General features: G+C 40.8%; 1 protein-coding gene across 1 annotated transcript; it reads left to right on the forward strand.

The window, feature by feature from the left end:
- Positions 1-44391: 44391 nt before the first annotated feature.
- On the forward strand, positions 44392-46522 carry ID4 (inhibitor of DNA binding 4, HLH protein). Its single transcript, XM_027603692.2, has 3 exons — positions 44392-45284; positions 45688-45746; positions 46315-46522. The coding sequence occupies exons 1-2, from the start codon at positions 44844-44846 to the stop codon at positions 45730-45732; spliced, it is 486 nt and encodes a 161-aa protein (XP_027459493.1). The 5' UTR covers positions 44392-44843; the 3' UTR covers positions 45733-45746; positions 46315-46522.
- The last annotated feature ends 25567 nt before the right edge of the window (positions 46523-72089 follow it).

A 72089-nucleotide genomic window follows, 5' to 3' on the forward strand; every position in this document is an offset into this window, starting at 1 on the left:
CAAAAAAAGCCTCAACAAAAGCCTGCTCTCTCTAGGCAGAGGACAAGGGGGCATTGTAGCCAGACAGCATCTTTCTCCCTCTCCCTCAACCCTACATCCTCTGCCAGATCTGTGTTAGAGTCCTTCAAACACAGAAGTTCTAAGTAAGATCCCGAGTCTCAACATAATACCCCAAACATCTAAGTTTCAATAGAAAATCACTCTTCATAAAAAGAATCAGAAAAATTGGGTGCCTGGGTGGCTCAGTCGGTGAAGCGTCTGCCTTCGGCTCAGGTCATGGTCCCAGGGTCCTGGGATCGAGCCCCGCATCGGACTCCCTGCTTCGCGGGGAGCCTGCTTCTCCCTCTCCCACTCCCCCTGCTTGTGTTCCCTCTCCCGCTGTGTCTCTCTCTGTCAAATAAATAAATAAAATCTTTAAAAAAAAAAAGAATCAGGAAAATCTCAGCTTGAATGAGAAAAGAAAATTGATGGATACCAACGCTGTGATGACAAAGCCGTTGAAGTTATTGACAACGGATTTTGAAGCAGCCATCAAAAAATGTTTTAGTGAGCAATTATGAACATGCTTGAAACAAATAAAATAGGAAGTCTCAGCAAAGAAAACAAAGATATAAAAAAGGACCAAAAGAATATTGTAGAAATGGAAAATACAGTAACAAAAAGCTAAACAAAACAAAACAAAAACCCCAATGGATGACTTCGACAGCAGAATGAAGGGACAAAAGAATCAATGGTTTTGAACATAATAACACAAATTACCCAATCTGGAAGATAGAGAGAAAATAGACTTTTTAAGAATGAGTTGAGCCTCAGAGACTGGTAGTACAGTAACAAGACATCTAACATTCACACCCTTGGATACCAGAAAGGAGAATAGAAACAGGATGTAGCTGAAAATGTATTTAAAAAAAATAATGGCTGAAAAATCCCCCAATTTGGCAAAAGGCAATAACTAACAGATTCATAAAGGTAAGTGGACGACAAGAGGGAAGAAATCCACACCAAGGCCCATTATGGACAAACTCCTGAAAACTAAGAAAAAATAAATAAATCTTTAAAATGTCAAGGAAAAAAACATCTTATTTACAGAGGAAAAATAACCAAAATGACAGCAGATTTCTCATGCAGAACCATGGAGGCCAGAAGGAAGTGGTACAATATTTTTCAAGTCTTGAAAGAAAAGAACTGTCAAGCCCAGAATTTTATATTCACCAAAAATACCCTTCAGGAATGAAGGGTAAATCCGGGCATTCTCCGATGAAGGTAAACTAAGATCATTTGTCACAGCAGACCTGCCCTAAAATAATGGCTAAAGAATTTTCTAAACAGAAAGGAAATGATAAAAGAAGGAATCTTGGAATGTCAGGAAGGAAGAAAAACAACAGAAATAATAAAAATATGGATAAATGCATAAAATATGGATAAATGCACTTGAGTTTTATAAATAATATTTGACTGTTGAGGCAAAAATTATAACACTATCTTATGCGGTTCTAAATGTATACAGGAAATACTTAAGAAATTATATTGCAAGTGGAGGAAGGTAAAACGATAGAAAAGAAAAGAAATTTCAGCATATCACTTGCATTGGTTAACTGTTAATACCAGTAGACTGTGTTATATATATATATAATGCAATTCTAGAGCAACCACTAAAAGTGCTGTTCGAAGAAATAAACTCAAAAACACTATAGATAAATAAAATTGGCATTTTTTAAAGCTCAAGTATCCTGCAGGAAAGCAAAAAAAAAGAAAGCAGATAAATGAGAGAACAAACGTAAAATAAAAATAAGATTCCAGACTTGTTATAATATGTCAATAATTACATTTAATGTAAATGGTCTAAATACACCAAGTAAGGAAACAAGATCAACAGAAAAGATAAAAAATAAAAGAGATGACCCAATAATATGCTGTTTACAAGAAGCTCACTTTAAATATACTGATACAGGATGAAAGTAAGGATGGAACAAGATATACCATGCAAGCATTAATAAAAAATGAGTAAAAAACTGGCTATATTAACATTAGAAAAAATAGAATTCAAAGCAAGAAAAATTGTAAGGGACAGAGAAGGATAGGACATCACATAATAAAAAAAGGGTTGATTTATCAAGAAGACATGGTGATTCTAAATGGCATGCGCCAAATAACAGAGTTGCAAAATATGTCAACAAAAATTGATATAGGCAAATTCACAATTATATTTGAGACTTCAACACTCCTCTCTCAACCACTGATTGAACAATTAGACGGAAGATCAGCAAAGGTATAAACGAACTCAACAACACCATCTTCCAACAGAAGCTAATTGACACTCTGCCCAAGAAGAGCAACATTCTTTCAAGTAACCACAGAACATACAAGAGGCTAGATCAGATTCTGGGCTGTAAAACAAACCTCAAGGAATTTAAAAGAATTAAATCATACAGAGTGTATTCTTTGATAAGAATGAAGTCAAACTAGACATCATTAGCAGAAAGATAACAGGAAAATAAACCAACACTTGGAAACTAAACAACAGCCTTCTAAATAACCCAAGGGTCAAAGAGGAAGTCTCAATGAAAATCGAAAAACACACTGAACTGAGTGAAAGTGAAAACATAACACACTAAAAATTTATGGGAAGCAGCAAAAACAGTGCTGAGAGGAAAACTTTTAGTACTGAAAACATATTAGAAGGCAGGAAAATTCTCAAAAATCCAAGATCATATCTCAAGAACCTAGAAAAGAAAAGAGTAAAATAAGCCCAAAGCAAGGAGAGGGAAGAAATAATAATGATTAGAGTAGAAATCCACGAAACTGAAAACAGAAAAATAGAGAAAATTAGTGAAACAAAAAGATAGTTCTTTGAAAAAAATAAAAAATAAAATTGACAAATCTCTGGCAAGACTAACAAAGATAAAAGAGACCGGACACAAATTAATAATATTAGGAATGAAACACTAATATCACTGATATCACTACAGATCCTGTAGACATCAAAAGAATAATAAAAGAATACTACACACATAAATTTGACAACTCAGGTAAAATGAACCATTTCCTCAAAAAGCACCACTAATCCCAACTCCCACAATATAACATAGATATTATGAATAGCCCTATACCTATTAAGGAAATTGGATGTGTAATTTTCAAGTTCTAGGAGAACAAAAAAATCTCCAGGCCAAGATGGTTTCATAACAAAATTCTACCAAACATTTAAAAAAAAAAGAATTAATACCAATTACTATGCACTTTCTTCCCTACAGTAGAAAAGGCAGAACACTTCCCAGTTAATTTTAGGAAGCCAATATTATCCTGATACCCAAACCAGACAAATACAATCCCCCCCAAAAAAGAAAAAGAGAAAAAGAAAACTGCAGTCTAATATCGCTTATGAATATAAATGCAGCAATCCTTGACAAAATATTAGCAAATGGATTTTAGCACTATGTCAGCTCAGAATTATATACCGGGACCTAGTGGTATTTATTCCTGGGATACAAGGATGGTTCAAGATTTGCAAATCAATCAGTATAATCTACCAGGTTTACAGGCTGAAGAAAAAAAGTCACATAATCCTACCAACTGATGCAGAAAAAGTTCTTGACAAAATTCAATATCAATTCAGGATAAAAACTCTCAGAAAACTAGGAATAAGGGGAACTTCCTCAAATTGATTTTAAAAAATTAAAAAATAAACCTATAACTAACACTGTACTTAATGATGAACAACTGAATGCCTTCCAGCTAACATCATTTCACCATCGCTACTCAGCATAGTACTGGAAGTTCTAGCAAGCACAATGAAGCAAGAAAAGGAAATAAAACAAAGAACAAAAACCCCCTATTTGCAGATGACATGATTCTCTACGTAAAAAAATCCCAAAGAATCCAAAACAAACCACCAAACCAACAAAAAACCTCCCAGAACAAATAAGTAAGTACAGCACGGTCACAGAATACAAGATCAAACATACAAAAATCAAGTAAATCTCTACATACCAGCAGCGAGCACATGTTCAGAAATTAAAAATACAATTAAAATACAGAAATTAAAAAATACAATTAAAATTCAGAAATTAAAAATACAATAATGTTTGCAATTGTCCAAGGTGAAACACTTCTGTATAAATCTAATAAACATGTTCAGAATTTGTATGCTGAAAACTACAAAATGCTAATGAAAGAAATCAAACAGATCTAAATAAGTGGTGACACATACTGCATTCTTAAGCCAGGAGACCTCACATAGTAAAGATATCAATTCTTTCCAAATTGATATTTAGTTTAAACACGATACCTGTCAAAATCCAGGCAAGGTTTATTGCAGATATACGTAAGATTATTCCAAAATTTGTATAGAAAGGGAATGGAACCAGAATATATAGATACACACACACACACACACACACACACACACACACACACACAAAGGAATCTCAGAGGAATCAGTCTACCCAATTTTAAGGCTTATTACACAGCCACAGTTGTCAGTATAGTGTGGTATCAATAGAGAGATGGATATACTGATCTATAGAACAAAACAGAGAAACCAGAAATAGACTACCTATAAATACTACCAACTGATTTTTGCAAAGGTGCAAAAGCAGTTCAGTGGGGGAAAGGATAGTCTCTTTCAACAAACTGGATATTCATAAGCAAAAAATGAACCTTAATCTAAACTTCACACTTTATATGAAAATTAAAATGGATCATGGACTCACAGGTACAATGTAAAACCATAAAACTTTTAGAAGAAAACGTAGGAGAAAATCTTCAGGACCTAGGACTTGGTGGAAAATTCTTAGGCTGGACACCAAAAGCATGATCTAGAAAAGGAAAAATCCAAAGATCAGATCTCATCAAAATTAAAAACTTTGCTCTCCAAAAGAACTTTTTAAAAGGATGAAAAGACTAAGACAAACTACTTGTAAACCAAACTTCTGATAAAGGACTCACATCTAGAATTTCTGAACTCTCAAAACAACAGTAACAAAACAATCTAATAAGAACATGGGCAAAAGACATGAGGAGACATTTCATTGAGGAGGATATGTGAACAGCAAATAAGGACATGGAAAGGTGTTCAACATCACTAATAACTGGGGAAATGCAAATTAATAATACCACAGTGAGACATCACTACACACCTATCAGAATACTCTAAAAAGTACTGACAAGGATGGGAGAAACTGGCTTTCTCGCGCATTGCTGTTGGGAAAGTAAAATAGTACAGCATTCCTGGAAAATAGTTTGGCAGTTACTTAAAAAACTAAACATATACTTACCATATGAGCCAGCAATCCCACTCCTGGGCATTTATCCCAGAGAAATGAAAACTTATGTCCACATAAAACCTTTACATACATGAATGTTCATAGCAGCTTTATTTGTAATAGTCCCCAAAAAGGAAATAACCACAGTGTCCTACAATAGGCAGATAATTAAACAAACTGTGGTACATCCATACAATGGAAGACATCTCAGGAATAAAAAGGAATAAACTGTTAATACATGCAGCAACTTGGGCGCCTGGGTGGCTCAGTTGGTTAAGCGACTGCCTTCGGCTCAGGTCATGATCCTGGAGTCCCGGGATCGAGTCCCGCATCGGGCTCCCTGCTCAGCAGGGAGTCTGCTTCTCCCTCTGACCCTCTTCCCTCTCGTGCTCTCTAGCTCTCATTCTCTCTCTCTCAAATAATAAATAGATAAAAAAATTCTTTAAAAAAAAATACATGCAGCAACTTGTCTGGATTTCAAGGGCATTGAGTAGGAAAAAAAAACTCAGGTCATAAGCTTGTAAGAATGAATTTATATAACATTCTCAAAAATGACAAAATAATAGAGATGGAGAATAGATTAGTGGTTGCCAGGGGTTAGGGATGGTGTGGGGAGGGAGGTGACTATAAAGGGATGACATAAGGAAGCACCTTGTGGTGTTGGAATAGTTCTGTCTTGATTGTCATAGCAGTTACAGAAATCTACAGGTGATGAGCTGACACAGAATTGCAGGAACACTTTATAACAAAGTCAATTTCCTGATTTTTATTATTGTACTATAGATAGATAAAATGTAACTGACAGTGGAAAAAAGGGAAGTGTAAACAGGACCTCTCTGCACTATCCTGCCAACTTCCTGTGAATCTACAATTCAAAACTTAAAAAAAAAAAAAAAGCAGATGCTGGGGCACCTTCGTGGCTCAGTCAGTTAAGCATCTGCCTTCGGGTCTCTGGGTCCTGGGATCAAGCCCTGCATCGGGCTCCCTGCTCAGCGGGGAGTCTGCTTCTCCCTCTCCCTCTGCAGCTCCCTCTGCTTGTGCTTGCTCTCTCTGTCAAATAAATAAATAAAATCTTTAAAAAAAAAGGTAGATGCTGAGGCCACACCCCAGATCAAGTAAATAAGAATTTCTAGGGAAGGAACCTAGCCGACAGTATTTTTTCAAAGTTCATGGGTTAATTCTAAAGTGTGGCTAGGATTAGGAACCACTGGCAGCTACTGCCATTACTGAAACTACAGGTGAGCGGCATACCTGTAAGTCTAGTGGGGGAAATGAAGGGGACAACTAAATATGCAATCTATTTTAAGTCTCTTGAGGGTTTTTTTCCCCCCTAATGATGAAACCTGGCATTTAAGTTGAATCCAAATAATGTGGATGGGATAATCAGTTATCCATTATGTTATAGACCATTTTATACAAAATGCCAAACCTGATAACTGTTCTTTGGATTCTAAAGCGTTTGGTATCAATGTTACAATTTTAAAATGCTAAGGAGCAATTACAATCACATTTAAATATGCAGCAATTTTAGAAAATTAATGTTTCACAGAGTCCTCAGTTTTGATGGGTAACAAAATGAGTTCGAGGGTTTTTTAAAAAAAAAATTTTAACAAACTGCTGAGACCACCAACTGTAACCCTGGGGAACATATGACAAGTTAACTATTTCCTATCTTGACCATGAATTCTAATACATTAATTTTTTTTATTAATGATCGTCAACCAGTGCCTGGTGGCTCTTTGTAATAAACTATTTGGGAAGTGTGTTGAAGACCTAGAATCCAAGGGTTATTATGAGCCAATAAATGACAACCTGACCAACTAAATGCCTTGTGCCCTTACACCATAATCAAAAGATACTTACTGTGCATCTATTCAGCCAGGCCAGATTTAAAGTTTTTAGGAAAGAGTCCTCTGCCTTCAAAGAGTTTAAAATCTGTTTGAGGACTAGACAAAATATATAAACTTAAATAACAAAGCAAAGAAGGATATGCTGAAATCTGGGGCCAAAGTGCTTGTTTTCACTGGAGGTATTTTTAGAAGAGGTGGGAAGGGAGTTTGCATCTTCTGGGCTCAATCATCCTGCAAGCAGCTTCAACAATGCAGATTTATCCTATCTATGGGAGGCTTGCCCTTAGTTCCAAAAATGCAGCTGTTTTGAAGCAACAGGTTTGGCCAAAAAAGTGAAATGAGGCATAAAGAATCGCCTCCCACCCAACTCTGGGCAAGTTATGTCTTCTTTCCCCCTTACCTTCAAGGTTTAAAGATTTTTGGATGGGGAAAGGGAGTGACTGTGGGAGTGGGTTGCTTGCGGAACTCTTTGCCTTACTCCCAAACCACCAGTCTCTTCCATCTCTTCTTTTTCCTCCCCCTCCTTGTTCTTTCTCCCTCGCTCCCTCTAAATAGGGTCCTCACATACTCTCCATTCTAATTTACAGCACTACAGTTTTCCAGATTTTGGAAAGATTTATCCATTTGGAAGAGTTCATTCCCAACTTTAAGTTTCTAACTATCGTGAAGTCCGATTTAAAAGCATAATAAGAACCACCGCGTTTTAATAGAGGATAGTGTGAATTCTTTTAAAGAAAATTGTTTTGTGACTGTGGGAGGTAATCAACACCTACTCAGACATTCTTCTCTAAGACAGCTGAGGTTTATCATTTTCGTTATTATGGCAATGAATTTTTCCTCCTTTGCTTTATGCCTTTTGGCATGAGCCTCGACTCTGCAGGTGTTAGCGCTGCAAGGGCTGAACCCAACCGCCAGTAGTCTGCCGAGCCTAGCATGGGATGCTGCCCAGCAAAACACAGAGCCCAGGGAGACCGCGACAGAGAAAGGGCGCCTGCAAGCGCGCTTCAGGGGAGGCTGAGACCAGAGCTCTAGAAAACTACAGCGAGTGCATTTCCCGGCAGGGGGAACCCGCAAGAGTCTGAAAAGAGAGCGAGAGACAGAGAGAGAAGGAAAGAAAGAAAGAAAGAAACCCACCCCCGCGCTCTTAAGCCCAGCGCGAGCAGCAAGCGCTCGGGCTGGCTGAGCCGCTCCAGCTGGAAGTCATTGTGCCGGCTGGCGTCTGCGTTGTCAGGACGACCGCCCGGCCGGCGCCAGCGGAGGGGGGAGGCGGGCTCGGTGAATGGGTGACGTCACGCGGCCGGCGCCAGGCAGTCTGGGCGGCCGAGCCAATGAATCAGCTGTCGGGGGGAGGCGGCGAGGCGCGCGGGAGGAGGTGCAGGAATGAGCCGCGAGTCGCGCGGCCTGGGCGGGCGAGAGGCGCCTGCGCCTGCGCCTCGCCCCGCCCCTCCCTGGGCGGCCCGAGCAGCCCGGGCTCGCCTTCCCCGCGCTCCCTGTGCCTCGCGCCGGGGTTTTGGCTCGGGGCTCGGGCCTTGCTCTCCGCCCACGGGCGCGCGCCCTGCCGGGACGCCAGCGAGCTGGGCCTGGCTGGGTTAGGGAGCATCGGCTTTCCACTCGTTGCGACTGTGCCACTCACTCCAGGAAAGGGAAAACCAAATAAAACTTGCCCTTGTCGATAAAGTGAGCTTTGAAAGTGTTGATGAGTTAATTCACTGTAGCCTTAAGTCTGTGCTCTGCCTAGTGCTGGTATCGCTAGAAACGAATCAGAGGTTTGGAAAAGCCCAAAATTGCACGGGGAAGAAATAAATGTAACGACTTCACGATTCAGGCTTGCAGCCGATTGCCTTTACTTCCATTATTCCGTGCTGTACTCTACAGTGCTTTTGAGGGTCTAGAAGACATGTGCCTGCCTCCAAAGGGTCCCAGTATTTCAGTGCTTCTTCGTTTTGTTTTCCCTCTGTCTTAATGTCTGTTAGACAGTGACCTCCAGAAGGCCAAGTACTGCGTCATGGTCATTTATGTATCTCCAATATTTAGCGCTCTCAGATGCAGGACTCTAAATGTGATGGATCTACCATGCGAAAGCAAATGATCGCTGAGTAAAGGCTCGGGTAAAATGAATACCCTTGAATTCCTAACCATCTATTTGAGGTGCTTACTTACTGGTTTTTGGCGGTGTCCAACATTGATGATGAGTTGTTACTGAAACTGGTAAACTGGAGAGTGTGCCTGAGTATTATAGATGTTACCTCTGCCCACCCTGCTGTAGTCATTTCTCTTTCTGGGTCTCCCGTTTCTTCGTCTGTAAAAGAAGGTGACCCTGTGAAATGTTCTCTTAAGACCTCTAAAGTTCCATAAGCCCATCATTGTATTTATCAACCTTTAAAACTAAATTTTGAGTTCACTGTTCCTCTAATTGCATTTGGTAAACACGATGATTACTCTTTCATTCAACAGAACAGTTCAGGGTGAACTGCTATGTGAATAGAAAGTATTAGAATTTTTAGTTAAATATTTTTAAAGTTGGAGGATAGGATCCCAGAACTGAAAACATTTCTTATGCAAGTAAGAAATAAACTTGAAAACAAAAGGGGGGGCACCTGGGTGGCTCAGTCAGTTAGGGCTCCAACTCTTGGCTTCAGCTCAGGTCATGACCTCAGAGTCCTGAGATCACTCTCTGAGCTCAGAGGGAAATCTGCTTGTATTTTTCTCTTCCTCTCTCTCTCTCTGCCCCTCCCCACTGCACTCTCTCTCTCTCTCAAATAAATAAATCTTAAGGTAGAAAGAAAGAAAGAAAAGAAAGAAAAAGAAAGAAAGAAAGAAAGAGAAAGAAAGAAAGAAAGAAAGAAAAAGAGAAAGAGAAAGAAAGAAGCTAATAAACTGTTATAACAGTTTAGGCCAGTGCATCTCAAAGTTAGATGTGCATTGAATCACCTAGCATCTGGTTGAAATGCAGACTCTGGTGAGGCCTGGGATTCTGGATGTATGTAGCAAGCATCCAAGTGATGCTGACCCATGGACCATACTTTGAGTAAAGAGGGCCTATACCACGAATTACTAAGGAAATCCTAAAGTAAGAATATGATGGAGATAAAATGCTAACATTTCCCAATGGTGAACTTGAGCCAGGTGACTGAGGATGCGGTAGGGTGAGGGGAATGAAAACACTTCCAGAGAGCAAACAACATTTAAAAAAAAAAAAAAATCATTGGAAGGAAAAGAGCATGAATTAAGTAAGGCAGTGGGGAGGATTTTGTTTGACTTCCGTTAGGAAATACTTTAGGGAACTACAAAAGATGAGATTGGTTATTTACTGGTGGGGTGGGTAGTACAACAATGAACTAGGGAACTTAGAGTTTCAGAGCTGAAAAGAACCTCAGACATCATCAGTCCCAACAATTTGGTGTAGATGAAGAAACTGAGCAACAAAATGATTTCATTAGGTGATGGTACAGTTTAGGGTGGAAACTAAGTTGAGGAATTTAGATTGCATACATTCTGTAGACAGCCAAGTCCTTGATAGAAGGAAAACCATTTGTGTTGTGGTGCAAGGTGGAAACAATGAAGGAAAAATGAAACCAAGAGAGACAGACCAATAGGAAATAATTTAATAATCCAAGCGTGGGTTTTGGGGTAAGGTCTGGTCTAGGGAGATTAGGAAATAAAGGGAAAGGTTTAATCTGAAAAATTTTGTTTGTGCATAAATTAAATGGCTGGAAGCAGCTGATTAAGTCATCTTGTCCTATAAGAGAATTCCCTCCATCCCTCTCCATTCTAACACAATGATTTTCAACCCTGACTCCACATCAGCATCACCCGTAGGAGCTTTAAAAAAAAAAATAGGAATGCCTGGGCTCCACCCCACGTGAATTTAATCAGAATCTCTGGGAGCGGAGCCCTGGCATCAGTATTTTTAAAAGCTCCCCAGATGATTATAATGTGCAGCCAGTGTTGAGAATCACTAATCAGATATATAGTCACCAGCTCATTTCATAGACTTTATTTCTGTCCCTGAATATTTCCCAAGTGTTAACTATTACACTGGCACTCGATCATTTTTAATACTTGGTGTGTTTTGTGGTGGGTTTTGATGTTTTATAGCACATTCTCTAAGCTCAATGTCTTCTACCCCTCATTAACTGTCATGACTTAGTTGTGAGCATATCCTGATAACCTCTCATTGGCAAGAAAAGGAAAAGTGATTTGGCATATTATTGGATGGACATGATAGACCCGGTTTATGAACCTAGATGGTACCATAGTGTGGCAGTGCATTGCCCTGTAGCCATTTTATTTGATTTTACCATTGCTTTAATAATCTACATTAACAGGCTCTTTAGGATTAGAGCTGATGAAAGAGGTAAGTACTTAAAATCGCTACTTGGACTCTTGGAACTTTTGAGTCTTCTCTCAAAAATGATTTTAGTTTTTGCCAAAAAAAAAAAAATATTGTGAAAGTGAGACGTTCTTGTGGCTTTTTCCTTGATGACTAACTTAACTTTTAAAGCATCAGTGATTCATTTAGTCTTCTAAAATTAATTGAGTACCTACTATGCGTCAGGTACCTTTTCAGGCCTGAGGATGCCAAGAAGGAAAAGCATCTTCCACGCTCTCAAAAAGGAACAGATAAGCACAGTTAATTTCAGATATTCTCTTTATTCAGTTTGGACACTTAACAGGTCCTTGGCTTTTATACAGGATCTTATAGTTCCATTTTATGAGTACTTTACAAAACTCTTTCAAAAACCAAATTATAGAGAATATTCTCTCTCATTCTTTTCCTACGTTTGCCTAATTTCTTAATTATACCCCACAAAAGTCACTATTATTAATTTTTGAGATATCCTTCCAGAGTATTTTTATGGGAATATAAGCAGATGCAAATATATTCATATTTTCTTTTCCACACTTCTGTATCTTTTTAAATTTTTTTTAAAAGATTTTATTTATTTATTTGACAGAGAGAGACACAGCGAGAGAGGGAACACAAGCAGGGGGAGTGGGAGAGGGAGAAGCAGGCTTCCCGCCGAGCAGGGAGCCCGATGCGGGGCTCGATCCCAGGACCCCGGGATCATGACCCGAGCTAAAGGCAGACACTTAACGACTGAACCACCCAGGCGCCCCTGTATCTTTTTAAATTTAAAAGTACTGGTGGGGGAGTTCTTTTTATATCAACCATATTCTTTTTCATTTTGTTCTTCCTCCATAATATTCTGTTGTCTGGAAGTACCATAATTTATCCTACTGCTATTGACAGTGACCTAGGTTATTCTTTTATTACAAAGCTACATAAATAACCCTGTGTCTGTGTCATTTTACACGTGTGAGTTTGTTTTTGTTTTGTTTTGTTTTTTTAGCGAGAGAGAGCAAGTGGGAGGGGCAGAGGGAGAGGAAGAGAGAATCCCAAGGAGGTTCCAGGCCCCGCGTAGAGCCCAAATTGGAGCTCGATTTCATGACCTGGAACCATGACCCGAACTGCCATCAAGAGTCAAATGTTAAACTGACTGAGCCACCCAGGCGCCCCTGTGCGAGTTTATTTGCAGGGTAAATTCCTAACAAGTGAAATCACTAGGTCTTTAAAGAGTACATGTTAACATTCCCAAATGTTTCCTTAAGATAAATTCATAGGCATGAGATTGCTAGGTTGAAAGGTATAAATATATTTAAGGTTTTTGATACTTACTGACAAATCATCTTGTACCACTTTATTTTCTCACTCTGAAACCTTGTCTGCACTAGAAACTATTTTCCATCTTTTTTTAAAATAAATCTTTGTTCACTTGATAGGTAAAGAATGGTGTGCATTTGTATAAATATATATATATAAATAATATGATATACCATTTAACTATATATATACATTAATATGCATTTCTATAGCTATTAGTTTGACCTTGATTTCATAAGTTTATTAGCCATTGCATGATCAGGGACTTGTTTGTTCATTTTGTTTGTCCAATTTTGAAGAATTTTTATTTTGTTGATTTGCAATAAATAGCTTATATTTCTTAATATAAATAATAGCTTATATTTATTACCCCCTTACCTTGTTTAGGTGCTGTGCTAAGCATTTTTAATTGCTTTTGTATATTGTAAATATTTTATCTGAGTTTGAGATGTGTCTTTAATCCTTATTTAAACAGCATTTCCACTTAAAAACCTATAGAGGCTTTAAAAATTATGTGATAAAATCAATCGATCTTTTATGGTTTTTGTTTGTTTGCTTTAACACATAAAAAAGCCTATGCCACTCTAAAATCAGAATAGTATTCACCTTTATCTTTTTCTAGTTCCTAAGGATTTTAAGTAATGTTTAAAACCCAAATCAACCATAAATATGAGTACATAACTATGAGTACTCAACAAATGTTTTATGCCTACAATGTAACTATCTTTTCTGTTTTAAGAAAATTTTTGTATCCTTCTTTAAAAAAATTTTTTTTTAAAGTACAGATAACTAGAAAAGGAAGCAAAGGGGGACTAAGATTATCCACTGTCCCATAAACCTGAGACAATCCTTACTAACATTTAGAGCAAATCCAGTTGGTTTTCTATACATAAATATATACATGCATACACATATATTAGTTTTCTTTTTTTTTTTTACAAAAAAATGGCATTATACCATGCATGTACTTTGTGCCTGCTTCCCCCACCCCACCCCACCCCCATTAGCCACACAAGTGAATATCTTTCTATGTCAGTGACTCTACCTTCTCATTATTAGTAATCCACTGTATGGTGGAGAACTCCCTAATGAGATAATTTCAGCTCCAAGAGAAGGGAGCCTGGGCAGAAGCATTCCAGGGAAAACCTCACCTGTCTATTGGATGTTCACCTAGCCAGAATTTCCCACAGCAGTTTCAACCTACTATTTCTCAAAGACTTTCAGTTTCTTTGAGAAACTAACTGCCAGCAAAACAGAAAAAAGAAAAGGAAAGAAAAAAGAAAAGGCTAACATAGTGGTCAATCATTAACCCGCCCCCACAAGAGAGACAACTGAGAAAGAAAACACAAATCACTTCCCTTGCAAGGCATGGTTCAAAATATTCTTCTAGACTTGTGTGCCTCCTTTTGCTTTCCTACACCAGTTCTCTTCCCCCTACCAGTCAACACACACATCTCCTTTCAGATAATTTTAAACGTATGCCCCTTATGTATTCCTTAACAAAAATAATGACATGAGTTGCTCTCCCAGAGATCTGACCTGAGGTTTGTTCTAGCTGCAATACTAGTATAGACCATCCCATCAATTATGAATGTATTCATGTGTGTGGAGTCAATAGTAGGCCAGTGATAATGTTACCTTATTCTGGAGACTTACCCTTATAAATAAATAATGAGATGTTTCTGCAAAGTGCCTTTAGCAAAGGCAGAGGAAAACATTACTTCTCAGTCTGAACATTTTAAAGATTAAAAACTGATATTAAAAAAACAGATACCAAAGTTTTCTCAATTAGATATAAACAATTTATGTGGGAAAAAAAGGAAACAAAATGAACTGGAAATTCTATAAGGCTAAATTGGGTGGCCAAAGTTCTCTAGCTGCAAGAATAAAATCAAAGTGAACAGATAAGTCTAAAATAGATTCTTGGATATGCAGGGAAATTTATCTCTCTACCTCCAAGTATCTTATGCTGTACATTAAAAATAAATAAATTACACTTAAAAATTTGAGGTAAAGATTTAATTTGTGATACTATGCTACATTCTTACCTATTAAATATAATATTGGAAATTACTTTCAATGAGAATGATATAACCCAGCAACATATATGATAGATTTTTATTACTAAACCATCATCTTTTTTTTCTTTCAACTAACTCCTACTAAGTTTACGTAGTAAGCTAGATATTCAAGTCTAGAAACTAATTCAAATAGCTTCATGAAGTAGAACGAGTGCTAGCTTCCCAAGTGCAGCTGTTCTCTACTGTATATTCTAGTCCAACTGCTAGCAACGTAGAAAATGCTTTGTGGTTGCCACTAGAGGGCAAATAGCCTCCTGGACTTCTCTTTGACCAAGAAGCATCTCTGCAGGCAGCCAAAGTTTCAATGTCTCATAAACCTAGTTTTAAATCTGGCATTGCCAACTTCTAGTCAACCCACAGTCTCCGCAAGTGAAGAACTTTTTAAGTCAAGACTTTAAAATGGGCTCTTTTACCGTTTTACCAAATGGACAGATCTCTCGCCTGAGTGCACTGACTGCTGACCTTCCTATCCTAACCCTTTCCAACCAGGTCTTAAACCCTCGCTGCTCTGCCACCAAGGTGAGCTAATGTCACAGCAGTCAACAGCATTCCTGGACCTTAGAGGGGCATAAGACACCCTTTCCAATCTGTCCGATTTCTGCTTACCTTTCCAATCTCATCTCCTACTGCTCCCTGACATTCCCTCTACTACACTGCACCGCTTTATAATTATTGGCAGTTCCTTAAATGTACCACGCTATTCCATGCCCCCACGTCTTTGTTCAGGCTATTCTATCTGGGATGCTGGCACTGCCCACCACATGTTTTCGAAGACTTGGTTCAGCTATCACCTGTGAGAAGCCTTATAGTCTCTGCTGATCCCTTTCTTCCCCCCTTCTTCTTCCTCGTAAGCAATAGATTTAGTGTCTCCCTCCTCCAGCATCTTGCACACACTCTATGTTAACATTGCTAACGCTACTATTGGGATTATGTCTGGCAGAGTAGGAACATTCATTCTCAACTGTTTTGTCTTTTCTTTGCTGCATTAGAAATTGTTAGGAGTTCTGGAAGGATGAAATACGAACACCCCCTCTCCTGCCCAGGAGGCAGATTCCAGCAACTGTGGTTTTTGAATACCCTCTTTCTGCCCTTCAATAAGGAGGGACAAGATTTCCGCTGATAAAAATCTGGACGTCATTGCTACTTAAAAGAAATGACTAGGATTTTGGTCATAAGGAAATACTTGGAATCTGGAGAGACTGAGGTAGATTGGAAAAGGTTTTGAGAGGCCAAACATTACCGCCGAGAGTCAGGAAAGTGGTCTGAAAGCACAGCCGCCGCAGGGAGGTGCCCAGGGAGTTGGCTGGGGGAAGAGCCCCAGAAGGGGCCCGGTGCACATGTGCAGGAGCCGTAATGAACTAACTCTGCGCAGCCCCCACCAGGGAACCATGTAGTTGAATGAGAGTCTTGCCTCTACTAGACAAATAATCAGGGGGTGTGATCCTCAGTCTAGGATTAAGTCTTTTTTTTTCCCCCCACGCATAAACAAACTACTCCTCAAAACTATCGAAGATCATTGAACACAAGAAGTGTCCTAGAACCTGTCACCTGACATGGCCACTAAAGGTAATGTGGTAATCTGGGTGGGGTCCTGGGACAGAAATGGTATTAGATGAAAACTAAGTAAGTGTGAATAAAGTGTAGACTTTTGTTAAGAATAATGATCAGGATTGGTTCCTTAATTACAATTCTCTATATATCTTACTAAAGTAAGATGTTAACAACAGGGGAAACAGTGTGTGAGGTGTATGGAATCTCTGTATCGTATTATCCAATGTCTCTGTAAATCTAAAAGTGTTCTAAAAACGGAAATTTATGAAGAGGAAACAAGGAGGAGAAAGAGGAGGAAAAAGAGAAGGGGGAGGAGAAGAATAAAACGGAAAAACAGAAAAAACAAAAAACCCTAAACTGTCAAAATGTCTCCTTCAAAATTCCCAGGACACTGGAAGAACCCAAAATACCTGCAGCCATGAATTCCATACGTGCAGGACCAATTCATGCTGATATCCCCAGTGCCTGGTTTTATTTATTTATTTATTTATTTATTTATTTATTTATTTATTTATTTATTTATTTTGAAAAATTTGTATTTATTTGAGAGAGAGAGAACACGAGCAAGCGGAGGGGCAGAGGGACAAACAGACTCCCCGCTCAGCGGGGAGCCACACGTGGGCTCCGTCCCAGGACCCTAGGATCATGACCTGAGCTGAGATCAAGAGTCAGATGCTTAACCAACTAAGCTACCCAGGCACCCCCCCCACCCCCACCCCAGTGCCTGGTTTTAATATATAGTCAATGCACAGCTGTCAAGTTAAAATTTCTTTCCAATAAGGAAGTAGCAAAGGGTAGTAAAGAGAATGTTTTTCCTCTGCTGATACATAAAACTATAAAATATATTTTGTTTGCTTAAGTTGATAAAAAAATTTTGTAGGGCTACCCAGTTCAACAGAGTTTGCCCTGACGTTTAGAAAGAATGTTATAAGACAAACTATTATCTTAGTGCAGAAAAAAAAAATCAAACTCCATTCTTTAAGAATGTTACCATTCTTCTGATGTTCACCTGGAGGAAAACCATCCTTATAATAATGAGATGTTAAAATTGAGGCAGAACCTACATAGAGATCAGGTATAAAATATCTAAATAGTTTTAAGTAAAGAATGAAGGTTCAATTTCTTTTTCATATAAAAGGAAGCAAACATATTAAAATTCTCCTAAGTACTAATATTTGAAGTACATAGAGTGAAAATGGAAAGTGCTCATATATTTTTGATATAGAAATTCTTCTCTTGTATGTTTTTTTTAGTTTAGTGAAAATCTCTTGGCAAATGATACTTATCACAAATAGCATTTCTTCTATGAGGGATATTTCAAAATAATTTGGAATATAGACATTGTATTTTTTAAATTTTGCATATCTCATGATATTTGTCTTTCAATATCATCTACCATATTGCAATATGGTAGACATTTACACTTAAAAGAAGGTGTGGAAGAAAGGAAAGATGGCCAAAAAATAAAGGTTTCAGATAACGAATTCAAAAGCGTTTCTTCTGCCAGAGTTCTGTGCATTGACTGAAACAGTTGGGGTCTTGCTGATGACTCAGGACTCAGCTAAGCTGTCTTGCTTATCATAATGGAGGCTATCAACCACACAAATATAAAGCTGTAACCCTCTCTCCTTGGCAAGGAAGTGTAAAAAAAAAAAAAAAAAACAAAACTTAATAATAGATTTTTAGTTTGAACAGACAACCCATACTGATATTTTTGCTATTCTGTGAGAAAAGCAAAAAGGTCATTTTTTGGTACTCTCAGAATAACTGTAAATCAATGATGTTTCAAAATATACTTGCTTCCAGGTATAGATTAAAATATATTCCAGGTAATATATTAAACTATATTAACCCCAGAAGATGCTAAGTAATTACCTGAGATAGATGTGCTAATTAATCACATGAGATGAATTCTCCATTTCTCTCTTAAAATCACTAAGAGGAATGAGTAAAAGGAGGGAGTGAAGAAATGCATGTGATTAGAGGCAACCGAATGGAAAGAGCTCTAGGTCGTATAGAGACAAAAAAGGATGGAGAGGAAAGAAGAGTGGGTGGAGTCCTTACCTGTACCAACAACTCTATGAGTGAAATATCATGCCTACTCTATGGGCCTACTGTGCTTGGGAATTTTTTTTATGCATTTTCTAATGTTCTTACCAACTTCAACAAATTAATGATTACTCATATTTTAGAAATGAGGACTGTGACATTCAGAGAGTTTAGTAACTGGTCCAAGGTCACCCCTCCCCAATCTGGTAAGAAGTAGACCCCAGTGTCAAACCTAGACCTATTTGATCCCATAGATTATGGAACCTACTATACCATCCCTCTGCATTTCCCTGTCAAAATATTTCAGGTATGATTTTAGATTGGAGATTTTGGTAAAATTCATTCGTATTTGTTAGGACTATTGAGAGTCTAAACTCATTATTGAAGCTAATTGAACTGTATCAATTCCCTCATCTTTTTTTATCTAAAATCTTTGCTATCCTTTCTGGTCCATAAAGAAAGATTTCATTACTTTTGCCAAATGCTTCCTGCTATATACCATAAGCCAGGGCAATCTGGTACCATTATGGGTGTAGTGACTACACCCAGAATGTTCAGAGCATTACTCAAAATCTGATTTCCTGTATATATTTTTATGGCTCAGATAGTTTTAATTCTGTAAATTTCTTGTGGTTCATTATTATTGTTTCCAGTCTTCTGTAGATATTTTTCATCTTGTCTTTTAACTTCTTAAAATATGAGTGGTTGGGGGTGCCTGGGCGGCTCAGTCGTTAAGCGTCTGCCTTCGGCTCAGGTCATGATCCCAGGGTCCTGGGATCGAGCCCCGCATCGGGCTCCCTGCTCCACGGGAAGCCTGCTTCTCCCTCTCCCACTCCCCCTGCTTCTGTTCCCTGTCTCACTGTGTCTCTCACTGTCAAATAAATAAATAAAATTTATTTATTTATTTTAAAGATTTTATTTATTTATTTATTTGAGGGAGAGAATGAGAGAGAGAGAGAGAGAGAGAGCATGAGAGGGGGAGGGTCAGAGGGAGAAGCAGACTCCCTGCCGAGCTGGAAGCCCGATGCGGGACTCGATCCCAGGATTCCAGGATCATGACCTGAGCCGAAGGCAGTCGCTTAACCAACTGAGCCACCCAGGCGCCCAAATAAATAAAATTTAAAAAAAATATGAGTGGTGGTTGTTTTAATGTCTGTGTATGAAAACCCCATTATGTGGATAACCTGTGGGTCTGTTTCTCTAGTCTATTTTTCTTCTGAATTTTGGTGACATCTTGTCTCCTTGTTTGCCTGGTTACAAGGCACTGTATGTGTAATTTGTAGAGAGACTCTTAATGCTGCTATATTCCTCCAGAGAGAATGTGCATATGCTTTTACCAGGCAGCTAGGTTAGGGGCACTAGGAAAGCCTACACACCTTAGTCCAGATGGCAAATGGAGGTCATCTGATGTTGGGCTTCAGTTCCTCTGAGAATTGATCTATTTCCAGCTCACTGTTGTTTATAGGGATAGCCTTTCCGGGTCCAAATTGACCTCCTGACGTATTTACCAAGATCCCTCCTTCTTGGCAAACAATGACCTCCAATTTTTGGTCTCCCACTTCCATGAATCTGTCTAAACCTTTCTCAGATTGCATCCTCTCAGCCACAGATTTCAAAATCACCTTTAGGGAAAAGTAGACCCAAATATCAGGTTCACCTCTATGGACTTTCATCCTCTGTCAGATCTCGACCTTACAATTCTTCATGCCTTGCTGGTTCTGCAATGATTTTAGATTTTTTATTTTTGAATTACTTAGTCCAGCTTTTCTAGCTGCTCTTATGGGAAAGCAGGTCCAAAACAACCTGGTCTGTCATTCCTGGAAGTGGTTTTAAATACAGTATTGATTGTGGGTGTTTTTTTTTTTTATTATTTATCATCAATATAAAAATACAGTTTCCATTAAAAATTGAGATATTTGACTTCTCATAAAAACAAAGTTATAGCAAACTGACCCCAATTTCCTGCATGTTAGCAATCTGTTGTTTGGGGTAAGGGCTGTCACCTTGAGATGGATCAGGCATGATTCTATTTCACAAGGCTTTCCAACATCCTAGTTTATCACACCCGTCACCTTTGTTCATTTCTGCTACTTGCCTGTCCCCTAATGACACTTGCTTTTGTGACCCCTGGTTCCAGCGACTATTTATAAATTCGCAACAGGGATCCAAAAAGGCTAAATCAAGTTCTTTTCCCAGAAAATTAGCACCCAGTAGCAACAGATTTGCTTACCCCCATTGATAACCCTCAGAATTAAGGAAATTTCTGTCCACACACTATGGTTGAGGTAAATCACACAACATCATTTTTATAATGTATTCTGCAACAAGTTTGCATCCATAAACATCTCTCTTACTTGCTAACTTACAAATTTTGATTATCTCAGTCATCACCGAGCAATTCTAATCCATATCAATTGCTTAAAGACTTACAATTTCTTCTTTAATTGAGTCCCATTTCCTTGTTCCCTCAGTTGAACTAATTAAGTGTTTGTGCATTGAATTTTGCAAATATTAATTTGGGTGATGTGAATGTTCGGTTTTGGGGGAAAGGTCAACTTTCTCATGCATTCTATCCATGGCTAGCAAATATTCATTCTGTCTCATATCCATCAAATATATTTGAGCAGACACCCTGTGCCAGACACCGTGCTAAATGCTGAAGGTGCCAAGATGAATATGACACAGGCCCTGAACCAGAGAAGCTCACTGTAATGGGAAGACAGACACAGAAAACAATTTTTGCAACACTCCTGAGTGACTGTGATAATGGAGTTATAAACAAATAGCTATGGGAGTGATTAGGTATGTCTGAAGAGTAGGAAAGAGCAAAACAAAACAAACAAACAAAAAAACAAGGCTTTTCAGAAGAAGTAGCTTTTCAACCTGCCATTAAAAGGATGATTTAGGTGTTAGTCAGGTAGAGAAGAGGAAGGAGGTCTTTATGGATTCTTTTGTAAACCATCCTCCCCCAAAGCTCCCTCTGGTTTCCCTGCTTCAGATTCTTTCCTCTAGCACTCTGTTCTCTAGACCTACCTTTCCAAAGCAAAATCAGAGCATTGGTTTCCCATCCTCTTCATGATTAATTCAGACCCCTCAGCTGACAACCAAGGCCTTGTCATTTTGAGCCCTCTCCCATACATCCAGTCCCAGATCCCACCATGTCTTCCAGGCGGGCCATGAACACTCAAAAGACCATGCTACCTCATGCTTCCATGACATCTGCGTGAGTTTCCTTTGTCTCATCATGGCTTCCATGCTTCCTTTGCACAGTATTCTAGGAGTACCTCTACTAGCACCTGCCCACTGTGCTGTGAGGCCTGATTATCTTACCTGGGTTCATTTAAAAGACTCAGAGGTCTATGTAGCTCAGCCCAGGGCTTAGCACAGAGAGGTTCCCAGTATCTGTTGGGGTGAATGAATGAATCAAAGCAACATTGTGATGTTTCCTGTAGCTACAGGTCAAGGGAGAATGGATAAATTGGAAGGAGATGAAATACACCAGGTACTATCTATGTATGAGGTAAATATATCCCAGACTATTACATACCACATTTTCCTTTAGATGATACTACTACATCTCTGAAATACTGTCCTTCACTTAAATCCATAGTGCTTCATGGTAAACAGATTTTTCAATATTTTGACTTAAAAGAACCCTTGTTATATTCTGATAATAAAGGAAAATACGAGATGACTGACAGCAACATCACAAACATAAATGGCTCGAAATAAAACATAATGATGGTTACACATCCTTAAAGTCAAGGTTTCTCCAAGGCTTACATCTGTGCTATTTCTATTTATTCTTCCTCATTCCAAATCTCAGTTACTATCCCTTAGGTCTAAGGTCTTAATAGCTCTAACTCTGGTCCTAATTTTCCTCAACAGTTGGGAGTTTTAGACACAGTTTAGTGTCTTGGATTGGATCCTGGAAAAGGAAAAGAACATTACTGAAAAACCTAGTGGACTCCAAATGAAGTCTGTAGTTAATAGTAAAACAACAAGGTTAAGTTCTTATTCACCACAAATGTACCATAGTTTTGTACGATGTTATCCCCTGGGGAAACAGTAAAGGGTGCACAGGGACCCTCTGTTCTATCTCTGGAACTTTTCTGTACACCTAAAACTATTCCAAGTAAAAAGTTCATTTTTTTAAAAAAAAAGTTGGTGTGAGAAGAATTACGTTCAGAGCATATAGAGAAATCAAATTCAGTGGAAGATTGACCCATGGTGTAATCCTACAGCCTGATCAGTCTTAGGCACCTGAAAAATGCAGGGTATTGATGGCTTCCTTTATAAACATCCTTCTGCGCCTCTCTTTGCCTTCCAGACTGACTGGCTTTTAGATTTGTATTTGTTTTTTTGTTTGTTTGGTTGGTTGGTTTTATTGTTTTGGTTTTGCTGGTTTGGTTGTATTTTTTATTTAAATTTCAGTTAGTTGATATATAGTGTGATATTAGTTTCAGGTGTACACTTTAGTGATTCAACACTCCATACAACACCAGTACTCATCGCAGCAAGTGCATTCCTTAATTCACAAATACACTGTATTTGTATTTCAGGAAAATTCACATGTATCTTATTTTTTATGCTTATTGTCTTCATCTAGAACTGATACTCCAAGGATCTCTTATTAAGCTAGAAATGTCACTGCGAAGTAATCCATGCTTTTTTAATAATAACACTAAATAAAGAATAGCAAAAAATAAAAACATTTACAGTAGAAATTCTTTGGTAGTATATTTCTTTCTCTTTTTTCCTTTTTTTCTTTTTTGGTAACAGTAATTCATGTTTCATGTTGTGGAATTCATGTTGTGAAAAATTCAGGAAGTAAAGACAAAAAGTTATTTTGTTTTTATTGTTATAAATGAGTACTTAATTTGATAAATAAGAGGAGAAGGAAACATTCGGTGCATTGTCATTATATGGCATTCAAGGTGACTGTGGAAACAGAACGAAATGCTAAATTATGTTATGATAAGCAGATGTCTCTAGGTAATGTCAGGTAAACAGTACACAACTTAATATAGCAGGAAGCATGTTTTAACCAGGTTACTCCCATGGTTTGCACCTATACAAATACGATCTGCATAACTGAGGACCAAAAATTTTAAGCATCCAGTAACTTGACAACTCAGATAATTAGCAAAACTAGCTGCATAATCTGCATTGTAGAAAATCTAAGTCTAATGATAAAGTTAGTAAATGATTCATTCTTCCAAAGATCACAGGCCAGTAAAGGGCCCTCTTCTCCCCAAAGCCACCAAGAAGAAGCCTTCTCTCCAAGAATATGAGAAAATACCATGTTCATAAATGTGATTCTGAAATCCACAGGCAAAAAGGAGGGACAAGAGGGAATGATTTAAATGGGAAGAATTTCGTTTGACCCCTACAAAGCAGATGGGCAAGTGAGGAGACCAGACCCATAACCCAGAGCTTCCGGGTGGTGGTCAGAGCTGTTTCCTGCTGGTAGTTGGGGAACTGTAAAAATACAAGTGACCTCACGGAACACCTGGCAAGACACCTGACGGGGCGAGTCAGAGCTGAAAGGGGAGTGACAGATAAAACGTGTTCTAAACGACAGATCTTAGTGTCAACGTGGGCTGGCTGCAGACAGTGCTCGGAGATCTGTGGGCATGCCTAGCATGTATCCTTTAATCGACAGTCACTCTCTTAGAGCTCATACACTCATTTCATGTATCCTACTTACAAGGAAATCCTTGTAATGATGAATAAGAACAAGAGGGAATTCTTTTTCTTAGAGATTAAAAAAAAAAAAATCCTTCTACAATGCCTTCTTCCAGTTGGAAAGTAGGCTCTTTGGATAGTTGCATCAACTCCATCAAAACACTGAAAACACAGAAAAACAAAACTTCTCCTTGGAAGAAGTTAGTGCAAGGTCGGTCCCCTTGCATACTACATTTAGAAGCAGGAGATTTTATTTTTTAATGCAAACAGATATGTTTCTGTCTGAATACATCAAATTAAAAAGTCTTCCTTTTTTTCCTATGCTTGCTGTCCCAGGGTACAAAGGATAAACTGGAAGATGAGGTAGATAAAGCAGCTCCCATTCCTAATGGGTTTTTTCCCTGGTGAGGTTTCTTCCAGCTTGTATCGTATTAACCTGCCTAAGGCGCTCCCTGCCCTTTGAAGCTATTTCTTCCCTTGGCTTCCATATTTTCACTGGTCATTCTTCTCACACTATTTTCTGCTTCTTCCTCATCTCCCCAACCTTTGAGCACTGAAGTGATACAAAAACGTGATCCCTGGACCCCCCCACCCCCAGTGACACTCTCTCCCTAGAAGATGGTATCCAGTCTCGTGGTTTACACACCCTTCCTGTGGAGATGATCACTCCCAAATGTATATCACCAGCACAAACATCTCCCTTGAACTCCAGATTTAGATATTCATTTACCTACTCAGAATCGCAATTTGGATGTTTAGCAGGCATTTCAATGTCATCTGGGTGGAACTAAACTGTTCCTGCCCCAACCCAGCTCCACACGCAGTTCTCCACCAATAAATGTCAACTCTGTCCTTCCGCTTGTTAAGATCAAAAATTACAGAAGTCTTTCACTTCTCTTTCTTCTGACAACCTACATTTATTCCATAGGCCATAGTTTCAAAATATATCTGATTACTTCTCAGCACTTCTGCTGAATCAGCCGAGTCAAGGCCTGGATTATTAAAGTAGCCTCCTGCCTACCTCTGTCCTTTTGTTCTAGAGAATGGTGTCAACACGGCAGCCATAGGCTCTCCACTGACCATTGCTTAAAAACCAGCTTGAAGGGGCGCCTGGGTGGCTCAGTCCGTTAAGCATCTGCCTTCAGCTCAGGTCATGATCCCAGGGTCCTGGGATCGAGTCCTGCATCGGGCTCCCTGCTCAGCGGGAGCCTGCTTCTCCCTCTGCTTCTCTCTCTCTCTCTCCCTCTGTCTCTCATGAATAAATAAATAAAATCTTTAAAAAAAAAAAAAAACAGCTTGAAGGCTTTGCTATTATTCTTCAGGAAGGTAAATCATGATGGCTCACAGCCTAACTCTTTTTGAAAACAACACCCCAAACGAACAGATTAATGAATTAATCCCAAGCATAGAGTACGGGAGTTGCACAGAACCTTACGGATCCAGCAGTTCTAGCCTCTCATTGCACTGACAGACGGGGAAACTGTAGGATGAGAGAAGCCTGACCCAGTCAGTGGTACAGCCAGGACGGAGGGTTAGGGTGTACGTCTTATCATGTCTCCAGAGCTGGGAAGCAAAGGCATGGGTTTTTCAGAATATCTTGCAGATTGTAAATCACACAATCCCCTATTAGCTGATGTTTTTCTTTTTTGCTGTACATGTTTAATGTATAACAACTTGATGAGTTTGGTGATAACTATACATCCACGCAACCATCATCACTATCTATGCCATAAATATATGTATCACTCCCAAGTTTCCTCCTGTCCTCTTGATTATTTTATTATTATTATTATGTGTGTGTGATAAGAACACTTAATGTAACATTTACTCTCTAAGTAAATTTTTAATTATACAGTACAGTGTTAACTATAGGCACTATGCTTTACTACTGTCTGTAAATCTCTAGAATTTATTCATCTTGCATAACTGAAACTTTGTGCCCTTTGAGTCTATCTTCAGTTAACTTAAATTATATAAGTCACATGGTTCTGCTTTATAAAAGGATGTTGTTATAGGTAACTTCTGTTTTAAAATAAATACTAGAGTTAGTAATATGTTTTTCATGACTTCTAATTCTGTTGAATTTTGAGATATTTTAGGGAGTGAGCTCATGTTGTTCTCACCAAACTCTGTGAAGCGTTTTCATTGTCAGGAAAAGGGCTCCACCCTCCCTTTTGCTGGCTACAATCGACAGTAATACCAAAGCTGCGATGGTGGTTACTCTGGACTGGGAGTTCTCCTCCAAAGTGAAACTTGGCTGGGGAAATGCTACTCCTCCTTTTCATTCCTAAGAGTCTATATTTGGAGAACCAGTTTACCCTGCTCATCTTGGTTTTTTTGTATTTATTTTTTGACAATTTCTCCCCCATGGTTAATGCCTGGCTTAGTTCTAAATTTGAAAATGCAGCATGCACATGAATACTAGTATTGACATGATTTGTGTTCAGACTTCTGAAAATGAGTAGATAGGATATTGACACAGCTATAGACACAGAGTATTAATCTTTTTGCCCCTGATTCACCTTTTTTTCTTTTGCTCTTTTAAAGTTGTTAATCTACATTTACTCTGTTGATTGCGACTGCTACTAATTTCACTCCGTCCTTCATTTTGGGATACCTCTGAGGATGGTGAGAATTATATATCTATACGTGAAGGCATCTCAGAGTGCCTAATGTGTAGTCACAGTTCAATAGATGGTAGCTACTATGTGCTGTCACGTCATCATTGACCTCTGTCCCAACTTTGTTCCCTCCCCAATTCATTTCCATTCATTTCTGCACATCTAACTCTCGAAAAATTCTGCCTTGAATTATCTACATTTACCCTACAGGCTTGAGGATATCTCATATGTACAGTGTTTGTTTTGTTTTTGTTTTTGTTTTAAAGATTTTATTTATTTATTTGACACAGAGAGACACAGCAAGAGAGGGAACACAAACAGGGGGAGTGGGAGAGGGAGAAGCAGGCTTCCTGCCGAGCAGGGAGCCCGATGCGGGGCTCGATCCCAGGACCCTGGGATCATGACCTGAGCCGAGGTCAGAGGTTTAAACGACTTAGCCACCCAGGCACCCCTACAGTGTTTGTTTGTTTTTTTTTAATTTATTATTCTACTCACTGTTGACTAGACCAGTTATTTTTCGAAATGTGGTCCTTGAATCACCACATTTGAATCACCCGAAGCAGAGCGAGGTAGGGAGTGGTTCTCGGATATCCGTATTTAAAGCAAGGATGCAGGAGATCATTATGCGCACCATTTGGGAACAAGCATTTATCTTTCAACCCTACTGTTTCATCGAGGCCATCACTTTTGCCAGTGATTTTTAAGATAGTGAAAGAGAGATTGATCTTACCACATCCTTAAAGTAACCCATATTTGTAGAGTATAATTCTCTAAAACTTACTGATCAGAATAAAATACATATTATTATTATAAAGATTTAAATCTCCAGAAGAAATAGAAGGACCTAATACAAATTGGTAGATACTGAATGAATGATAATACAATGGATTCAAGCCTCCTCAGGTTTAAGTACCTTTGGTATTTGAAGAGATGAAAGAGTGAATGCATGCACTGCCCTAAATTGTGAACTCCAGGTGACATCGTTTATAGGGAAACTGGCTATTTACTTCCCTACTTTAATTAGAAGATGAGTCCAATGATGTGTTGTTGTATATGAGGTGAGTTGTTGCAAATCCTTTCCAACTATACAGACACTCTACTTCCTGAAAAAAAGTCAATAAAAATGTGGAAGATAACCAGGATTTATCTGTGCAATAGGACTATGGAGTAATGAGACTAGTTTTCTTGGATGACTTATGGAAATCAGAACTGATAATAAAGATTCATACTTTGTATTTCAAAAATGCAGCCACTACATGAATATAAATGTCTTCCACGTTATACATAAGACTCTTGTGCTAGATGGTAATGTACAAGGCATGCACAAAGCAAACAGGATGCTTTAAAATAAGTGCTGAATCTCTTGCAAGATGAAATATTTCTATTATTGACATAGATCAAGTACCTTCATCACCAAGGTACCTGTTTAGCTCTTTGCTGCCTGTACTAAAGTGGTGTTAGGTATTAGAAGTGAAGACCAGTGAAGCATTTTACTAAAACTATAATTGCAAAGCTAATTGGAGATTGCAAATTAAGAAGGAATAGCATGCACAGTGATAGAAGAATGTCATGAAATCACAGAAATTTACATTTGGAAGGGACCTAGATAATTTCCACTCCAACCTTCCACCCATATCATTATATTCTGCTTTAAATATGTGAATACAGGGAAAATTCTACGGGTTTACCTAGTAAATATTTGTATCACATTCTAGCGACTCTCATTAAATCACTCATTAAAATAGCTCATTCATTCAAAATACCATCTCTAATGTTTTTTGCCTTTTTGTATTTACTTTCCTAAATGTCAGACCTGGATTCTTGTCCCACCCCTCATATTTTCTTTTCTATGTGATCTCTGAAAAGTTTGATCTGAGATATTATTTGCTCTGTTAGCATCCAGACACTTATCAATCACTAATCCAAATTCTTCTGCTGACTATAAGTAGCCCTTAGTTAGCATGTTACAATCATTGGTAGAAATATGAAAATTAAATGTCCAAGCAGAAAAGCTGTATTGATTTAGATGTGTGATTTTTATTCATGACAAGGGAATGAGAACTAACAGGGAGACCTTCAGACAGTTTCCCTCCTCTGCCACATACGTTCCCATGAGCAAGTTGATGGTCTATTTAGGAATGGTCTTTGGAGCTGGCTCTCATACCTGCTCCACCTGCCTACTCACCTCTAAAATCTGGAATTGTCTGAAAATTCAGTGACAAGAACTGAAGAGATAGAGCTGTGGCCAACACTTCTTCACATTTTTTGAAACAAGTCTAAGTTTGATCCAGCAAGACCTAGAACAGATAACACTCTATTTTTTTAGGTTACCCAAGGCAGAAGGAAGGAAGAGATCCCTTGTTACGCCTGCAGTAAAGACCTTAGCACCACCATTTTAGTAAAATGATAACCACACTTCCTCAGTTCAGCAGGACAGATATAAAGATGCATCGGGAACCTGGTGGCTCAGCAAATATACTACGACAGGATGAAAAAGAGTGCTTTGCTTTTGTGATTTCATGTCCTTTCAGAAATTAAATAATGGATTTCTGACCACCTGGATTATAAAACTGCTGTCTCATCAACACGTTAAACATTAATCTTATTACAATCGAGACAATAAAGAATCATCCTTATACTAAAGACATTTGTATCCCAAGACAAATTTTGCCCAAATAAATGATTATATTAGTGACATTGTTATAATAGGCATTTCTAAACTCATATCGTTGAAGGGGACCTTTATACCTACTTGACTTACATAGTTCTGTGCTTGGTTGTTCAATAAAATGAATGAATACCTGAATCTCCAAAAAGAAACTTGATAAAAATTGTCTTCCCTACTTACTTATTCCTCATTTACATTTTAACCAATAGGACAGGCAGTTTATCATTTGCTCTTGGATTACAGTAAGGTGCTGACTATGGACTTCAAAAGAAAACTGGTTTGGCCTCTAGGAATAAAAGGGTTTGGGTCAATGTGCGTGAATATAATGATTAGTTGGTGTGCAGAGAGGACATAAACTTCATTGTCAAAATTGTTTGCAACTGCATTTAAATTCGGGTTGTAGGAGATGATTGAGCAAGAAAATAAAGAATTGAAAGAAAGGAGTGAGAGGCTCAGCCTAGAAATGAATCCTGAGTAGAGAGAGAACCAACAGTAGCAGAAGTACTGACATGATCCTACTCATGGTACCCATAACAGTTCCAGAGCTCACTCATGCAGCCCACATACTCTGCTTTCTATCCCATGATGTCTCCTTTCCACTGTTTCCCTACCTTGAGAAATCTCCAGCAAATTCATAATTTAAAGTCTTAACAACTTTTTTAGAGCTTTTTTTGTTAAGTAGACCAGAACCTTCCTGGGATGTCAGCTGATCCAGTGGATTCACCATTACTCGGCTCCAACACTTCCTCTTCTCATTTCAACAAGCCAACCACTCTCTGAATACGTGGGAAATCTGCAGGTCACCTCTGAACAGCTCTTCATTAGGATGTCATCCTGAGAGATGGTGCCGAGCCACCTGAGTAGCCACTTGAGCACTTCCCATAGGAATAAATCTCCTTATTCAGCCATAAAAAGTAGCAAAAAGAACTGGCCTTGCCTTAAGATGTTTTGGTAGTTGAAGATCCATACCGACACAGCTTGAAGAGAACTGCACAGTAGCATGCCAACAAATGCAAACCACCATGTAATACTGAGTTAAAAGAGGGACAGAAGGTATATTGGAGCAAATTATAGCAGAGAACTTCCCTAATTTCGGAAAGGAAACAGGCATCAAAATCCAGGAGGCACAGAGAACCCCTCTCAAAATCAATAAAAATAGGTCAACACCCCGACATCTAATAGTAAAACTTATGAGTCTCAGAGACAAAGAGAAAATCCTGAAAGCAGCTCGGGAGAAGAGATATGTAACCTACAATGGTAGAAACATTAGATTGGCAACAGACCTATCCACAGAGACCTGACAGGCCAGAAAGGACTGGCATAATATCTTCAGAGCACTAAACGAGAAAAATATGCAGCCAAGAATACTATATCCAGCTAGGCTGTCATTGAAAATAGAAGGAGAGACAAAAAGCTTCCAGGACAAACAAACACTAAAGGAATTTGCAAACACGAAAACAGCCCTCCAAGAAATATTGAAAGGGGTCCTCTAAGCAAAGAGAGAGCCTAAAAGCAACACAGACCAGAAAGGAACACAGACAATATACAGTAATAGTCACCTTACAGGCAATACAATGGCACTAAATTCATATCTTTCAATAGTTACCCTGAATGTAAATGGGCTAAATGCCCCAATCAAAACACATAGGCTATCAGATTGGATTAAAAAGCAAGATCCATCAATATGCTGTCTGCAAGAGACACATTTTAAACCCAAAGACACCCCCAGATTGAAAGTGAGGGGGTGCAACACCATTTCCCATGCTAATGGACACCAAAAGAAAGCTGGGGTGGCAATCTTTATATCAGACAAATTAGATTTTAAACCAAAGACTGTAATAAGAGATGAGGAAGGACACTATATCCTACTTAAAGGGTCTATCCAACAAGAAGATCTAATAATTGTAAATATCTATGCCCCGAACATGGGAGCAGCCAATTATATAAGGCAATTAATAACAAAAGCAAAGAAACACATTGACAACAATACAGTAATAGTGGGGGCCTTTAACACCCCTCTCACTGAAATGGACAGATCATCTAAGCAAAAGATCAACAAGGAAATAAAGACGTAAAATGACACACTGGACCAAATGGACTTCACAGACATATTCAGAACATTCCATCCCAAAGCAACGGAATACACATTCTTCTCTAGTGCCCATGGAACACTCTCCAGAATAGATCACATCCTAGGTCACAAATCAGGTCTCAACCAGTGCCAAAAGACTGGGATTATTCCCTGCACATTTTCAGACCACAATGCTTTGAAACTACAACTCAATCACAAGAGGAAACTCGGAAAGAACTCAGATACATGGAGGCTAAAAAGCATCCTACTAAAGAATGAATGGGTCAACCAGGACATTAAAGAAGAATTAAGAAAATTCATGGAAACCAATGAAAATGAAAACACAAATGTTCCAAATCTTTGGGATGCAGCAAAGGCAGTCCTAAGAGGAAAGTATATAGCAATACAAGCCTTTCTCAAGAAACAAGAAAGGTCTCAAATACACAACTTAACCCTACACCTAAAGGAGCTAGAGAAAAAAACAGCAAATAAAGTCTAAACCCAGCAGGAGAAGAGAAATAATAAAGATCAGAGCAGAAATCAATGAAATAGAAACCAAAAGAACAGTAGAACAGATCAACGAAACTAGGAGCTGGTTCTTTGAAAGAATTAACAAGATTGATAAACCCCTGGCCAGACTTATCAAAAAGAAAAGAGAAATGACCCAAATCCACAAAATCATGAATGAAAGAGGAGAGATCACAACCAACACCAAGGAAATACAAACAATTATAAGAACATATTATGAGCAATTATACGCCAGCAAATTAGATAACCTGGAAGAAATGGATGCATTCCTAGAGATGTATCAACTACCAAAATTGAACCAGGAAGATACAGAAAACCTGAACAGACCTATAACCGCTAAGGAAATTGAAGCAGTCATCAAAAATCTCCCAACAAACAAAAGCCCAGGGCCAGATGGCTTCCCAGGGGAATTCTACCAAACATTTCAAGAAGAATTAATACCTATTCTTCTGAAACTGTTCCAAAAAAAATAGAAATGGAAGGAAAACTTCCAAACTCGTTTTATGAGGCCACCATTACCTTGATCCACAAACCAGACAAAGACCCCATCAAAAAGGAGAATTACAGACCAATATCCTTGATGAACATGGATGCAAAAATTCTCACCAAAATACTAGCCAGTTGGATCCAACAGTACATTAAAAGGATTATTCACCACGACCAAGTGGGATTTATCCCTGGGCTGCAAGGTTGGTTCAACATCTGCAAATCAATCAACGTGATACAATACATTAACAAAAGAAAGAACAAGAATCATATGATCCTCTCAGTAGATGCAGAGAAAGCATTTGACAAAGTACAGTATCCTTTCTTGATCAAAACTCTTCAGAGTATAGGGATAGAGGGTACATACTTCAATATCATAAAAGCCATCTATGAAAACCCTACAGCGAATATCATTCTCAATGGGGAAAAGCTGAGAGCTTTCCCCCTGAGGTCAGGAACGCGGCAGGGATGTCCACTATCACCACTGCTATTCAACATAGTACTAGAAGTCCTAGCCTCAGCAATCAGACAACAAAAAGAAATCAAAGGCATCCAAATTGGCAAAGAAGAACTCAAACTCTCACTGTTTGCAGATGATATGATACTTTATGTGGAAAACCCAAAAGACTCCATCCCAAAACTGCTAGAACTCATACAGGAATTCAGTAAAGCGACAGGATATAAAATCAGTGCACAGAAATCAGTGGCATTCCAATACACCAACAACAAGACAGAAGAGAGAGAAATTAAGGAATCGATCCCATTTATAATTGCACCCAAAACCATAAGATACCTAGGAATAAATCTAACCAAAGAGGCAAAGGATCTGTACTCAGAAAACTATAAAATACTCATGAAAGAAATTGAAGAAGACACAAAGAAATGGAAAAACGTTCCATGCTTATGGATTGGAAGAACAAATATTGTGAAGATGTCAATGGTACCTAGAGCAATCTACACATTCAATGCAATCCCCATCAAAATATCATCCACTTTTTTCAAAGAAATGGAACAAGTAATCCTAAAATTTGTATGGAACCAGAAAAGACCCCGAGTAGCCAGAGGAATGTTGAAAAAGAAAAGCAAAGCTGGCGGCATCACAATTCCGGACTTCCAGCTCTATTACAAAGCTGTCATCATCAAGACAGTATGGTACCGGCACAAAAACAGACACATCGATCAATGGAACAGAATAGAGAGCCCAGAAATGGACCCTCAACTCTATGGTCAACTCATCTTTGACAAAGCAGGAAAGAATGTCCAATGGAAAAAAGACAGTCTCTTCAACAAAAGGTTTTGGTAAAATTGGACAGCCACATGCAGAAGAATGAAACTGGACCACTTCCTTACACCACACACAAAAATAGACTCCAAATGGTTGAAAGACCTAAATGTGAGACAGGAGTCCATCAAAATCCTAAGGGAGAACACAGGCAGCAACCTCTTCGACCTCAGCCGCAGCAACTTCTTCCTAGAAACATCGCCAAAAGGCAAGGGAAGCAAGGGCAAAAAGGAACTATTGGGACTTCATCAAGATAAAAAGCTTTTGCACAGCAAAAGAAACAGTCCACAAAACCAAAAGACAACCGACAGAATGGGAGAAAATATTTGCAAATGACATATCAGATAAAGGGCTAGTATCCAAAATCTATAAAGAACTTATCAAACTCAACACCCAAAGAACAAATAATCCAATCAAGAAATGGGCAGAAGACATGAACAGACATTTTTCCAAAGAAGACATCCAAATGGCCAACAGGCACATGAAAAAGTGCTCAACATCGCTCGGCATCAGGGAAATCCAAATCAAATCCACAATGAGATACCAACTCACACCAGTCAGAATGGCTAAAATTAACAAGTCAGGAAATGACAGATGTTGGCGGGGATGTGGAGAAAGGGGAACCCTCCTACACTGTTGGTGGGAATGCAAGCTGGTGCAACCACTCTGGAAAACAGTATGGAGGTTCCTCAAACAGTTGAAATTAGAGCTACCATTCGATCCAGCAATTGCACTACTGGGTATTTACCCCAAAGATACAAATGTAGGGACCCGAAGGGGTACGTGCACCCCAATGTTTATAGCAGCAATGTCCACAATAGCCAAACTGTGGAAAGAGCCAAGATGTCCATCAACAGATGAATGGATAAAGAAGAAGTGGTATATATACACAATGGAATATTATGCAGCCATCAAAAGGAATGAGATCTTGCCATTTGCAACGACGTGGATGGAACTGGAGGGTCTTATGCTTAGTGAAATAAGTCAATCAGAGAAAGACATGTATCATATGACCTCACTGATATGAGGAATTCTTAATCTCAGGAACAAACTGAGTGTTACTGGAGTGGTTGGGGGTGGGAGAGATGGGGTGGCTGGGTGATAGACATTGGGGAGGGTATGTGCTACGGTGAGCGCTGTGAATTGTGCAAGACTGTTGAATCACAGATCTGTACCTCTGAAACAAATAATGCAATATATGTTAAGAAAAAAAAAAGAAGATAGCAGGAGGGGAAGAATGAAGTGGGGGGAAACTGGAGGGGGAGTCAAACCATGAGAGATGATGGACTCTGAAAAACAAACTGAAGGTTCTAGAGGAGAGTGGGGTGGGGTTATGGGTTAGCCTGGTGATGGGTATTGAAGAGGGCACGTTCTGCATGGAGCACTGGCTGTTATGCACAAACAATGACTCATGGAACACTACATCAAAAACTAATGATGTAATGTATGGTGATTAACATAACAATAAAAAAATTTAAAGAGAAAAAAATACTGAGTTAAAAGAAGTGCATCAGATGTGATGAGAATACACAGCCAAAAGTTGGAAACAATACAAATATTTATAATAGTTTGTTAAATGAGTTATGGCATGTCCCCATAATAGACTACCATGCAACCATAAAAATGATGAAAAAGACAAGTAGCTATTGATAGGAAAATGTATCCATTCCATATAAAGTGAAAATTAGGTTTCCAAGAAGTATGCATTGCATGTCAAAAATCTTTGCTCGAGAAATAATATCTATATTCATGGGGAAATATGTACAACAAAATATTAATAGTGGTTATTTCTAGGTGTGGGTTATCTTCATCTTTATGTTTTTCTGTAGTTTCTCAATTACCTTGCAATTTTTATAGCCTTCATTATAAAATGGAAAGTCAATAAAGTGACTTGTAAATAATTATAGCAAGGGAATTTATGATCAATAGCTTCATAGATGCAGAAGCCATGGTTTTTGAAGGAACTGGTGGTCGCAGATTGGGAGAAAAGAAAGTGAAAAATGGTTTTGAAGGGAAGAGTATGATGAGATGAGGAAGAAAAGTACTAGTCGAATGTAAAGCAATGGATGTTGAGTGTTTGGACTGAGGCAGGAAGAATGACAAGGGAGACCCTTGCTTTTCACTCCTCTGAGCTTCTGCTCCTGCCATTGCCACTACCTGGAAAGCCTTCACCACTGAAGAAGTCATCTTTCAGGATCGAGCTTGAGTCACTCTTCCTCTTTCAAGCTTCCTTTGACCCAGGCTTTGGTTTTTGCCTCCACAGTGGCCCATACATGCCTGTACTATGGTACAGAATGCGTTGTATTTCATTAATGAATTTTTAATTTGTGTAAGCCATCATCTCAACAGGAAACTCCATGGGGGCAAGAGACTTAACTTTTCTTGAATGCAGTCTTGTCATATAACAAATGTACAATACATATGTTGTAGGCTTGACTTGAGTTGACTTGAATCGAAAGTGTTTTGGAGAAGGATCAGTTGACAGAGAGCCTTAAAAGTAAGGCTGAAAAGATTGGTTTTATATAATTCATAATGTAGAAATTTTAAGCATATATCTCTTTGGGATATTAGGATGCTTCTCCTAGAAGTTGGATAAAAAGAAAGCTTTATGAGTCTTCCAACTGTGTTCACCAGAGATCAAGAGTCAGCGGCTCTGGGAAGACTGTTGATGGACAATGTGGGAAGGTGCCAGACTTGCCCACTTAATAATCTGCTAAAGGGCAAACTCATTTTATGTAGTACAAGTTGTAGATGCCTGATAAAGACAGCACAGTGGGTTGATGACCAATGTTAAAGCATTTTTAACAAATTACTTGGATATCCTAAAATTCCAACCTAATTATTCCCCAAAACCTCAAAGACGATATATGTAGCATGTTTACAATGTCACAGGAATTGTTTTATTTTTCCTTATAATATGTGTCTTGCCCATTTTTACAACATAATGCAAACAAAGAGAATCATACACTGATGTTGACCCAATGAACAAGTCGTTTTGAACATGGTAAATAGGGTTCCCTTTAGACCAAGTAGTATTATCTAATGTTTTATCAAATTTTTAGATTATTCTGTCAAATAGACTTTTAAGAAAATATATTCCATCCAAGATTTTAGTCTTTAAAGATTATAAATATCATTTAATTCTATTCAAGGGAAAGTAGTAACTATAATCCCTCCCAAAGGGATGGTTTTATTTAAACTGGACAATTTTCACATACAATCACCAATGTTGATAAAGCTCAGAGTTAACTCAGTGCCTTTTTCCTTTAATCCTGAATCTTGAATTCCTTTAGTGTTTTGTTGCACGTGTTTTGCTAGTAGAAAAATGTAGGAGTTTAATTATTTCACATACAAGTGGGTTTTCATGCTGTTCATCTACTTTCCAGAGCCATCATGCACTGGAAAGCCATCCAACGACAATGACAACTGTGTGAGATCTGCAAAAAAGGTCTCAAAAATTCCTCTTCAGGGAAAAAATTGCAACCATTTCTTGAACATTGTATCCATTCTTAGGAACCATGACCTAGATATCAACAAAAGGGGAAAGTTCTCCTCAGCAAAGGCAGATTTACTGTGTGACCAGCTCACGTCCAGCATTCAGATCCAAGATATGAAGCAAATTACTGTTTAGTTAGCATCTTTCCTTTAAGTAGTTAAAATACATCTCATTGTGCTTTTTCTAGACTGGGGGCTTATTTTGCATTCACCGTACAAGAAAGGGAAATGTAGCTGAAATCTTTCATCAGTGGAAGGCTAGCATCAGTTTGTGCTGTGACTAGAAGAGATCATAGCAGTGACTTCACTTGTGGTATTGCCTGCTCAAAGAAAGGGTGCAGCAGACAGATATAAATCAGTAATTATTAGGATGAAAGTTTTTGTAGATTTTATCTATTTTAGAGAGAGAGAGAGAGAGCATGAGCAGGGAAAGGGGCAAAGGAAGAGGGAGAGGGAGAATCTCAAGTAGACTCCCCACTGAGCATGGAGTTGAAGTTAGGGCTAGATCTCCTGACCCTGGAGATCATGACCTGAGTCGAAATCAAGAGTCGGATGTTTAACTGACTAAGCCACCCAGGCACCCCTATTAGGATGAATTTTAAATAATACACATATACATGCATACATTCTTGTCTTGAATTTCTCCTCTAATGGATAATGATGAGCTAACACAATAATTTGTTTTCTTTGGCATCTTTATAACCATTTACCTATTACAAGCCCCTTTCAATAATGGTGCAGACTTCAGGGGACATTGAGTATCTTTTATACACAAGTCTACTGCCTCCTATTGTTTACTTACTGCCCTTCTCCTAGGGTGTTCAATGCAGCTACTCCTCACTCCATCCTTATAAATCCCTCCTCTTGCCAGATGAAGAAGTTGAGGCTACAGACTGAGCCATAGGATTTTAGAGGCAAAACTAGGATACCAGCTGGGATTTTTTTACTCCCTGTTCTGGAAGTGAATGCATTTAATCCTGTTAGATTGTTTATTTTCTTGAGACAGAGTAAAGAGGAGAAATGGTGAGCCATCCTGAATATAGAATGATGGAGCTTCTCATCGTCCCCATCCAGTGTGTGTGCGCCCCCAGGCAGCTGTTAATGTGGGGTAGCTGAGGCAGCAGATGCTGCAGCTGGGGTGAAGCACTGAGATGAGAGTCCAGAGCATAGCTTTCATTCTGCACAAGGGAAGAGTATTTCCAATAATCAGGTTGAGTCCTCCTCAGAGCCTCAAATCCATGTCACATTAGAACAACACGAAACAGGGAGGAGTGGATGTGGTTTTAGCAAAGCCCATTTCTAGCAGGTGATTCACTATGTTAATGGATCCCCATGACAGCTGACATATTCAAGCATACATGTCTCATGTCTGCTTTGGAGGGCATCTCACCAGCATTCAGCTAATGTTATAATCCCTGACGGATAGCACTATGATACAGAGTTTAAGAGAGAGAGAAAGAGAGAGAGACGATAAAATACCCATCTACAGAAGTTAAAGGACAAACTGATGGATTCATGGAAGAAGCTCTTCTGAGATCGAAATATTAATTTTAAAAATTAATACTTTTTAAAAGCTTTATGGAGATATAATTGCCATACCATATAAAATTATATACTATATATATACCTATATATAGATATATATATTGCACAACTTGATACATTTTGACATTACCATTACCACAATCCAGATAGTAAATGTACCTATTATTCTTGTGTCACCTCATGGCCCTTGGATATATTATTTTACTCCTCTTGGATAGATGCCTAGCAGTAGAATTATAGTATGCTATGTGGTGTGTGTATGTTTAACATTTTAAGAAACTGCCAAACTGTTTTCCAAAGTGGTTTTTCTCAGTTTACATTCCCACCAGCAGTGTGGAGAGCTCTAGGTATTGGGCATCCTCACCAATATTTAGTGTGGTTAGTCTTCCTAACTTTAGCTGTTCTGACAGGTGTGTAGTGATATCTCCTAGTACCTTTGAAGTGTCCTTGTACCCCAAATGATGAGCGATATTGAGCATCTTTTCCTGTGCTTGTCACTTGTATATTTTATTTAGTGGACTATCTGGTCAGGTCTTTTGTCCACATTTTAATTGGGTTTTTGTTCCTTTATTATTGAGTTTGAGAGATCTTTATATGTTCTTGGTAGATGCTCTTGATATATTTTGGATACGGGCCCTTTTTTGAAGTCATTCACAAACTGCTTTTAATATCCATATGGAAATGCAACATATATCCAGAATAGCCAAGCACCTTCGCAATGAAGAACAACAAAGCTGGAGGATCAGTCAGTCAACACTACCTGATTTCAAGACTTACTATAAAGCTATAGTAATCAAGACAGTATGGTGTAAAAACAGACAAATAGACCCATGAAACAAAATTCAGAGGCCAGAAATAGAACCATACATATACACACAACCAATTTTTGACAAAGGTGCAAAGCCAGTCCAATGGAAAAAGGAATCTTTTCAACAGAGGGTGATGGAACTATCAGAGATGCATATGCAAAAATAGAAACTTCAATTCATATCTTGACCCACATACAAAATAACCACAAAACGGATCACAGACCTAAGCCTAAAACCTAAAGCCAGCACTGGCTACATAATTTGTGGGCCCAGTGCAAAATGAAAACATGGGCCCCCTTGTCAAAAATTACTGAGAATTTCAAGATAGTAACATCAGAGCATTAAACCAACGAGACCTGTCTAAGCCTGGGACCCTGCTTGGCTGCATAAGTTGTGTGCCAATAAAACCAACACAGCCTAAAAATTATAAAACGTCTAGAAGAAAACACAGGAGAAAACCTTCATTACCTTGGGTTATGCAAAGATTTCTTAGATATACCAAAAGCATGCTCCATTAAAGAACAAATTGATAAAATGAACATCATCAAAATTAAAAACTTGTGCTCTCCTAGATTGGTAAGTGAATGAGAAGACAAGCCACAGACTGAGAAATAATATGTGCCAAAAATAACAATAAAGTCTAACACTCATTAAGTGCCAGATACTGTTCTAAGAATTTTATATAAGTTTAAATATATATATGAATACATTATAAAGCAGATACAATTTCTATCCTCATTTCATATAAGAAAAGCACAGGAATTTAAAAATGCAGCTTAAAGATATAAAATTACTAAACCAAGGAGCCAAAATTGGAGCCCAGGCATTCTGACTTTAAAAAAAAAAAAAGATTTTATTTATTTATTAGAGTGAGTGAGAGAGAGAGAGAGAAAGAGAAAGTATGAGCAGGGGGAGGGGCAGCGGGAGAAGGAGAAGCAGACTCCCCACTGAGCAGGGAGCCCAACGTGGGGCTTGATCCCAGGACCCTGGGTTCATGACCTGAGCCGAAGGCAGAAGCCTAACCGACTGAGCCACCCAGAGGCGTTCTGACTTTTAAGCCCACATTCTTGGGGTGCCTGGGTGGCTCAGTCAGTTAAGCGTCTGCCTTCGGCTTGGTCATGATCCCAGCGTCCTGGGATCGAGCCCCATGTTGGCGGGGGGAGGGGGGGCCTGCTCAATGGGGAGGCTGCTTCTCCTTCTCCCGCTGCCCCTCACCCTGCTCATGTGCTCTCTCTCTCTGTCTCTCTCATTCTCTCTCTCTCAAATAAACAAACAGAATCGGGAAAAAAAAAAAAAAAAAGTCTTACACTCTTACTCTCCCAAGGTAAAAACAAAGGACACCTCTTTCTTCTTCACATCAGCTCCTTCTTATTTCAACAGACTACCTTTCAAAACTCCTGAAGTAGGCATTTTTGCTGGCCACGTCTGCTTGGCTATGTTCAATATATAACGTCCCCTTCTTATAAGGCTTTCCCAAGACTGGGCAAATCAAAAAGGTTATCAGTGCTTCCGGGACTGGTATCAGCAATCCAAGGGTAGCACAAGTAAGTCTGTAACATTCAGTGCCAGATAAAGCAGCCTTGAGCATTAACTGCCACATTGCCCAATGTACTCTTTTGGAGCAAGGGACGCTCCTGCAGCAGAGTACATACTGGTTCCTTGTGCCTGGAAAGAATGCATGTGCCTCCTTCCAGTGACCATTTACATCTAGAGAGGCACCAAGGCATGGGAATGCTCCTGTTTATCTGTCTGAGCCCACCCACTGCTTCCCTGCAAGCCATGGGGAAAGAAGTATCAAGTCCTAAAAAGGCATTTGGACTGAATAGCACAATATGCTTGGATACCCTTGCTTCATGTAAACACAGGGTGATTGTGAATTCTAAGAGCCTGGATGTTGCAGTTCAGCAAGGCTCTGATTAGCGTCTAGAAAGCATCCCAAGAAAGGGCTGCAGAACTCTTTGTCTGGAGGAAGGGTGTACACATGACTCGGGGCACCAGGGCTCCCTGGCAATTTTCCCAAGACTACTTCATCCCAGGGTCCCTCTAAGGAACATTTTGGGAGCCTCTAGCACTTTCATGGCAAAGGGCTTTTGGCTAGCTAGCCCATCTTACTTTTACAAGTGCCGGTGAAGCATTTTGATGTAAAAGGAAGAGTCGTGGGAAACTAAGTTTCCCTCTCCTTTGCATTACAAATCGTGTGGCTTGCAAGGTTTTCCCAAAATCTAGTCATTGCTGAGTAAACTCCGGTTTGAACGATCAGTGCTGGGAGTCTTTTATGACTTCAGCTTTGAGGTCATGCAAGTGACTATGTCAAAAACATACATTGGTTAGCCCCTACCTAGCGCTCTCAGGTTTCAGAGGCCAAAAAGCACAGGAGTTGATACTTTATTTCCATCGTATAATGTTTTCTTAGCTTTTAATTGATTAATGTCTTCCAACCTGGCAGGATTTGGGGGATCACATTTTTCCTGGGTGTTCTTGATCTTGTGGCCAGGGTACATTCCTTTGAACTTAGGCTCCACACTAACCCAGCTATTCTGACTTTGAGCCAGTCACACAGAGCAACTCCAACAAAACCTGAAACTCTGGCATTTGGCACTAGTCACACCCAGGGTACGGCTCTCTGAGATTTAGCAAAGTCCAACAAGATGGATAGGTTTGTTCCTTTGTGTCACGTATTTAAAACTTACATTTTAAATTGAATCAACTCAGGATCTGTAAAGTTTTGAAATGAGTGTGCCCCGGGTGTATTAGCATAGTTCAATTTTGCCAGAGAAAAATCTTAGGTTTTAAATGTTGGAGCACCTTTTAAACTCTAACAAAGAAAAAAAATCAATGGAACAGAAACATCTGTACATAGCTCCACTTATTATCATCTGTGATGATATGACAAGCTCCACAGTAGTAGCTTAATGCCCTCGAGTGCTCCTTGGCCCACCTTTGTCTCTAGAACGAAAATATTCTCTGTGTTTATTCATTCTAACTTAAGAATATATAAAACTACGCCTGTAGTTAGAAGAAAGTCTTCTTGGGAGGTTTTACAATTCTCCTTTTCTTGATAAGTGTGTATGTAGACCACCTAAGTATGCATGTAAGTAAGCGAGAATGTCCGTTTCCAAACAATTAGTAGAGATAGTAATGTGTAAGAATTAGGGGAGAGGAGGGATGTTGCATCTTCCTGTGAAACGAGCATTAAATCGTTACTCCTCATTTCATCAGGAAAAAGGAATGTGCTCTGGGGAGCTAGTAGTTTAATAGTTATATAATACCCACGTGGCTAAACAAAGTACCTACCTGCCTGATGCAGGTATTTCAGTTCTGGGCAGGGAGGGAGAGCTTCCTTGATGAGGCTACAGGAAGAGTTGAGGTCCACATCTCTTTCTCTTAATCTATAAAAATGAAGGCACCAATCTATATCACACACACAGAGGAAAATTCCTGAGTTAACTCCTCTCTTATCTTGTCTAAAGGTGGGAGGTCTGCAGGGTGAAGGCACTCAAAATTTATATCCTCAATGACCAGAGTCTTAATGCTCATTTCTCAACCAAAGGGCTCAATTTTTCCTTGAGGAGTACACACAGGGTCCTATCAAAGTTCATTGTGCGATTTTTTTGAACCCTTCTAGGACAGCTTTTCTATTAGTAACCTCAGAAATGTCCTTAATGAACAGACTTTTCTGCAGGGTGTGGCCCAAGCAGGACTCCAGGAACTGGAAGTGTGAATTTTAATGCTTTGCTGCAAAAGGAGACTGGCCATTCTTAGCATCTTATTTAAAGCGGGATACGCTAACACGTGAGGCGGTGCGTTAATGGCCTACATCAAGTTACAGGTATGAATTTTACATAAAACGGATTAATATTATGTCATGGTGGAATTTTAAATACTCCGTGCCCATGCATTTTTAATATTTACGTGCCTTCATTTAATGCTTTGAGTAAATTGCATATCTTGAGCCCAGTTGTGCATCTAGATGGGTGAAAGAAAAACCCTACAACGTTTTGATTTCTACGTCCCTTCACCGAATATCTGCGTTCGGCACTCTTATCCTTTTTTTTTTTTTTTTTTTTTTTTTTTGCTAAGCTTTAACCTTTTTTAAAGAAAGAAAACGGAACGGCTGCACATTCCATTCCATTCCATCATTATGGTTTCGGCGATTGTGAAAAGGCGAATAATGAAACGGAGAGGGAAAATACAGAAGAGAACGAACGTGCCTTCTTGAACAGCGTCCTTCTTAAGGCACTGGAATCCCAAGGCTGGAGTGATGAGTGGCGGAGGGTCCCTGGTCGCCGCGCTAGGATCCTCGAGCAGGGCCCAGCGCTCGCTCAGCAGCCTAAGCCGGGGGAGAGTGAATTCCAGCCGCACATTCCCGCAGTTCTTCACAGGAACTTCTCCCTCTCTTTTCCCCTCCCTAGGGCACACACCAGCCTGGCCCGACTCCCACTCAGCTCTCTCTTCTCAGAGCCCCGACCCACAGCGTTGACGGAATGGAGTGTCCTTCCCATTGGCCCGAGCGTCATTCCCTGAGGTGGCTCCGTCCACCCGATTGGCTGGCCACTCCCGACCCCCCGCCCACCCGGCCGCTCGGGTTGCCCGGCTCCCCGCCCCCCAGCGCCGCCTGGAGCCTCCGCCCTCGCCGCCTCCCTCCGCGCACCCGCCCGCGCGCCCAGCCCGGCTCCGCTCAGCTCGCGCTGCGACCCCGCCAGCGTGCTGGTCCCGCCCCCGGGGCGCGCGGCTCTATAAATACAGCTGCGCGGCTGGCGGGGCGAGAGCGTAGAGGAGGTGCGCTTGCGAGTGTGTGTGGCGGTGGGGAAGCCTCCGGGTAGGGGAGCGCGGCGGCGGCGGCGGTAGCGGCGATAGCAGCAGCGGCCGGGCTGTAGTCAGAGCTCCGAAGGGAGTGACGAGGGAACTCGGTGGGCTGCTTTCCTCCGCTGCTCTTGATTTTTCTTGCCTTTTGGTCCCGGCCGAGTGTCGCCCACTGAGCAGAGATCCCCTCGCAAAACCCGGAGCGACCCTGCCGTCAATTCTTGGGCGCGGGATCGCCGGGAGCTTCGCGGTGCCCCGAGCGCGGACCGAGCGCGCCGGGCGCGAAGGCAAGGGGAGCGGAGCCGGCCGCGGGCGGGGGCCCGGAGCTTGCCTGCCTCCCTCGCTCGCCCCAGCGGGTCCGCTCGCGCAGGGCGCAGGGCGCGCGCGATGAAGGCGGTGAGCCCGGTGCGCCCCTCCGGCCGCAAGGCGCCGTCGGGCTGCGGCGGTGGGGAGCTGGCTCTGCGCTGCCTGGCCGAGCACGGCCACAGCCTGGGTGGCTCGGCGGCCGCGGCGGCCGCGGCGGCGGCAGCGCGCTGCAAGGCGGCGGAGGCGGCGGCCGACGAGCCGGCGCTGTGCCTGCAGTGCGATATGAACGACTGCTACAGCCGCCTGCGGAGGCTGGTGCCCACCATCCCGCCCAACAAGAAAGTCAGCAAAGTGGAGATCCTGCAGCACGTTATCGACTACATCCTGGACCTGCAGCTGGCGCTGGAGACGCACCCGGCTCTGCTGAGGCAGCCGCCACCGCCGGCGCCACCGCACCACCCAGCCGGGACCTGTCCGGCAGCGCCGCCGCGGACCCCGCTCACGGCGCTCAACACCGACCCGGTGAGAGAGGCCAGACGCCTGCCCGGGGCGGACGCGGCGGGGGGCCGGGAGGGCGGTGGCGGGGGAGCCGGACGCGGGCGCTCCCCTTCCAGCGGGCAGGGGCGGCGGGGAAATGACAGCACCCCTCCCCTCCTCCTCCCGGCGCCCGGGGCCACCAGCGGCGGGCTCCGCGCGGCGAGCGCAGGTCCGGGTGAACGCGCCGGGCGGGACTGGGGATCTGCGCATCCTGGGCTGTCAAGTCCAGCCTGCGCCTGGGGTGGGGTTGGGGGAGTCCCCCCAGGGCTGCAGGCGGGGGTGGGGGTGCCGGCGCGCCTGCCTGGTTTCCGAGAACGAATCCAGGGCCGTGCCGAGTGCGACGTTTGTGCCTGCTAACCTTTGCCTTGGTGTTCCGTTGCTGTTCCAGGCCGGCGCGGTGAACAAGCAGGGCGACAGCATTCTGTGCCGCTGAGCCGCGCTGTCCAGGTGAGCGCGCGTTTCCCTCCTCCAGTGACGCCTGTCCGCAGGGGCTTCCGGTGCCAGGCACCGCAGCGTTCTGTGCCCCTAAGCATTTCTGAGGGCAAATCCCAATGAGGGGGACAACCCCCGTCCGTGCCACCGTACTGCGCTTTGGTAATGGGGGGTTCACTCTAAATGGAGACGGGTCAGCAGCTCCTGTGCCCGTCGTCTCCGCCACGCCACCCCCGTGCCTCTCCCACGACCAGCGGGCTCTAACTGCCTTCCTCCCCGCAGAGGGAGGGCAACCTCGCGGGCGTGGAAACTGCCCGATGCGCACCCCCACCCCCACCCCCACGCCGTCTGACGCCCACAAAGTGGGATGCGGGCAGGGCCTGGGAGTGGATCCCCAATCTGGGCTTCCCGGGGGCCAGCAGCTGCCTGCCGGTCTCCTGGCCGGCCGCGGGCTGCGGGTGTTGTCTGACCTGGTGGTTTGTTTTGGGTTGTTGATCAAGCATGTCTTGAGTTTGGTCGGTGGCGCCAGTTAGTCTGCAGCGGGAAGGTTCACACACCCCCTCTATTCATTCCTCTTCCACAGGTGTGCGGCCGCCTGAGCCCGAGCCAGGAGCACTAGAAAGGGAGGGGGAAAGAGCAGAAGTTAGAGAAAAAGCCACCCGAGGAAAGGAGGGGAAAAAAAAAATCAGCAAATTCTAGAAACGATTCATTCGTCATTCCGAGAGAGAGAGAGAGAGAGAGAGAGAGGGAAAAGAAAAATACAACTTTCATCCTTTTTTTTTTTGCACGTTCATAAACATTCTGCATATGTATTCTCTTTTGTCTCTTCATTTATAACCGCTGTGAAATGTACATTTCTGTGTTTTTGGAGGTGCAGTTAAACTTTTAAGCTTAAGTGTGACAGGACTGATAAATAGAAGATCAAGAGTAAATCAACTTTAGAAGCCTACTTTGTGACCAAGGAGCTCAATTTTCGTTTTGAAGCTTTACTAATATAAAAGAGCATTGTAGATATTTTTTTTGACATCTATTGTTTAAAATAGATGATTATAACGGGGCAGGGAACTTTCTTTTCCCTGCAAGAATGTTACATATTGTATAGATAACTGAGTGACATTTCATACCATGTATATATAGAGATGTTCTATAAGTGTGAGAAAGTATATGCTTTAATAGACTACTGTAATTATAAGATATTTTTAATTAAATATTTTTTTGTAAATATTATGTGTGTGTTTTTTTAATCTATGGGAATATTTCTTTTGGAAAATTATTTTTCAGCTCCATTGCAGAGCTCTTGATATCTTGAATGTCTTTTCTGTTAGGCCTAGCTTTTAATTTGTTTTTGTTTTATCCAGTGTCGTGTAGACTCGGAAGTAATAGTTGTAGCTAGTAGTCCTGCATGACTGCATGAGATGTTTAATCACAAAATAAACTTGTTCTGAGTCCATTCAAATGTGTTTTCTTTAACCTAGATTGAAATCTTTGTATTTGAAGCATACATGTTAGAAATATACTTTATCAGTTTTTAAGTACAGAGTTTGATAGTGTAATATATAAAGAGTAAGTGTTTGCTTTTTTGTTTTTTAACTGAGGTCAAAATGGATTCTGAATGGTTTTGCATATGGGATGGGGAAATGCTTGGATCCTTAAGGAGTTTATGAAATCTGCTGTTTTATGAAAGTTAAAAATAATGCGTATCATTCTTCATTTTACACTAAAGCTTAATGTCGCTACGTTTCATGTCTGTACAGATTATTTAAATCATAGAAATGAAAAATGTTCTCTGCTTGCTACCAAAGGACAAACTCTTGGAAATGAACACTTTCTGCTTTCTTTCCTCCAAAGAATATTAATAGGCAACAGTGGGAGAAAAAAACAAGGCATAATGGCAAATCCTTCAAGCAGGGATAAAAGTCGATCTTCAAACATTAACTTAAGTAGACCAAAAATTCTGATGACCGCATCTAGATTATTTTTTTATAAAAATGATTTTCACTATAGCTATGTTAGTTACTGCTAAACTACTGTCCAATCTCTTGTGATGTGTAACTTTTACATGTGAATATTAAAGTAGATTTATCTGTCTTGTACTGTGATTTCTGGTCTCGTTTCTTCAAAACCCTTTACTTATTTTTTAAGATTTTCTTTTCTCTTTAACGAAGTCAATATTTTCTAGGCTGGATAGGACCATCAGGGCCTTGAACATTATGCACTTAATGTGATCAGTACTTTGCACACCAGTTAGATGGAATTTTTAGAGTGAGAGAGAATTAAGTAGGATTTAATTGGGTGCTTTGTAAATAGTTAGTCAACTGTGTGTGTAACGTGGTCTGTTTGATTTTTAAAAGGAAAGGATTTGTTTCCGATTATACAAGAATAAAAGTATTATAGACCCAAGGGACTTTTTATGAGGTCAGAGTCAAATATTTATATGAATATGAAATCTCGTGGTCCCTAGTAAGTCCACTTAAGTGGCAACTATGAACATAACAAAGTTAATACTAGTAGGTTCCAGTAAATCAAAAGGCTTAAGAATCTGTCCTATCCCCAGCATGTTATCCTCCCAGCTTTGACATTTCACTGGTCTTTGGTATTTTTAGAATTTGATATATTTGGTGTTGAGCCTTATAAAGTCAAAGGACTGCTTGTTTAGATGAGGCTTATTTTTATTTTTGATATTATTCATTCTCATCATACATCAAGAGGAAAACAGAAAAACACTGCCGGAATTCCAAATCTGAAGATTTCGAACGATAGCGTTCTTTGTTATTAAATAAAGGGGACAATTCCTTCCTTTTCCTTGCTAGTTTAATTTCAGTAGGAAGCAAGTCACATATGTACTGTTGGTTGGACTTAGGCATCCACCAGGCCTGACTGTCAAATCCTACCTAAGCTGTTAGGTACAGTTTAAATATATAGTGGGAGGTGACGGACCTTAAAACAAATGGTTAAATATTTTTGTTTCTGCAGATTGATGTTGCTCCTTAGTTAATTTTAGATTTGGGGCATGAAAAACCACTGAAAGGGAAGAAAAGTGTTAAGGATATTGCCTTTCAGAGACTTGGCATTTTCCCCTTGGACACTTGCATAGTTTGGGTATCTCTAAAGACACTGCCATTTTTTTTTAATTATATAAAGTTGTATAAGATACTACATTCTATTGTATTGTCTGTGACCTAACCAAGCAACCAGACAACAAAAAACATTTCGAGTCATTTATTATGTCCTAATTATTCAGACCTTTGGTTTAACAGATGAGATGTCCTGCCTTCTCTCTTAGTTTACCTACTTTTCATTGTATAGGGACAAGCAGAGAGTATGAAGCATTTAAAAACTTCAAAGGAAAAAAAAAAGGTATCCCACAGTGGGATGTCATTTCTAATTCGGTTATAAAATCCTGTACATCTCAGACGTTTCATGTTAAAGGAGTGAAAAAAAAACCTTTTAGTTTCAAAGAACTATTATACTATGATACTGTATAAATCTTATGTTGATTGTCAAGTTCTAACTGAAGTTTTAGAACTTTAAAAAATTTTGACCCCCATAATCTATCGTATTAAATGCCTCCTTTAAAAATAAATCTTCACTGAGCAAAGAGGTCTGAAGTTTGTGGTTTTTAATTGACTTCTACTGAGTTATGCAATTTTTCATTATCAAGAATGGGTCTCTTGATGGATCACCTCAATTATTTACAGTGTTTCTTACCCTGTGATGAAAAATGTGGCTTAAAAATGGTGATATGAATGGAAAGAAAAATCTAGTTTGAATGCCAGGCAAAGCTTGTCTACTCTTTGCCATCTGCCAGGATAGGAAGCAATAATCCTAAACAAGGTAGCAGGAGGATGTCCAGGGAAACTAGACCCCCTCCCACAAGCACACGTACACAGAAGGTAAATAACGTAGAGAGAAAGAAATTATTCATAGTAGTACAGAGCCAAATAAAACTGATTCTGCCTTTCTAGCTGGTGCACTTTAATTACATATATGTTAATCAGCCCAGATAGCCCTTGGGTCTCAACAGGGCCAAACACCAAACCCTCCAGGCTTATAAGGAAGGAAAACCTTCCCTTTCCTGCTTTGCAAGTCCAGGAAATTAATCTACACACCTCTGAGTTCATCTTAACAGAGCTGCCCTCAGTAGGCATTCACCAGACCCAGATGATTTCTTTCAATTATGACCCATGATGTTTTGATAAAATATTAATTATATTAATTAGAAGAACCATTGCCCAAAATGTGTTAGGATTGTAATGTTACCTAGTTCTACCTTGAGCATTGACCCAGTCGATACTTTAAAAGAGAACTAATTTGTTCAAGGGAGACAAACTGCAGTCATATCTACTTCATTGATAATGCTCTCAAATTTTCAATGAATTTTTAAAAGTGTGTGTCGTGTTTAAGTGCCTTCGTATCCTGGCTTGCTCTAGGTGCTAAAACTCAGGCCTGAGCCACACTGCAAAAGGTTTTCTACACTCACCTAAGCAAAGCAATTCTCTAGTAGGCTACTGAAGGCAGTCCCATCATTCATAAGTCTCCACAGTAAATTCACATACAGGATATGAAAAAAAGGGCTGTAAAAATTTGAAGTTAATTTGAAAAGCCCCTCTGAGTCCATAAAAGTAAACACACCAGTTTCTGTGGAAAGAAGAACAAAACGTGTTACCCGTATTCAAGTAGCTAAAATGTAACTAAAGAAAAATTGAGCTTAAAATGTTAAAGAGATGCAAGACCAATTTTCTATGCCAATCCACTTGATTCTGAATTTTTTCCTAATAAGAAATCTCATACTTCAGAAAGGAATTTTCTAAGAGATTAATTCCATAAGCAATGGCAAAATAGATAAATTCCTGGTGAAACTAAACACCTTTATTTGCTTTAAATTAAGGTTTCTCAATTTTTTATGATATAAAGTGTATATTAGCACTTTAAGTATGTGTATTAAGTTCACATTGTGAAACTTTCCCTTATTGCAAAGTTTAATTTTCAATGGAAATATTGGAGCCCACATACAGTTCTCCTGAAAATTCATATTTTAGAACGTTTCTTAAATTTTATTTAAATATTTGCTTAAATTTTTAAAATATTTTCTTAAATATTTTAAGCATTTTCTTAAATATTTACTATTTCTTCCATAAACTGTGGCAGTCAATTGAGAGACTGTAGTTGGGTTTATATCTGTGTGTGTGTTTACCTAAAAATAGTTAGTGAACATACAGAAAAATGTATTTCAAAAAGGAGTTGCACTTTAAAAAAATAAGTAAACCTTGTTAACTTTCATCCATTTTCTCTCCACTTTAATTCCTAAGATTGAAGAGTTCCATAAAAATACACTCCCCATTTTTTTGGACAGCTATAAGTCAATCCTATTATGTTTAAGCATAAAGCAGGACAGTAAATAACAAGTAAATCAAATGTCATGTTTATAATATCCTAGAATTTGGTTGAAATTCATAAGTAATCTGAAGAAAAAAAGAAAGAAAACAAAAAAAGAGGGACGTACCTCTATGTCCAAATCACAGAAAGCCCAGGAAACAGACCTAAACTTGTAGACATGAATTTGACACCTTATTTCAGCAAGAATTCTTAGAAACACTTTTCATAGATGTCGAACCTGAGTTAAAACTAGGTAGACTCCTTGAAGTAGAAGGCTCTGTGGAATTCTTATTTGCTTGTCTTTCAGGGCCTAACCAGGGCCTGGCAAAGTATTTGTAGACCTGAATAAAGATTGTCCCCCAAAGGGAGTCTCTTGGGAGTGCCCTCGGTTATTCCTTCTTGGCCTTTTGTCTACACCGAGTCTCAGCTGAGCTTCCGACCATTACATCTAACTCCCTTCTGGTCCTCTCTACATCTGAAGCACAGTAGACTTGAAACAAGCTTTTATGGTGTCCCCCCAAAACCTGCCACTCTTTCCACATTCCTTATTGTCTCAGTCAGCCATAAACCTAGTGGCTTAAACAACAAATATTTATTTCTCACAGTTCTGGAGGCTATGAAGTTCAAGACCAAAGTGCCAGCCTATTAAGTTCCCAGAAGTCACTGCCAATGCTGGATGAGCAACAGCAAGCCCCATGCTTCCTTCAGATCCCTGCAGTCACACCTGGCACGTGGCCTCCTCCTTGGAGCTGCACCATAAGATGCAAAAAGAACCTGGGGCTAAGCAAGGTCCTCTTTCTGCCCCAGGCTCTGGGTGTAAGGATCTTCCAATGTCATGCCCAGCTGTCCTTTCTCTCCTCCACTTCTGGCTGTCCTCAAGCACACCTTCTATGCCTCCGCCATAACTAAGATTTTCTCCTGTACGTGCTACACAGCAAAGCATGCTTATCTCCCTAGTCTTGACAGTGTAAGATTGATTTCCTGAGAGTTAAGAAGAGAGCAGACTTAGGAAGGATATACATGGAACATGGAATGGGGGCTTGGGGAAGGGGTACCTGCCCAGCCAGCCAAACCGGCTAACTTGACCATCTGGATAAGGGTTAATCTGTCCACTTCCAAAATGATGTGCTCTTTCATGCTTCCCTTCCTTTGCAAATGGTGTTACCCCTGTCTGGATCCCTTGAGCCCCCACTCTCAGTCTGGGTTGCTGTTAAACTCCTCACCATCCTTCAACTGTCACCATTTCTGCAAAAATTATATGATGCTTCTCTTCCTCACCCCAAAACAACCACCCCCCCACACACACTATAGTGTAATTATTTTCACATGTCTGTGTTCCCTGTAGATCCCTGACCCTCCAGGAATTCCAGACCACAAAGTACCAGAAGAACATTCCTGTAATTCTCTGCGCCAGCAAATCTAGCAAATTCTTTGCAACTCAAAATTGCGGTTGAGGGGTTTTCATTATCTTTTAAAAGGCTTTGGCTGCCTTAAACATGAAAAATAGATAAGCTGTGTGTTCTTGAGCATGAGGGAGTGTGGTCAGCCTTGGGCCAAGACAGTTGGAAGGAGAGACTGAGAAGGAGAGGAGAGAAGCAGAGCGATCCTGTATCCTGAAGAAAGAAATGTGACTGACCCACGTTGGGGTGAGTCAACAAAGACCCCTCAGCGCCAGAGATGAAAACATGGGGCAAGGAGGGATGACTCCATGGGTATAGGCTGGGATGGGTCTGCAGTGGAAGCAGCGGGCAGGGGGCAGTCAGGAAGATTGTATGATCAGGTCTCTGCAGATGTGCCTTAGGTCTCTGTTCTCTTAGCCCAGGGAAGAGGCATGGGATAGATCAGCCACAGTAAATGCAATGAATCCTCATGAGTCCGTTCTGAAAGGGCGGAGCCTTGCCGCACGAATGGGAAAATCTTCTAGGGATGAAAGTTTCATTTCCACTCCTATGTTCTGGGGCCCTGGAAGTAGAATCGGATGATTAGTCACCTGGAATACGTCTGGTTAACATGTATCTCATTTTCCAGGGAAGAAGACAGAAGCCTGAAAGGTGGAGTGGTGGAGTCAGACCTAGAACCCGATTTCTCTCTCTCTAATCCACAGCCACAAGCTCAGTATGGATGGATTCTATTCCAGTTTTCTCTTACTTAGGTGGTTCATCTTAGTCTATATTCTAATCTACAACTTGCCTCATGTTCTGTCCTAAGAAGCTGGGGTTCAAATCTTAAGCAAGTAACCATTAAATATAGCACCAATCTGGCTGCCTTTAAAAAAAAAAAAAAAAAACAGAGGTAACGTACTTTTTATTTTTTTAGACTTTATTTATTTACTTGAGAGAGAGAGAGAGTGCGCGCACGTGCACACAGGCATGGGGGGGAGGGCAAAGGGAGAAGCAGATTCCCTGCTAAGCTGGGAGCCCGACGCAGCACTCCATCCCAGGACCTAGAGATCCTGACCTGAGCCGAAGGCAGACTCTTCACTGATTGCGCCCCCCAGGCGCCCTGGTAATGTACTTTTATAACAAGTATCAAGTATTTCCAAGCGTGTTGACAAAGGAGCTCAGGCCATTCCATGGAGAAGGGATAGTCTTTTCTACAGAAGATGCTGGAATGATTAGATGTCCACATGCAAAATCTGAACTTTGACCAAGACCTTGAACCTTTCAAAAAGATTGACTTAGAATGGATCTTAGACCCAAATGTAAATTCCAAAAGTGTAAAACTTCTAAAGGAAAACATAGGAGAAAATCTATGTGACTTTGGGTCTGGTGATGAATGTTTAGATCCGGCACCAAAAGCATGAAAGAATTTCAACCCTGTGTTATTCTCCTGCATCTGTGTGAGCAGAGCCCCCCGCGGTCTAAGGAGGCAGTGCCAAGTGGGGACGGGCTCCGAGCTCCACAGTCTGCTGTCTCCACCCAGGCAAGTCACTTCTCCAAGTTCCCATGGCCTCATCCCTAAAATGGCTGTGTATTAATAATTACCGAACACACAAAGGGCTCCTGAAAGACAATGAAAGTAACATAGATGAAAATATTTTATGTAACACTGATTATAATTTAGAGATATATAACCATTATCTCAAGAGATTTTTTAAAAATTTTCTATTCCTGACTTCCACCCATCTCTCTCCTCTTACCACTGAGATTCTGATTGATCAGGTGGAGGGTAGGATGCAAGCATCGGCATTTTAGCTTTTTCATGGCAAATCTGAGGCGAGTCTCCCAGGAACCGCACTTTGAGAAACAGTGTTGTAAGATAATCCAATGTTACAGAGGCTTGGACTGCTGTTGTTAGGCCACACGTGGTGTATTTCTCCTGCTTTTTGACATCGCTTTCCAATGTTGCAGGAGTCTGATCAAGTGAAGAGGAGAGGTCAATATAATATCAACAGAAGGTTATGGCAAAAATATCCAGTGGGAGAAAGGAAGTCGGTACTGGTAGGGGATGCCTAGGAGGGAGCTGCTTGAAACACGAGACTGTGGCGTGGTCCCTGAGACTTGTCTGCCATCAAGATGCTGAGTCCTCCAACCTCTCAGTCCAGTCTTTCTTTGAGTCAAATTATTCATCATAACCTTGGCTTTACCTATCACGCGAAACCTTAAATTTTCTAAAGAAAGGCGTAAAAGAAGGGGGATGTTTTCTACCCTCTTTTATGTCCTTCTAAATCATTATGTCCTCTCATTACATCTATGTGATGGCCTCGAAAATGTCTGGAGAAGGTCTGCCTGCGCAGGCAGCAATAAGCAATATTGTTTTATTTTATTTTACTTATTTTTTAAAGATTTTATTTATTTATTTGATAGAGAGCACAAGCAGGGGGAGTGGCGGGCAGATGAGAGGGAGAAGCAGACTCCCCGCTGAGCAGGGAGCCCGATGTGGGACTCGATCCCAGGACCCTGGGATCATGACCTGAGCCGAAGGCAGATGCTTAACCGACTAAGCCACCCTGAGCAATATTATTTTAATGGTTGTTTTAATGGAGGGGCGCCTGGGTGGCTTAGTCGTTAAGGGTCTGCCTTCGGCTCAGGTCATGGTCCCAGGGTCCTGGGATCGAGCCCCACATCGGGCTCCCTGCTCGGCGGGAAGCCTTCTTCTCCCTCTCCCACTCCCCCTGCTTATGTTCCCTCTCTCACTGTGTCTCTCTCTGTCAAATAAATAAATAAAATCTTAAAAAAGAGAGAGGGAGAGAGAGAGAGAGAGTCTTCCGGATAAACAAATTCAGAAAAAAAAAATTCATTTCCCCCAGTGTATCATGTGATCCTAAAGGATGACCTATAACATTGTGTAGAAAAATAGTCTGGTCTTGCACCAACTATTGTGCCTGCTTTTGAACTGTCCTCCTTAGTGCTTATCAAATGTTAAAATACCATGAGTGTGTAAAATTGGGATAGAGTACAACTGTGCCTTAATTTCATATAATAGTTTTCTCCTTGGTAAAACTGGATATGGTTTTTATGAATTTAAAAGTAATGGAAAGAATAGCTTCAGTTCTTCAGAAACTGAATAAGAACTCTGGAAAAGGAAACATCAGTAAATCTGTGGAATTCGATTCTGAGCTCTGCCTCTTACTGTGTGCCCTTGGGGAAGGTACTTTGCCTCTCTGAGCCTTATTTAAACTTTCTTTTGTAACAGGTCACAATACTTAGCAATAGGAGTCTTTATGCGAATCATGCATGCAAAGCTCTTAATGCAGTGGGAGGTCTGGGAGCCATTCATTATTATTTAGTTCCTTTACTCATTCCTGCCCCTACTCATCTTGTAAGACCTAAATATATGGGTTCCCTCTAACGGTATGAGAATGGGGTCCACAAGGATGGAGGAGCAAGGGGTGTACGTGCACCTGGGTCCTCAGTGTGGAGGACAAAGAATTCCGTAAATGCACCAACATGTCTGGGAGACCCCGATTTTCAACGCTCTGTGTCATTTGTTTCTCTCTAGAATAAACCAGAGGTACTCTGCCTGCAGAAGACATAAATGACATAAATGTTAATAGAAGTAGAAGGGTTTGAGGGAAGATGGGAGTCTGAGGAGCAAGAAGGAACTGCAGGGGCCAGAAGGCAGAAGAAAATAGATGATTATGGGAAATTAAAACAGGGGGCCTTGATAGCTGTTGATTTTGCTGTTAACATGGTCAGGTGCAATGCTTGTTTGCTTTTTGGTCTGTGTTCTGATGCATAGCTAAGTGCTGCAGGATGGAACAGATGCTGAGGATGGGGTTAGGGGAGGAACCCTACCTACTCCCATACTCAGGGCTAAGTAATCCGGGATCCTCATAATACTCTCCCAGGAGAGAAACAATTTTGAACCAAAGACATCACACACGGCACAGTACACAGCATACCAAGTTGTATGTGCAAGACAGACTAAGGTTGAAAAGAGCATAAAATCTGTGCATTTCTGCATGGGTTAGCAAAGTATGCCCTTTATAATGTATGTTTAACATAATTTCTGGTAGCTATGCTCCGCCGCCAATAAAGCCAAGATGAATTCTACCAGGTAGAGAGACCAATGTTTGGGAGTTTGTTGTTGTCAACTGCAACACTTCAGTGAATCATAAAATAAGAATTTTGAAGTGAAATCAAATACCCTCATTTTACTGCTAAGGAAACCGAGGCTCAGAAATGTAAAAATGTGCCTTTTGTAAGAAGACCTGAGGTGAGGACAGAGCTGCCAGCAAAACTCAGGTCTTCCAAATTGTCTCCGTAACTTTATTAAGTTCAATTGAGAATACAGTTATTTATATTATCAGGCTCCCATTTATCCTGACGCATGTATTTTGTATTTTTTTCTTTCTTGCAGATCAGTTTCCTCTTTTAAAAATCTGTAAACACAGCCTTTTGTTTTTTTGCATTTGTAATTTGAGGACTGAGGTCATTCCCAAGAGGGCTATATTCCTAAGAGAACAAAACTTTTTTTTTTTTAACCTCTAGAGATGACGCTCTAGAAAAGAGAAATGCGTCTTTTCATCTAGAGTTATTTTCAGGTGAAGGGTCTCATGATCATTCTAGACTATTCTACAAGCAGGCTCCAAGGATACCTACAAAAGCCCCATAAGTCCTTAGTGCTCCTGCAGGACACTGGGGACCTTCTCAATTTGTTCGTCGATTTGCAGTATTTCTAAATTCATGACATGGGAAACACCAGTAAAAAATCACCTCCTGCCTCATTTATTTTAGGGAATACAAAGAAATACACAATCACTGCAGACCTGTGCATCTTGCCACGTCTGGTTTTTATTATTATACATATAAAGAGAATCCTCTGTTCACCAGCATCTATAAAGGGGCTGATTTTCTCAGCTCCGTAGTAATTGTTTAATATTAAATCAGCCCAAAGTTTTAGGGCATGTTTCTCAGAAACCCTTTGTTTGGCATCAGATGTGCATCCAGCTGTTAATTTTTAGGTGAAAAAAAGATAATGTGCATTTTCTCAAGTCTTAATGGAAACTCTTCACAGTTTGAGCAGTCTAACTTGTTGATGGAGTAAAAAAAAAAAAATCTTCAATTCTTTCTAGAAATCACAAACATGCTAAAAATAAACAGAGTTCAACTTTTCAGAGGCAACATCTTCCAGATTCCTGATACAGCTTGGTACCCTCTTGGTAGATTGAAATGGTTTTTAAACGCTTTAAAAAAAAAAAAAAAAACAAGGGTGGAAATAATTACTTAAAACCAGGTCAAATAAAAGAAGACTCTCGTAGATCTCAGAAGCCTTGCAATCTCATTTCAGGGTTTATTTTAAAAATAAGATTTCCTTTTTGTTCACTGTTACTCCCTGCCAAAAGACACAGGAGAACTTCTCTGTGAAGCTGTGTTTGGGGTCGACACCGGATCACCCCTCTTTTTTTAGGAAATAGGATCATAAAGCAGTCCACTGCGTGATCCCAGGGATGAAATCCTACTACTTTCATTCTGCAGGATTGGGTTGAAGACTATGATTTCAACTGAGAACTTCAGCCCTCTTCCCCTTCAGCAATTTTCTCCTCTTTTCCATTCCATGTGCCCCAAGCCTCTCCGAAATCCCGATCTCCAGACTGGGGTCCAGAGTGGGCCTGTCCTCCCTATGACGAACTTTCTGTCTTCCGGAAGCCCTAGCACCGTCAAAGAAAATCGCCTTCTCCCACCTCCTGCAAGTCTCACACTCTGCGGAATTTACCAGGTCGGAAGTGACTGCACATACTTGTGTGGGGAGGGTCCTGCTCATTTCAGAGAATCAGGAAAAGCACTGACAGCAAAGCACCAAGCACACAGGTGGTCTCTCCACCTCACAGGGCGTGGCCCTTTCTCTCTTGCTGGGGCCCTGACCTCCGGACATTGCCATTACAGATTTTTACATTACACGGATTTTAAATCCGTGGCAGAGGCTGCTGAGGTGGGCACTAGGCCTACGCTTGCCCTCACCAGCACCAAAGCTCATCAGATTCCATTAATCAAATATCTGCTTTTACATTAAGCACACGGTGCTGGAAACATTTCTGGCATGGCTAACCCTTGCATGACACGAATTTTGATAGAGCAGCAAATTTTCCTGCTGACGTTCCTCAGGTTGCACGCCTTCCTGGTGCGACAAGCTGTTTCAGTTATCTGCTGCCCTCTTTTGAATTTTAGGGCACACTGCACTTGTAAACAGGGTCCGCTGCCTGAAGAAGCCTCTTCTCCCTGCCCTGGGGCAGGTGGAATCTTCTGGCCCAGTGTTCTGATGTCCAGCAAAGGCTAGTCTGGAGCTGTTAGAATAGTACTTCAACCTCCCCACCCCTAATGAATACAGTCTCTCTGCTGGGTGTTCTTCTAGGGGCCAAAGCAAAACCCATTTCCCACAACAACAAAGCCGAATGTGAGTTACAAGACAGGCTGTTGTGTTTTGGGTTTTTTCATTTTCCTGTCTTAACCAAATTTATCATCCAGACCAGTGCCCCCTCCGGGCTGGTCTTTTCAGTCCCTGAAATGGCATGCGTACCGTTCTGGTGATCAAGAATCTGGAAGACGACTTATTCCGTGGGCCTGCCCAGCTACACGCATCTGTCCTTTGATGATGACAGTGAGTGCTGGAGGTCCTCCCAGAGGTGGCAGGGTCACAGAGAAATCCAAAGGCTTTGCAGGAAGTTGAGACGCAGAGACGTCATCCCTCTGCAGCTCCTCGTGGGGAAAGAGTGGGTAGGACTCACTGTCTTTTTCCGGGCAGAAGAAATTCTGTAAGTATCTGATGGCCCAGTCTGGCCACTCGAAGATGAAAATGCACCAAAACTACAGAAGCCTCCCCCCCGACCCCCAACCATTGGGCAAATGTCCCCCTGGTGGAGGGCCGGCTTCCTGGGTGTGCAACCTGCGCAGTTGTACTCAGGAAAATGCTCTGCTATCACAGTCTTGAAATTCTTCAGTTGTTGAATCAAGGGGACCACGTTGTGTTTTTGCACTGTGCCCCACAAATTACCTGAATGCTGGTCCTGCACAGCATTCAGGGGCAGCCCAGTTTGGAGGCATCCTATTGCCTCCCGAAATGGCGGGTTTATAAATGTTTATGTTTGGAGGGGGGTAGAGGGGTGTGTGTGTGTGTGTGTGTGTGTGTGTGTGTGTGTGTGTGTGTAATGACGTGTGGTTTGCCTTATACCTGTTCCTAATTCTCTTAGCTAGAATGGCTGCTTGTAAGGATAGTGCTGCATGGCTGACAGGCACTTACATTCCCAGGGACGGCAGGCTTGGTCAATTATGGAAAGAGAAAGTTTCCATGGAGAACTGTGCAGAGTGCCTGGAAGAAATCATCGTGGCAGGTAGGAAGCTACGGAGAAATTCTGCACGGGGGAGATAGTTCGGTAAAAAGAGAGGCTCACGAGCAAATCCCAAGGGTGATCCTGTTGTGTCTAGAAGGAAGAGACAAGAAAAACCGTTTCTTCCAGATTTCTTTTTGTCCAGCTGAAGCCACGAGACCCCTGGCACATCCTCAGCCGACATGTTGTATGTGTCCTCCTGTTTACTCTGAATTCTTCCTGAGCCGCTGTAGAGAAGCACTACATCAACACAAGTTATTTGATTACGATGGACATCTATCTCCTGTTCACATTAGGTTGACATGGCCCCGTGTTTGTGTAGGAGCGTATGTGGATACACATTATCCCCATCACTGCAGAAGAGCATTTACCCAGTGACCACTACCATATTAGATGCTACACACAGAACTGGGAGGGCACACGTAACAATTTAATAAGAGAGGGGGGGAAAAGAGAGATACTCTTTCTATTTAATTCAACTTGCAGAAAAACAAAACAAAACGCAAAACTACTTGATATTTCCTCTCCATGCCTGCTGCATGGTGGCAAGAAAGACCTCTAAAGCACATAAAGCTCTTATCTTTGTTCATTCCCCGAAGAATAATAGATCACTCAGAGCTCTGATGCTGTTTTAATAATGCACAATTTACAATTCATTGGTTACCAAGCACTCACAGTGTAATTAATTTTACAGACCTGTTCAGCAAATCCGCATGGTTTCGTACAATATGGGGAGAAGGGGGAGGGAGGGGAGGGCAAAGGGAGAAAGGCATCTTCTCTGCTTTTTTATATTAAAATAGCCAAGCCCTGCACCAGCTGGACAGATTGGCAGGCAATGGTTATGACTGTAGGAGGGACAGAGTTTGACATATAGTCTCCCCACAAAAAAGTTGTGGACCAGCGAAAACTACGATCCTTATGGGTACCCTGTTCAGTCCCCTGGGAACATCTCACTAAGCATGGTGACTAAGCCACAGAGCTCTGTCAAGAATCACTCTTTTAGAAAAAAAAAAAGCTCTCTCCCTCCCTTCTGTACTCTTGCAAACAAAATTTAAGCTGCATGTGATCACTCCCTCCCTCTCGAAAGCATGTAGCAAGAGCAGGGGTACCAACTGGGGCAGGGGTGGGGGGAGCAGAGACAGAGATTCCCTGCCTGCTTTCACGACCCTCCAGAGGACCATCATTGACTTAAAGGGGTCTCTGGAAATTCACAGAGAATTCTCAAAACCAAATAAAATTCATTTGCAATGTGTCTAAGTATATATATATATATTTTTTAATCAATGCCTGCTTTGTTTTTTAAATCTCTGTTCTAACCTTTCAGATTTCCCAAATATATACATAATGCCTTAGCTTAGAATCAGATTGTCCAAAAAAGGAGACTGCCTGATGGTTTATTGCCATCCTTAAAAACGGAACATAAAAAAGAAGGTGCAAATGAGCTCCGCATACCTCCGTTTATTCCTAAAGTCTGTTTTTCTCTTTGTGGTGGTTTCTAAGATCCTCAGAATGGGGCTCACACACATGTAAGCTGGAGATTCTACACAGCCACCAAGTAAGTGCCGTTTGGGTTCTCCTGTCCCATGCAGTGCAGAAGTCAAGAGCTTGGGCTTCCCAGGCACATAGACCTGGGTTCCGATCCTGGCTTTGTCACTTGTTCACTGTTCAGTTTGGAAATGTCGGTGAACCTCTTGAGGCCTTAGTTTCCCCATCAATAAAAATAAAATTGAAAATATTTACCTCAAAGGCTTGTGGAAGGACTAAAGGAAATAATTTGTATAAAGCAGTCAGCAGGATGCCTTGTTTTGGGGGTTATATATAGTAAATGGTCATTATTATTTCGTTGATATTAATCAGTCATGGTTAGTCATTTTATGTTTAGCTTTTTGCTCTTTTTAGCAGCCCAGATAGTAACCAGAGGATACACGGATCAGCATCACTTCATTCTGAGCTACGATGTTGACACAATGGCCATGCTTTATGGTCTACCATTAGGTGAAACGGGGGAAGGGAGGGTCTATGATCATTTCAAGGGTAGAATTGCCTAAAATAATCCCACTTTGAGTAGCCTGAACTCCTTCTCGTGGGAATTCCAAATGGGTTGGTCAACAAATGTGGGAGATTGTTTCCAGAAAATCAAAGATAAAATGGACTCCTCTGCAAAAGCACATTATTAAGTGCCTTCCAGACATACACAGAGTAAGTTTGGCAATGGAAGAAGGCACTCAGCATAATGAGGGTGTCAGGTCAAGAACATCAGGCATACCATAAAGGGACACCTTCGCCTCTAATAGGCATCCAAGTTAGGGGGGTGGGTGGGTGCCTTTATGAAAAGAACGGTGAGAGTAGAGGGGGGCATGCAACACAATCGCTTCTGTGTGTTAAGGGTTTAATATTCACTGGATACTCTTCTAAATGCTTCACATGCGTGAATTCATTTAATTCTTCATAGTTATGGTTATGATCACCATTTTACAGATAAGGAATGTGAGGCACAGAAAGGGTAAGCCCAAGGTGACATGAACTTCTTTTCTCCTGGAAAGCCAAGCATTAGCTCTACAACGACTTGAGTTACTGCTCAAGAGCGTCTGGATAGGTGTTCTACTTGGGACTGGGGCTGAAATTAACAATGGCTTAAAATATTATTGCGAGATTATAAATTATAGCAACCAAGCCTGGGACAGCTGGTAGAATATTCACAAGCCAGCAGGCTGGTGTGGGGCGGGGGGAGACTCCAAAGAACCAGAGAACAAACAGCACCAAGAAGATGCCCAGAGCACTGCTATGGCACTCCAGACCTGTCACTATGGCGACCCACTAAGGGTGTTGAGAAGAGGGGGGATTTTTCTCAAGTGTCCATTTACTAGGAGCCTGTCCCACTGGGAACCACAGACCGCTTTGTGCCCTTCTGTTTTCGTTGGATGCTTGTGGTTAGGGCAACAGAGATCCATTCAGAGTACAAGAAAAGGGGACAGAGTGTTGTTGTAAGGATCCTCACAGGCTGGAACTGGACCACAAACTGCAAAACTCTAGAAATTAGAGCTCCAGGGATCAGCTATGCTCCCTCTCAAAGTCAGCATGATCTCTTTTCTTTCCATGTCTCCTCGTTTCTTGGCACATCTCTGTGATTTTATTTTCGATCATCAGCTGCCTTTGTGTCATCAAGGTTTCCAACCCCCCCTAAACACAACCCACCAAGGCCTCTCTTGCCCCTGCTTTACCCTGAGCACCCCCTTCCCACCATCTGAATATATTTGTTATAAGAGAGAAATCTGATGGACTCTGTTTCTCTTTTTCTGAACAGAGTTATAGGTAGGGGCCAGCCCAAGGGCTTTCTGTCTTATAGTAGGATACCCACTCCTGTCCCAATCAGCCTGTGAGATGGGCAGTGGGGGGGTCACCTGGTGCAAAACATGGGCGTGGGGGCTGCTCCTTCTGCAGTGGTCCTGGGCAAGGCGGCCTCAGTCCCAAGAGACTCTGCCCGAGGCTGGTGCATCACACCAGCCTGGTGCACCTGCAGATCCAAGTCTGCATCAGGCCACAGTACAACGCTCTCAGAGGAGGGTCACAGGGTCCTGCAAGGAGGCTCTGACTCAGCAGAAAGCCGTCCAGCCACTTCCTCTGTAATTTTAGCGTGTGTTTCCAAGTTTTTCTTGTTTTACCTACTCCTCAACTCCTGCTGCCCCTCACCTGGGATCATCCTTAACACATATACACACGCATGCACACAGGGGGGCTCAGCATCTCCTATTTTCTATCAGACCCTGACTCTAGCCCAGCTGCGAATCTGCTCCTACTATTCTTCCTACGGAGCTTTGGCTCCTGCTCTATGTCCTCCCCAGCGTCTGACCTCTGCCAAAAGTGTTCTTAGCTTAGTTACTCTCTCCTCGGGGCTAGTATTTTAAGGGGTTCCCATTTTCTGCACCACACAATCCATGACAAATAAACAAATAGGTCTTGCTGTAAGGCCACATTGGGTAACAATGTGGGTCACGAATGAGACGGAGCTGATGTCTATCAACTGTCCATTGTCGGTTTACTCAACAGCATTTGTCAGTTTGATTTCAGCCAACTTTGCTCAGAGGTGCTAGTCCCTCCCAGTTACTGCTTGTCACTCAGACATCTCAAATTCTTAAGTTTTGTTTAGGTTTGTGGCCAAAAAAAAGAAAAATCTCATCTCCCAAGCTAAACTTAATTTGGTTCATTGGTTGCTTCTTAATAGTTTCATTCCCGTCCCACTCAATTTTTTGTGGAATTTTTCTCTCTCTGACCAATTTTTTTAGCCTCTTTCTCCCCTTGGTTTTCCAGATCTCCTGATAATCATTTCTTTCACGGCAACCCCCTGATCTACCATTCTGGTTCAGCAGGATATAGTTTAATTTATTCCTTTAAAAAAATGCTTTCGGGGGGCCTGGGTGGCTCAGTCGTTAAGCGTCTGCCTTCGGCTCAGGTCATGATCCCGGGGTCCTGGGATCGAGCCTCGCATCGGGCTCCCTGCTCAGCAGGAAGCCTGCTTCTCCCTCTCCCGCTCCCCCTGCTTGTGTTCCCTCTCGCTATGTCTCCCTCTGTCAAATAAATAAAATCTTAAAAAAATAAAAATAAATAAAAATTAAAAAATGCTTTCAATACTGCACAGTCACATCTGATTTCTTCCCCCCAAGGCAACTGTCAGGGGCATCCTAAGTGTCGCTGAAATATAAAATCCTGATTTATATCGAGCAATAGACAAATTCAATGCCACAGGGTGGGGGGGGGAAGATGGACTCTTTTTTCATAGAAACCAAGCATCGCGGATAGCTTTCGATGTGGGCACAGTAACACCCCCGTGTGATTTACAGAGTATTGGGATGACCCGTTGCTCCTCAAGACACACTTTTGCACATCTTCTAACTCAGTGGTTCTCTATCACCCAGGGAGGTTTAAAAATTATGGATGCCAGACTCCCACCCAGGCCAATTAAGTCAGAACCTCTGGGGTTGGGGTCCAGACATGAGTACATTTTTTTAAAATTCTCTAGGTGATTCTAATGTGCAGCCATGGTTGAGAACCCTTCCTTAGCTCAGTGGTTTATAAACTTGGCTGTACTTTGGAATCACTAGGGAGCTTTAAACAATACTCATGCCTGGGTCCCACCCTCAGAGATTTTGATTTAATTAGTCTGGGTTTTGGCCTGGCCATTGTGATTTTAAAAGCTCCCCAGGTGATTATAATATGCAGCCAGGATCAAGAACCAGTACCTTAATGGATGCCTGAAATTTCAACATTAGGCTCCCTGCTTCTCACCTAAATTCCTGATAACAAAAATACACATGCCCTTGCATGAAAGATGAGGCTTTTCTCAATTATGTATACCTAAGTGAAACTGTGCTCCAGAAGGAGGGTGCCAGATTGAATATAGGACACCAGTTAAATTTGAATTTCCAATAAACACCAAATAATTTTTGGTGTAAGTATATTCATGTAATAGTCAGACATGCTTGTTATACTAAAACGTTATTCACTGCTTAAGCAAAATTCAAAATTAACTGGGCAACCTATATTTTTATTTGCTAAGTTTGGTTAAGCCTATCCTGAAGGCTTTCTGAGAGCAGGCTGGGGGGGGAGGGGTTGCGCAGAGAAGGCAGAAAAAGCACAGAGACATAGGGACCCTGAGGGGAGTCAGAGGAATACTGTAGAAAGACCACGAAACAAAGAAGGGCTGTGCCAAACAGGAAATTATTTGACTTCTCAAACCCATTCACGTACCATACTGCATCCTTGTAAAAAAAAAAAAATCAAGAGAACCTCCCCTCCCCTAGCAGCTTGGATGGCAGGCACGCCGCACGTCCAGACACACCAGCAACGACCCACCAGCAGCGCCCCACAGGAGCTAACAGCTTCACTCTAGAATTCCGTTCCTGCCAGGGCAAGTGCAAGGACTGCTGTAATCCACGACGAATTTAGTCACTAATGTTCTGAGTTTTTTTTTTTTTAATTTAAAATTCACTACATTTAGAATTACAAATTTATGAAAATTCTAAATATAGAATTTAATTAAGAATTTAATTAAATCTCAATATAAAATTTAATTATACTCAAAGGTTTCAAAATAGCTGGCTTTGACTTAGGATAATTGTAACCTGCTTCCAGAAAGTTAGGCAGACAAAGAAGCCTTCAAAATTAGGGAAAGAGGGGAGATATGTAAATAAATATGATAAAGGCCTCCCTAAACTAAATTCCCAATAAGCCTATTACGAGGTCTGTTATTCCTGTGTGCGCTAATCCCATCCTCCACATGAATTCACCTGTCATTTTCTCAAGGACATTTTTTTATTCCACTTTTCTTTTGAACCCTTCTTTTTACATCTGTGGATACCCAGGGGATTGTCTTCTCACTGGTTTCCAAGTTATCCAAACAGAACGTACTTACATCTGGTAACGTGAAATGTCGGTGCACCTAGGGGAAATGGATCTACATCCCCAAGCCCCTCCTTAGATTCCTGAATTCAACATTTTTCAGTGTATTGGGTTGCCAGGGTCTAGAAAAACAAGTTTATTTATTTACGAGAATATTTTCCTTTCCCAGTTAAGACGATATTTGGATTGTTAAATCTGAGCATGACGTCAATACCTCAGAAGAAAATGGGAGACATTCCTCTGACCCAAACAAGTTCCACAGAATACCAGGGTACGTAGGAAGTTCTTCCTAGTCCATCTTCTGACTCCCCCAAGCTCCTTCCTCTCCATCCCCACCAATGTTTATGTACCTCAGTACATAAAAAATCTCTTACCATTACCTCATTGTCCCATCTGATAACTCCAACGAATGACACTTCCCAGGTATCTTTGGGGTCATTCAACCCTGGGTCTGACTGCTGCCTGAGACACACAGGGCCCCGCGGCCCCTCCACAGCCCTTCTCTTAAAATAGAAGTATTGTTTTCCAAAGATGATCCAGGAAAAAAAGTCAGGAACATAGCCTTTGCTTTCCAGCAAAGCTAAAGAGAGGGGTTCTCTATTCTGTGGCAGGGCGATGCAAATTAAGTGTTTAAAATATGAGACGTGCCTCCTTCCTTTTGCACTGGGCACGCCAAACCTCCCATTGACCTTGTCCCATCCCCAGAATATAGCTACATAGACAGGAGCAGTTGGTTTGCAATGAGAATACCAGGTAACGTTGCTGTTCAGCTTATCAATACTTACCAAATCAGTTTCTTGCAGGGTCTCTTTCCGTCTCACCTTCTGCATAAAATTTAAACCACTGGAACTCAGAGGAACTGAGTGAACCACCAGGGAGGGCACATTTGGTCAAGTAAGGAGCTGCCAATCATTTTAAGACCTGTTGGATGAGCTTATCAGGTTCCCGATTTCTCCAGCATAAAATGCCTGGCAGTTTCAATGATCAAGATAAGCACAGCTGTAATCTACCATGATCCAGAGCTTATTCACAGATCACAGCTGTGTAATTTCAGGTAACATGCTTCCCTTGTTTGGATTTGTTTAACATTGTTAAATATATAGTCAGACCATCTGCACAGTATTTTTTTTAAATTGGAAATTACAACCATAACTTCCTTTTTATATATCAATAAACTAAACAGCAAAATTTCAAAGGGATCCTTCTGCACCAAGCAGTGAAGCAGAATGCCTGTCCCACGCCACACCACTGCCTAATTGCACACTAATTGGACAAACGTGATTAAATATTTCAAGATCTTTACTAATTGCCTCTATTTTAGCTTTAAAATTTGCTTGCCACCAACAAATTTAATGACACTGGTGTCTAGTCATCAGCAAAAAGCCCAAGAGTTGCTCTTTAAAATGTACCTAGTCAGAGTATTTACTGATTGTGCATTGTTTCCAATGTAGCTTAATTAGAAATCCAATCAGTTCGCTAAGTCTAATTATACTTGATTTGTAGATTCAGACTATGATACATAATGAAGCCAAGCAGCTAACAGTAAACGTGCCTGAAATGTAACAATAAGAGAAATATTTTTTAATGTACGTCTTGTCACTTTAGAAAATCAAGTAATACACATGATCTTTCATGATGGGGATTTTGGAGGTTTGAGCTTTTCAAAGTTTCCACAAGCTGGGTTCCAATTCTACCGGTAAAACCTGCTCTGAAAGATGATGGTCAGAAAATATTTGTGTCTCCGTATTAAAGAGTAGAAAGAAAAGAGAAACAATTGCTTCCTTCGCGTAGACTCTGTGAGAAACTTTGTGGCATTATTTCACAGAAGTTGCCTTGATGAAGCTGATAGAGTTAGAATGGACACATTCATGTAATTCTTATTAAAAAAAAGTCATCTTCCCAGAAGTTCGATTTTACTATTTCAGAAAATTCTTACCCAGTGCCTAAAAACCAGTGTTTATAGAAGGTTGTAGTCAAATATGTGAAGTTATAATTTTGTATATGCACAGATTTTTATTAAAGGGAAATATTTCTAAACATATGGCAGATACATCATAATTTGCAGTCGATTCTTGGTCTATGAAAATAGGCTAGGTGAAGTAGAGAAGAGAAGCTTTAAAAAAAAATAAGGCAGACCACGATGACAATGACTACGGCTTCAAGCGTCCGAACAATTTCACACGGTGGAATTTAGAGGGTCCTGAATACCCACCACGCTACGAATCCCAGCATTTCCGTATCATTGTGCATGACGCACATACACCACATTCACAGAATAGGCCTGTGTTGAGAAGGGTCCCTCTCGCTCCGCAATTGTAATCCACTGAAAACTGCAGTGTTCTGGAACTGTAAACCGGCTAGTGGTAATGTTGGTTCAAAACTAACCTCAAGAGTTAGGATCATTTCACTTCCATTTTGAATACAGTGGGGGAAAAAAAATCAATACATGAATCAGAGTGGAGAGGAATGGTTAGAAAAGAAATGTGATTTTGAAGCATAAACATAATGCAGGGTGACTCAAAACATCCAGAAAATCGAGATTAATTACTGTTGACTGTGTAACAATAGACTATTACTTCAGCACAGTTATCTTCCCTTGAACGCAAAACTTATCTTTTTTTATAACAACTTAGCCTAAAAGGAGCATTGCAATATTCGAGGCTGAAAGACTCTGCAGGAGTGCAAAGTGTGAGCAGTTTTCATTTTTGCATTAAAAACCCATTATTTACATTTAAAATGTTGCTTTTAAAAAGCTTTGCAATAAAATTCCTCCATTGTGAGGGTGTGTATGTGTGTATATGTGTATGTGTGTATAAAATATACACACATTTTAAAAACCCTGTAACAAATATCTTATTTTTTTCTCTCTCTCCTTTTCTCAAAAGCATCTCATCGTGTGTAGTGAGCCTCAAGGGTTTTCCTTTGCTTTCCGTTCTTTGCCTTTTGACACAGTTCTGAATCAACACAGCCTCTAGCCAAGACCCTCATTTCTACTCTTCTGTGTGTTGTCTTATTTCGCCTGTTCTCTGGAATCAGCCTTCATTGACGAATTTCTCAACATTGAAGGAAAATGCTACTCATAGAGCTGGTTTTCCCCAAGCAGAATTCATCACAATGACCTTGGGGTTAACAGAAAGTCCTTATCACCCTCGTTTGGATGGCAACACCATGGAAAGGCTCTTTTTTCCTTTCCAAGGAAGGATTGCTTTTCGAATATTGCCGCTCAGATTTTGTAATGCAAGGTGGGGAAGCTGGGAGGAGACACAAATCCTTTTATTTCCGTAGTTTGCGGGCAGGTTATTTCCCACCTTCATTAACTGACCGAGTGGGAGAAGAAAGACGCGATTGAAATGGGAAACATGAGCTCGACTCCAGAACAGCTATCCAAAAGCAGAAGTGGACAACTGTGTCCCCTTTAAAATAACATCGTTTCTAAAAAAATATAAAATAAAATACATAAAATAACATAGTTTCTGTACGTATTTGACATTCACTGCAACAATATATATATATTTTTTACCTATTGCAAAAAAAATAGTAACTTAATAAGGGAAAATACCCATCTTTACAAATATCTGGGAAATCAGGAAGGAAAAGAATCACCCCATTGCAGCTTTTCCCTTTTAAATGCTGGAGAATTTTTAAAGGCATGTTCTGCTCCTTTATTTTCCTCGAAGCTGAGTTTTTATCTTTTGCTCTTCTTATTAATAAGGCCTGGCCCCTCGTTAACATGCAGCCAGAGCCTAATGAGCCTTGCAGACTCCTGTAATTTCTTCACTGTTGAAAATGCCTGACACTAATCTATGCCATTTATACTAATAAGAGGTGGATCAGCTGATATTTGGTGCAATGAAAATATGCTAAATATACTTTATTGAATTGCATGTAGTTAGTTCTTCCCAGTTCACTGTATTATGGCAACAGATGCACAATCATTACCTCTGTGCTCTATGTGAAGCAAAACCTTTGGTTTGAATAAATGAGGGAAGAAGGAGTCAGACATTTCATATGTTAGCTTCCCTCCGTTTTTTGTTTGTTTGTTTTTAATGCTGACAATATTGACTTTCAAACTTCCACCTCAGAAAAACCATTTCCCCCATGATTTTCAAAACACAAATGCAGGGCTTCCCACGGAAATGGCAATGAACTGACGATCTGACCTAAACGATGACGTTCGATATTAAGTGGACTTTAATGAATGTGAAATTTGGCTGGATTTTGCGTAGAGCTTATTAATTATACCCATAAGGATTCCCAAAGAGCTCTTGGTGAATAGTCATCTATGACTACCAAAGAAATTTTTACCTATCTGAATATATGTTGACCGTCGCATTATTATATTAGGCAAAAGCAACTGTTTTCATTTTTGCATTGCCAGTCTAATTTTGTGATGACTCTGTTGTGCTTGCCTTTCTCCTCTTACTTGCAGAGAGACACATGACTGAGGAGCCTGACTGCAGGTGTTAGCAAATGTTTCCAAAACTTGTGTCAATACCTGTTTTTGGCTCAGGCATCACAAGCCAGAGGGTGCTTTTAAAAACCTTATTTAAAATCTACATATTTATTCAAAACAGCCAGCTCTCACTGCATCCTTGGAGATGCACTGCGGATTGTGGTGAAAACCTAAACAAACATTTATACCTGGGGACCCCAATGCCCGATGCCCGGGAGGCGAAGGGCAGCCAGGAAGTGAGTTCAGCAGGGGAAGATCAACCCTTGGAGGTAAGTGGATTACAGCACTGAAATTCCCCATTAGCATTGCTCGTATTTGACCAAAGATTTAGGAGGAGGAGAGCATAGTGATTGGAAGACAGAGGTGAGGGGGGAAGTGTCAACTATCATTCAGAACCTCAGCTCCCCATCCCACCTAGTTATTTTTCTCCCAGCGAGACTCACAGTTGACAATATGCCCAAGCTGTTCAGTGATGAAGAGAGAAGACTAATAATATGTAGGGTTGCTTAAACATATTTCATGTGCATTTGACTATCGTTCATTGGTTAGCGAGCACTCGTGACTGCCTCCTGACCAATATTTTCTTGGAACGAGTTTTGTGTTTGTCTGGGTGGTATATTTAGCACTTATCTATGAGCATATTTTTCAGATTTTGAAATGTCCTTTGATTTATCCCCTAAGAGAGTTATGGGTCCCTTCTATCTCTACTCCTTCCCCTGGACAATTTGCTCTATCTGTGCCTTCTAGAATCTCTCGCCTCTTAACCTTTGCCAGCACAGGTGCAGTAACTCCCCAAAGATTAACAGTCTGGTTGTAGGTGTGATTGAAATTGGTTTGGCTTGCCTTCAGAATCCAGCGCCCTGGCCTACTAAATCACCTCCTATAATCTTGTGCACTTAGGCAAAGCAAACAAAGTAATCTGCCAGGAAATACTAATGGGGCAGTGTCAACACAGACACTGTTTGTATTAACTGTCCCATTATTATTACCTTGCTCCTTAAATCCAATCAAACTTCAGTTCCCACTCTGCAGGGGTTGGATGTTAATTAGAAAGGATGTGTGTTTGTATGTACCTATGAGTACACACACATGCCCCTTCACACACCCACATACCCCTCGTGCATGCTTGCCCGTGCCCGTGCAGACACGGGTCCCATTGCTAATTAATTTAACTTGCAAGTGCTGCCCCACATTTCCGGTGGGTCGTTCCAACTCGTGAAAGCATACATTCTGTGTGCAAGTCTTCAGCCCTGCATCTCGACATTTTCCAACAGATGTTAGCTAATGTGGTTGTGGAAGGTTCACAGTGGATGCTGCGAATCCAATAAATCTTCCTCTTAAATGCAGGCACTCCACCATCCCAGCA

The sequence above is a fragment of the Zalophus californianus genome, chromosome 7, assembly GCF_009762305.2.
Source record: "Zalophus californianus isolate mZalCal1 chromosome 7, mZalCal1.pri.v2, whole genome shotgun sequence".
NCBI classification, from domain to species: domain Eukaryota; kingdom Metazoa; phylum Chordata; class Mammalia; order Carnivora; family Otariidae; genus Zalophus; species Zalophus californianus.

Bases quoted from the DNA above. Each gene is read 5' to 3' on its own strand.
- ID4 (XM_027603692.2), top strand. From the start codon at position 44,844: ATGAAGGCGGTGAGCCCGGTGCGCCCCTCCGGCCGCAAGGCGCCGTCG. The intron at 45,285-45,687 runs GTGAGAGAGGCC...TTGCTGTTCCAG, and splicing joins CGGCGCTCAACACCGACCCG to GCCGGCGCGGTGAACAAGCA.